The sequence below is a fragment of the Pholcus phalangioides genome, unplaced genomic scaffold, assembly GCF_987345545.1.
Source record: "Pholcus phalangioides strain wild (caught in Gottingen) unplaced genomic scaffold, Ppha-v1.0 ptg000016l_1, whole genome shotgun sequence".
Taxonomy (NCBI): domain Eukaryota; kingdom Metazoa; phylum Arthropoda; class Arachnida; order Araneae; family Pholcidae; genus Pholcus; species Pholcus phalangioides.
The window spans coordinates 14,036,824-14,108,912 of NW_028301609.1; positions in this window are offsets into that span (position 1 = coordinate 14,036,824).

Consider the following 72,089-nt stretch of genomic DNA (forward strand, 5'->3'; position numbering starts at 1 on the left):
CTTGCATAATGAGAAAATTGTCAATTATACGGTACGGGTGAAAAACAAACGGTACCTGTCATTTAACTTCCACATAGAAAATGTTGTCCAATCTCTCTCTCTGCAGAAGCGCCCGAGTCGAGCAGTGGTAAGATGCTCATCTTCTACTATGAAGCTTACCATCAAAGTACACAGATTCAAATCCGGGCAAAGAATATGAGGAAACTTTTCCCTGCCGAGACTGGAGCGACCAAAGATAGATGGCACCTTCATTTTCCACTGGTTGGAAATTGCCGTATGGTGATATATGACCAGAGTTGGTGTGCGGAAAAGTAGTCAGATGATGTGGAATTGCACAGTGGGTCACTTTAGTGATATGTTTTTTTTATGTCCGCTAAGTTCATTTTTGCAAAATTAGTTTTGGGGTCGCGGGCCACATCAGATGACTCCGAGGGCCACGGGCAATGAGTTGAGCATGTATGTTTTACTTAAGTTTTCTAAAACGCAAGGACCCATGTCATTAATTTTCCAATCTCATTGCCAGTACTTCATGTGATCTTTACAAAATTTTGTGAAGGAAAACCTGGTGATAGATAAACACGTTTAAGACACGTTAAGAAACACTTACTCAAGAACGAAAGACTTGGTAAAAATTATCATATAGGAATATAAATATTTGGGGAGTTTTTTAGCGTTGACAAGTGCACTGTCGCTCATTTTGGTTCGAACAATCAGCGTTTCACTTACGAGTTGATTGGTGTTATTTTTCCGGATGCGACTAGAGGATCTGGGTTTTCTTATTGATTAGGTTTTCAGAACAATCTTCAGAGGTGGTCAAAACAAGCGAATAGAAAATGCTCGGTTTCACATTCGCAACAGGATCTCTTCGTATTCTCCCGAAGTGATCAATCCACTGTTCAGGGGGGACCTAGATCATCCTGGATTGGAGTATGCCGTCTCAGAGTTTGGAGACCACACTTACAGAGGGGCATTGACTTGGTCGAACACGGAGCATAAGCTGTAAAGAAAGACTTGAATTTTTTGAAAATTTTTTCAATGGAGGAACGCAGGCGTTGGAAGGAAGGTTATGATCTAAGTATTTAAAAATTTGCAACGGGATGGGTAAAATGGACCATGAGTTATTAAAAAAAATACATCGTTAATCAACTACTTCTACAAGGGGACACAAGTATCTATTAGTGAAGGGCAGTTCTAGGTTGTGGTGTGCAAAAGAAGGTTTTCTCTAGTTGGGTTGTGAATAAATGGAACGACTTACCTCTGGGAGTCGTGAATTCTAACACGATTGACACGTTTAAAAAGAAATACGATAAACATATCGGAAAAAATCGAGAAGCTATCCATCCATACTTAGAATATAAGATAACCATATAATTTTTACCGGCAGAGAATTTAAATTTTATAATACAAATACAAATACAAATACAAGGCCACAACAGGCAAAATGTCCAAACGACGTGCCTGAGAAAAAGATGCCCACAACAAGTATGAATGTCAGATGATAATTATATGTTGATTTTTTATTACTCTTATTGGGCTGCAGTATTTCTGATAACGTTTAGATAAATTATATTCGACTTCCATTTCCTTTTATGCGGATCTTTCTTCAGCCACCTCGTTGGGCATTTTGTCTGTTGTGACTTTTGTATTTGTATTTAATCATTTGAATCAGTGAATAAGAAACTGAAGAAAAACGTCAATTTATGAAGAGAAGCTGATAAGGATTCCGATCTCGGCAATATATGGAACTAATCAAATGAATGTCCGTCAGTTTTGTTTGTTTTACAACTTGATAATTGGACGGCGGGACAAAGATTTTCGTTTCATTTTACTTTTTGCCCCTTGTATTGCATTCGGAAAAGAGGAAAAATATATTTTATCAGTTGCATTGGGAGGAGAGTCTTTTTAGCCGTTTTATCTCTTTTGTGACTCGAAAGTTCGGTAAAATTCTTTCGAAAGAAAGAAAAAAATCTTTCTTTTGGAGTGTTTGAAATCTCTTATGTGTGCGTGTGTGTCCTCTCTCTCCATTAAAGAAGAAGAGTGAGCTTCTTTCTTTTCCTTTAAAGTCTTAAATGAGAATTCTTCGAAGGGTTCCGAACTTCGTTCTGAATAAAATGAAAGTTTTCCAAAAAGTTCGTCTTAAAAATCCACGGAAATCTCGCGGAGGAGAAGCATATTCTTCTTCTGTCCTTTTGAATCTAATCCAAGAAACTCGGTTAACATGGGAGAAAGGAAAAAAGTGAAAAACATTAATGAGAAGTCTAATCTAGAAATAATGTTACGGATAAATATTGTAAATATATTTGTGAAATTTCTAATAGAATATCTGCTGGATACTTTTTTTTAAAATAATGTATCGCAGTTAGTGCTAGGATTTTTATGGCCTGAAAACCGGCAGAATATGCTCCATGAAAAATGCATTTATTCCCTAAAAAAACTTAAAAAATATGCCATAAAAACAATAAAAATGTGTCGTAGAAACCTAAAAATATGCTTTATAAGTAGTCTGACCATACCTCCTCGATTAAATTACGGGAAACCGCCAATCATTGTCCGAAATGATGCCAAAAGCGCACGAATGAAATTGCCAATTGCTACTAATTCCCTCAAAATCACTGAAAAATAATTTAAAAAAAAAAAGCCTCAAAATTACTGAAAAATAATTTAAAAAGAAATGCCGCAAAAAAGGAACTGATAATCATGAAAAATGCTCTTTCACGTAAAACTGACGAAATATGCAAAGCCATAGAAATCTGAGCCCCCCTAACTATCATATATTTTGTTAGAAAGTTGCTAGTTAAGCCTAATCAGCTATGATATGCGCGTTTAGAATTTGAGTGAATCAAACTTTATACATATCGGCTTCTTTGGTGTTTTGGAATGAATGTGTTCATGTTTTTTCTCTCATCGTATCGTGATAAAAGACATGTATGTTATAGCTATTCGTATATGATAAATACGAATAGCTAAGTTATAGTAGGCCTATATACTTTCCGGGTTTGGGCAGTATATTATATATATTAAATATGCATTTGTTGATTGATGTATATGATTTCATATCGATTCATTTTGGTGACTTCGTATAGATGATTATAAGTAGTTTAAGAAAATTGCAGGTGAATTTTTCCGGCAGATTCAATGTGGTGCTTGGATCATTTCGACTCGTTTCGTGAAGATAATGCCTTTCGATTTCATGTTGATTACTTCTGACTGGGATAGATTTCACAGATTTCTGGTCAATTTCGACGGATTTCATTCACGTCAATTTTGAAAAATTTCATTCAGGTCAATGTTGACGGATTTCGTGCGTTCAGGTCAATGTTGACGGATTTCGCGCGTTCAGGTCAATTTTGACAATATAAATCAGATCATTTTTGACGTATTTCATTCTGGTCAATTTTGACAGATTTCGCGCAGGCCAATTCTCACAGATTTAGCGCAAGCCAATTCTGAGAGATTTCGTGCGGGTCAGTTCAAACAGATTTCATTCACAGAAAAATTTTGAAAAACTTCATTCAGGTCGATTTTGACAGGTTTATTCATGTCAATTTCTACAGTTTGCCGTTCAAATTATTTTTAAATGAGTTCATCCTGATTACTCCTACCGACTTCATTCAAATTATTATGATAGATGTCATGGAGACATGTTTGTAAAAATATACTCCATATAAATTATTTTATCATTTCAACAGAAATCATTAGACCATTTCGACTTATTTAACATAGAAAAATGTTGCTAGAAAATATAAAGAGTATTTATTATTTCAACAGAGATTATTTTATTATTTTGCTTAGCCAAATGTTGCTAAAAAATGTAATGTAGATTGTTTTATTACTCCGACAGATTCCATGCAGACTATTTTACCATTTGGAGAGATTTTATGCAGATCATACATTATTTTATTATTTCGTTAAGTTTCTTGTAGATTATGTTATCATGCCGCAGACCGTATGCAGATTCATTTATCGCGTTCCGATAGATTTCACTTAAATCATTTCGGTAGACTTCAAAAGTTGGAAAAATTACAATCTCGAGAAATCCATGTCGATTCACCTTCTTTGCGATTGCTGTGATTTACATATTGGGATACGCAAGTACATGAAGCCAGGGCCACTCATTTGTCAAAGCAGGCCCAGTAAGTTCCAAGATCAGTCAGGGGCAAGTAGGGTGACCGCTCCATCATTGGCAATGATTGTCAAATGTAGGAGGCTGGAAGGCGTTGGAAGGCTGGTCAAATATAATGTGACCAGTACCTTCCAGATTCCAACCCAAGTCAAAGGAGCCACATTACTTCCGGATCATCCAATATGCCCGGACACGCATTGGTCGAAGAAAATGCCAACAGTCACAACATAGGGATTATTATGGAAGCAAATATTCTCCAAGGAACATTGGACCAGTTTAGGCCAATGTGTTGCCAGACTGTACCACTGTTGCTTCTTTGTATAAGGAGAAGGCGAGCATTGGAAGCAAATATTTGCGAATGACTATTGGGCAAGGCATAATATGAGTGTGGCCCTGGCTTCAATATATGTCAATAATACCAATTAATGCATGTTCAAAATCATGTGAATACATTAATTGTTAATAATCAAAGTTTATCAATTACGAACGTGGAAGAGATGTTTCGATGTGTGATTAACTAATTACGAATCGAAAACATTTTCACAATTTATTTGAGGCGGTAATAAATTAGGGTTTTAAAGAATAGTTTCAAAATGTTTTGTATCTCCATTTATCTACTCATTTATCCCGTGTGTTACAACCAAATTTTTCTCAGTTTAAAATTTTTTAGTTAATTTTCTCTCTTGAAAGTATGTATTAATCAATGACTCGAGATCAATTACTTCGTTTCGAATCAAACGGATGAATAAAACTTTCAGTACTTTTCAGTTGTAGAAAAGTTACTGATTAGTAAAAGTCTAACTCGATAAAAGTCTGTATAAGGCCGGGATTACACTGCAAAAGTCCTTTTATACAACTTGAAAAATGCTACCAATAAGATCTTCGGTTGCATTTTCTAGAATGTAACCAATAATCTTATTGGTGGCATTTTCAATTTTTAAACAAGTACTTTCATAAAACTTGGAATAATGAAACCAATAATCGTATCGGTTACATTCGCGCAAATACACACGATAGTCTTATTGGTTGTATTTTTTAAGTTTTGTAAAAGTTTTGTAAACGTGCTTTTAGAAAACTTGAAAAATACAACCAATAAACAGATCGGTTGCGTTTGCTCGAATGTACTCGATCAGCTTATTGGTTGTATTTTTCAAATTTTATAAAAGCACTTTTACAAAACTTTTACAGTGTAATCCCCGCCAAGGGCCAGGGTTACACTATAAAAGTTCTTTTACAAAACGTAAAAAATGGAGGCGATAAGACAATTGGTTGCATTTGTGCGAATGTAACCGGTACGATTATTGGTTGCATTTTTCAAGTGATATAAAAGAACTTTTATCAAACTTTTATAGTGTAATCCCGGCCTTAAGGATATTTAGTAATCAAAAATTTCGAGCAAATAATTTTATAAGTTTACAAGATTTTATATAGATCATTTTATTATATATTTGAAAATGTTTTTTTATAGGTAAATTTATCATTTTCACATATTGTTATAGCAATCTTTTTTTTATCACATTTCAACATATTTCGTATAGATCATTTCACCTTCACAACAGATTCCGAGTAGATCATTTTATACGTTCAAGTGATTTCATGTAGATCATTTCATTTTTTTCAAGTGATTTCGAGTAGACCATTTTAGCTTCTTAAAACACATCTCGTTCAATTAGATAGATTTCACTCAGATCGATCAGAAAAATTTCATGCAGATCATTTCGACAGATGTTGAAGAAAAAAATTAAAAAAGTAAATTCTGTAACACACACACATGAATCCGTCTCGATTCCTGTCTTTCCGAATGTTACGACTGGCATATTGATTATGTTACTCTCTCGTAATTATGAACTTCAAAGAGAAATTTCGATTATTCTTATTACGTTTTTTAAACACACACACTATTGTTTCTCAGTTCATTCTTAACAGTATTAATCAACTAATCAACGACTCGATACAATTTACTCTTCTAGTAAATACAACTGAAATTACTCAGTATATTTCTAAAAGTATTAATCACAAGAATTCAATAATTATTCACTCCATTTTAACTCAAACGAATATATGAAAATTTTTAGTTGTTTTCAGTAACAGAAAAGTCATTACTTAGGTCGATAAAAGGCTATTAGAGATATTTGGTGTTCAAAGGTCGAATCATTTCCGCCGGAATCTCTCCGTGTGTAAACGCATTTGTTTTTCGTGAGTAAATGATATATCGAAGGGACCAACATAATTCGAAGAGTCATATCGAAGGCAAACATCTTCCGTAAACACGGTGTTTCTGAATATCGCTACCGATTATGATAAGAAGACATTTCGCTACTATACACGAGCCAGAGAGAAAGAGAGTTTCGCTCACGTGTTTCCACTTTATGAGATGCTTGTGTGCGTGTGTTTACCAGTTACATTCACAAAATAACATGATTAGAACGACGGCCGAAAATTAGTTACTCAATATGTTGATGGGATGGCTGGCTATACATAGAAGACGGCAAAATTTTCTCCGAGAAATTCATTTGGAAAACATGACGTGGAAAGCATTTCCGACTACGTAGGTTGTTTTCGGGAGTCCAAAATGTGTCATTTCTAAGGAAACTCGTCAATGGATTGGATGGAAATGTTTGAAGACGGCAACGAATGAATGTCGTATAAAATATGTGAATCGACTCTATTTTTAAATGCTCGTGTGGGAGGATGCGAATTAATTCTATTTCATTTCATTTCAAATTATTTTTGAATGACTCCGTGTAAAATATCCAGACTCATTTCTTATTTAGATTATTATAATAGGTTCCGGGTAGGAAAATGTTTCGAAAAAATTGTAGTGTAGATTATTTTATCATTTTGACATTTTCATGTCTCGTTATTTTTACATATTTCATGTTCGTTATTTTTACATATTTCATGTTCGTTATTTTTACATATTTCATGTTCGTTATTTTTACATATTTCATGTTCGTTATTTTTACATATTTCATGTTCGTTATTTTTACATATTTCATGTTCGTTATTTTTACATATTTCATGTTCGTTATTTTTACATATTTCGTTCATTATTTTGACAGGCTTCGTGTAGATCATTTTATGATTTCGAGAGATTTCATGTGTAATTTCGAGAGATTTCATGTGAATTTGATTCATGTTTGATTTCAGTTTTTGTATAGATCATTTCAAGAGATTTCGTATATATAGACATATCACTTTAGATTATTCAGATCATTTAAACACATTTCATTCAGATCATTTAGACATATTTCAAATAGATCACAGATCAATTTAAAAGATTACGTGTCGATCACTTTGACAGATTTAAAAGTTGAAAAAATAAAAAATCAAAGTCGGCGAACAATGTTTCTCGAGTCTTCTCTTCGAGAATATCGTGACTCATAATCGGTTATGCTACTCGCGCAAGTTATAGAATTATTAACTTCAAAGAGAAATTTTGATGGGTATAATTTACGAATTAAAAACTTTTTCACAATATTCTTATGGTTCTTCATGAATTACGTTTTAAAAAAACTAGTTTTAAAACATTCCACACACACATCTCGATTTATCTGTTTATTTTTATAGTAAATTACAACTGAAATTATCTCGGTATATTTCTGTAAAAGTATTAATCGAGAATTCAAAATTATTCACTGCATTTGGAATCAAATGGATGTACGAAAATGTTTAGTCGTTTCAGTTACAGAAAAGTTACTAATTAGTTCGGTAAAATTCTATTAGAGATATTTGGTATTAAAAGGTCGAATCTTTCCGCCGGAATCGCTCCGTGTGTAAACTGTGTTAGTTGTTTTTCGTGAGTAAATGATATATCGAAGGGGACCAATATAATCCGGAGAGTTATATCGAAGGAAAACAACTTCCGTAAACGCGGCGTTTCTAAATATTGCCAATGATTATGATAAGGAGAAATTGCGCTAATACAAGAGCTAGAGAGAGTTTCGCGCACGCGTTTCCACTTTATGAGATGCCTGTGTGTGCGTGTTTACAAAATAACATGATCAGAACGACGGCCGGAAATTAGTTACTCGATATGTTGATGGGCTGGCTGTACATAGAAGATGGCAAAATGTTTTCCTAGAAAATTCATTTGGAAAATATGTCATTACGTGGAAAGCATTTCCGACGACGAGACGGTGGTTTTCGAGAGTCCGAAATGACATTTCTAAGGAAACTCGTCAATGAATTGGATGGAAATGGAAGAAGAGACGGCAACGAATGAACCTCATATATATATAAATCGAGTCTTATTTAAATGGTCGGGGATGAATTAATTCGGTTTACTTCATCCACCCGTGGAATAGGAAATGGAGCACAATGTATTTCGCATCTGAAAGCGCTTCCTTCGGGCTTTTGAACGCCCCCGAATGGATAGGAAACGCATTTAAGTACTTCACGCGATTGGGCAAATTCCTTTTGTATATTTACCAACAACGAGTTTGGAGTTGGAAACATTCGCGCGAGGCGCTTCCATCCTCGAAACACTCTCGCATAATTCATTTTTATGTCGGCCATACATCCCCGTATGTTTTCCGGCATGTATAAGACTTCACTGACTTTAATGCCTTCCATAAAATATGGTTAGCCGCCGTCCCCGCTATCGGTTATTGCTGTTTTTCCATGAATTTCTGAGTACACGCGAATGATTATAATAATTCGCGCTGTTAAATTTCCGTTACAGGTTTCTCAATGTTGTAGTTCAGAACTAATTCAGCCTATTCCCACCTTTTTGCAAATTACTAACTTGCACCAGATCTGTGTCCAGAATGATCCATAAACCATGTATATGCTATCGTAAGTGTGATAAATGGGTTATAATACATAATCGCCAATCGTCTTGGTAAGTGTGAAAAATTTATCACGCTTAACCAGCAATTATGCATAATACCCAAGCGTCACTAGTGAATTTGATAAATACTAAAAAAATATCACTTTTACGGTGATTACGCATAATACCTACGCGTAATTAATAGTAAGCGTATGAAAGTTATACTCGAACGTACTTGGTAAATTTTACAAACACTTGAAATTTTTCCCTTTTACCGCTAATTACTAGAGCTATACAAAAAAAAATTCCCAAATGAATTGGATGATCATACTTTCAGGGATACACATTGCTGAATACATCCGGCTATGTGTACCGCTACACACACATTGCTAATGCATCTTTTAAATGCATCGCTGAATACATGCTTTAATGCAGGAAAATAAATTGGGCTTGACGCAGAAAAATCCATCGCTGAACATATCTTAATGAGAGAAAATGCATTTGGCTGAACACGAACTCGCTGTATACACGTTCTGCCGCCTTACCTCCACAGGCATATGACATGCAATATGTCCATGCTACATGCATCTGTATATATTTTATCATACCTTTTTATTATCCTTAACGAATGTAAATCGTTAGTTGCATTAATAATGCATGGATAATTTAATAAGTGGATTGATAATGTAACATAGCCAAGAACATGTTGAATACATTTCTTAAATTCCTGAACACATTATAATTGCAGTGAATAAGTTAACAAGAGCATAAACATATTTTTCAAACAACTCTGAATGCATGTTGAATGCATCGATGAATCTATTATAAATAATTACTCAAGTTATAACCTACTCATTATGATCAACAACCCAATCATTCCACACGAAACTATTTTTCCCAAGTAATGTCTCAAAAAATCGATTGCAAAACGACATAATTTTCGTCTCTCTTCTGTGGGAAAACGGATACACAGATTCCTTTTCTGTACTTCTGAAGAGGTATTATTTAGAGCTTTCAACCGTATAGGTGGAGGATTCTCTCACACATTATACGACTTCACTTTAATTAGGAAAGAATTACTTCTATATATGGTCCAACTTTCAAGTAACCAAAGAGTTAAAGGCAAAGAAAATGCAAATCCAAAGATATCGGAGAAAATCCCAAGAGAATTCGTGTAATATTTATTCTCTAGAAGGCGATGAATATTTATATACGGTATTAATTTAGTTTTTTTCTCCCCTTTGATATAATTTAATAAGAGACATTAGGGGAAGAGATGTATGTGTATGTCTCGTGGAACGTCCTATGTACGCAATAAGCTTCCCTAATCGATTCGATTTTACAGCTGTTGCCAGTCTTATTAATTAGTAAAGTAACGTCGAAAATTAATTTCGTACGTCGGAGAAGGACTTTCGCGAGGAGGAGGAGGAAAAATTCCACGTTGATGAGTTATAAGCAATTAATAACTAACATCTTCTCTTAGAAAAGGTCTCACAATAGATAAAGAACAGAGATAAAAGAGCAGAAAGGGGGAAAAAAAGGAGAAATTGTCGTAAAACATGTAATTTTCTTGAAAAATATCTCGAGGGCTTCTCGCTGCTGATTCATTGACTTTTAATTCGTTGCATAGCATTATGCGCTCGTTTGCATAACAAATGAAATAAAGGATAAGACGCGGCGTCTTGCCAGATTCACCTTATTATCATTTTTTTTCCTCTCTTTCTTCAGAAATTACATTTACTTCTTCAACATTTTTTTCCCCCTCTTCGAAATGGGGATTTGATCGAGTTTGGGTTCTTTGGTTGAGACTAGAGGAAAAAAAAAGAAATTGGAGCGAAAAATGGATGATAAAATATTTACTTGGGATGAAATTATTTAAAATTTCATGAAAAACTCTCGTATGAAACTTTCGTTTGTTTTGTTATTTGGTTATCGGTGTTCGGGATCTTTTCTGGTACCGAAAGATGAGGAGTGAACGATGAATTTTTGATTGAATTCGAATCACGATGCATTGGAAGTATTGCAAAACAACAGTTAGACGTGTTTCGGAACTTTGTGAAGTTCCTTCTTCAGTAGCATGGGGAAAAAATTATAACCTTATATAGGGGAGGTTGCTCGCTCAAAATGCGAGGCGAAAACGACCGGCCAGGTCAGGAGGAGGAAGATAAAATGGTGGAGCCAATCACTTAAGAGAACGAGATAGTGATGATTGAGAAAAAATATTGTAGAATATGTTGTGCGTAGAGCGTTTGCGCCAAATGGCCATTGGCGCCTTGATGGCGTCGCCAACAGAACGCCAAGCTCGTCCGGGAAGAAGGAAGAACCTGTTTTTGGAGGAACTGGCGTTCGAGCGACGCTTTTCCTTCCTTTTTGGCTGGGTTACCATGGAGCGAGGTTCGTCTTACTTCAGGTTCCCGTGGAAGAAATCGATAATGAAAACTGTTACTAGAGAGGTTTCTGAGAAAGGTGGCGTGCTTGTTAGGTCGTTGACAAGTTGGTTGGAATTTTTTGAGTTGTGGATCGACTCGCCAGTAGAAAAGTGTGGAGAATTTTTGAATGATTTTAGCTGACGAAAAGTCGAATTCATCTTCCAAGGACTAGCAATTAGGCAACGGATGATCGACTGAAATCTTGGTTGGTTTACATACATCTTATGTTCGTTCAAACGGAATCTAACGGCGCATTTAGTTTGGTGTATATATTTACCATATTCGCCACATCGAGAAATGAAATACTGTACTGATGGCCTAGTTACTAACACTAAAACGGCCGGAGCAGTAGTCATTTAGACTGTTTTTGATTTTGAAAGCGCTTTAATATCGAACATCAGGAATGCATCAAGAAAACTTTTTTCACGAATCAATGCGTTGCACTTGAAATATTTTTCGCAGTCTCATATTCAAGTTTTTGAATTTCTTCAGAGAAATCCAACGAGTTCCATTAAAAATTCTTGCACGAAGCACTGGAATTTACCTTTCGTTTAGAATTTTGACGTGTAATTTATGCGAGATGGTTCAGATATTGTCCCTGATTGAAATTCTACGAGGCTCTCTCTCTCATAGTCCTTAAAAAAAGAAAAGAATAGAGAAACAGCTTCTCACACAGAAGAGAAAGGAAGTGGTTGAATTGCACGATTTCTTTCCCCTTTTGAAAGCTTTTAGCGTCTGCATTAAAACATTTATTCGTCTCTCATGTATTATTTTCATTTGAATCACTCTTGGAATGAGATATTCGCAAAAAAGAAAGGGCTAAGGGAATCGCACGTGCATGACACCATGTTCCGGTAAATAGGAAAGAAAATCGAATAAAAAATCATTTGGAAACCGCAGAAAAATGTCTTGGACGACGATTACAATAGTTTCCGATTTGATGGTAAGTAATCGTTAGTCTTAGGGAAGATGTCTAATTGCAAAAAAAAAATTTCGATTGTTATCGGCTGTAAAATAGCGTTCCCCCCAAAGTAGGGAATTGTTATGAATTATCATGAAGGGGGGGGGGGAGGGGTCTATTCGATTGGAGGCTCGTGATCGGTGATCGTATGGCAAAAACACAATTGACGGCGTGGTCGGTCCATGTTGGTGAAGATGAATGGTGCTTCATCGTGTAATCCAGTTTCCCAACCTTTTTTGTCCCGTCGTCCCTTCTTCCGAAATTTTTTTCTTCCAACGCCCCCAACGCAATCCAACCCATAGGATCCTATGTTATACCCGTAGCTTCTACCGCCCTCCTGGAACATTCCATCGCCCACGTTGGGAATCACTGGTCTAATCCGACAACATCCAGTCGTCGGTCCAGTGATGCCCTTTTGTTGCGCGTATTACATATTTACATATTTCTGTAAGCCTGATACATTTCACGGGGAGTTATAATCCCCTGATTTTAGATATCAGTGCATCGCGCTCTCTGCCGTACATTTTCTCACCCTTGTTGTTCGTTCTTCAGCCTCTCTTGGCGACGGCGCGCAGGTTTGTTGGCGGGGAAGTTGTGTGACTTCAGACTCCCCCTGGGGGCAACAGAATATCTCTCCCCCTGGGGGCTTTGAAATGGTCTGGAAGCGATAGAAGCTATGGGTTTAGTATAGGTTCTTATTGGGTGGTTTGATTTTGGGGCGATGAGAGACGAAAGTTCGAAGAATGGGGTAGTAATAAAAATGTCTGGAAACTATGATGTAGAGCAGAGTTTCCCAACCTTTTTAACGTCACAGATCCCGTGTAGTCAAGTCCAATGCACTGCGGTACCCCCCCCCCCTCCCCGTGGTGCCGGTCAATGTTCCGCAGATCCCACGTGGTATCAGAAAATGAATTTCGACGCCTCTCTCCCATACCATAAAATCCGAAATATTCTGTTTATTTAGAATTTGCAAAACATAAAAACATTGAAGCAATAAATTTGCAATGTCATTCGTGCAATGGTAACAAATGAAAATAATCTCAAGGATCTCTTACAGAACACTCACGGAGCCCCGATTCCCGCGGACTTCAGGTTGAAAAACAGTGATTTTTTTTTTCTCTCATCACACCACCCACCCCGGCATTTCAACCCAAGCCATACGACCCTATGTTATATACACTATGTCATTTCTATCCTATTCGTTTTGGACCATGCTATTGCCCCACAGCGGACGATATTCCCCAGTTTGGGAAACGCTGATCTGGATCAAGGGCCGCCAATGCATGGCCCGCGGGCCACATTTGGCCCGTTGATGAAAATATTTAAAAATTAACATATTTCAGATCAGATGAGAGAAATAATTTTATAGTTGTTGAAAGAAATGCTTTCATAAATACTGGAGGAATTTGTTTCATAATTATTGGAAGAATTGGGATCGACATTTTTAGAAATTAATCAAGATTCACATTTGAGGAAAAAACAATTAAGAATGTATGGAAAAGTTTCGGAATATAAGACAAAATTCATATTTAATTTTTTAAAAATTATGCAAATTCATATTTAATGAACATAAATTTCACAGTTGATGAAAATATAATTTCAGAATAAATGCAAAAAATAATTTCAGAATTAATGAAAATCAGTATTTTATGAAAAAAAATAATTCAGAACTAATGAGAATAGTCGTATTTGATAAAAAAAATAATCCAGAATGAATAAAATACGCCAGTAATATACGGCCCTTTGTTTATGTGGAAAATTAGATGAGGAAACTAGATGACTGGAATTATTATTTTATTAATAATTCCAGTATTATTGAAAGAAAGAGAAACGATTTCATAGTTATTTTGGAAGAGAAAAATAATTCTAGAATTATTGAGAAAGAGATCAAATGGATTTCAACGCTATTGAAAGAGGGAGAGAGACGAGTTTTTTTTTATAGAATTATTAAAAGAGATAAAATGGCTTCAAAATTAGTAAAGGAGAAAAAAAATGATTTTAGAATTATTGAGAGTAATAATTTCAAGAATTGATGGAAGTTCCTATATTAAGGAAGAAAGAATTCCAGAATTTCCATGAATCAAACAATTTTATTATTGATTTCAGAAAAAAAATATAGTTAATGGTAATTGGCTAGTCTTCCCCCCCCCCCTTTAAAATTTATATTGTGTATATATTGATTATAATTTTTGTTAATTGGGTTGCTATATTTTTTTTGGAAATATATGACATCCATATTTTTACGGGTATCTTTTTCTCAGCCACCTCGTTGGGCATTTTGCCTGTTGTGGCGTTGTAATTGTATTTGTATAAATAATTCCAGAATTAGGGATAGAAATAGTTTTAGAATTAATGAAAATCTTAATGTGTAAAAGTTAATTCGAGAAAAATTTAGAGAAATAACATCAGAACTATTGAAGCAAATATAATTTCGTAATTATTGAAAGATAAATAATTTCGCAATTATCCAAAAGATAAATAATTTCGCAATTATCCAAAAGAGAAATAATTTCATAGTTATTGAAAGAAAAACGATTTCATAATTATTGAAAGATAAACAATTTCATAATTATCAAAAGAGAAATAATCTCATAACTATTAAAAGAGAAATAATTTCATAATTATTGAAAGAGGAATAATTTCATAATTATTGAAAGAGGAATAATTTCATATCTATTAAAAGAGGAATAATTTCATAAATATTGAAAGAGAAACAATTTCATAATTATTCAAAGAGAAACAATTTCATAATTATTGAAAGAAATAATATCAGTGACGAAGGAAGAATTTTTTCCGCTCGTAGATCTCAAGCGTATAAAGATAGCCTCGTGCTGTTAATTCTGATTTTGGCGTATAATTCTTTTACGAGCCTCACTCAAAGTCTTGTACTTGATACTTGTACATAATCGAATAGATGTACATAATCGAATTGATTATGTATGAGCTATGAAGAAGCGTCATCTCATTCGTGAAGAGAAGAATAAGATAAAAGGCTTAAATGAAATCTCTTGTTGAAGGGGAAGAAAAAATCGTTTCTTTGATCGTAACAAAGGAATTCGATCGTAAAAATAGGATAAAAGGAAATTAAAAGGATTTTTTGTAATATGTCCATCGAATCAGCGTATGGACACGCGAAAATCAGTTCATGGCTTCTTAAAGTACGAAATTATAAGCGCGAGAGCTCACTAATTGCTCAGTGTCATGCAGCATTTAATCGATCGAAGATTACAGCTGTTGCCACCTTCTAATTACTAAACTAACGTCGAAGAAATTAATCTTTACTCCGCTAGTGAGGCTTAAAGGGATAACTTCTCAGTAATGATAATAGGAGACCTTTTGGCCGACACCTTGTTGCCAAATAATTTTTTATAAATAAATAAATCGACAAAATACGACAAAAAAATTATCACCTTGTCTGATCTATAAAAAAACTGATTTATTAACTCTCGGTTAATCACCGCTGTGGTGGTCGAGTGGTTATAGTGACGGACTCGCGATGCGAGGATCCGGGTTCGAACCCCACAGTGGTGGTCGGCTGAAGTTGGTTTTCTGTGGTTCCCAACTTCAAGGCGCAAATGCGAGCCGATCTCCCCGTTAAAAAGTCTCGCCACAGAGAGCAACAGTCCTACAACGATAAATCATTCAATCATAACACTTCACTCATAGTTAGAAAAAAACTTGTGGCAGATGGCAGCACTACACATAACAAGCATTACAGAGAAACAACAAAAACTTCACGTCAGGTTTCACTACATGTACACGCACATTCCCGCATGTACCGATTCGTTGGGGGTTGTGGACGGGGTGCATGCGTGGTGCAACAGTAGTAGGTAGGGCTCGTAGGTAGGGTAAAAAAGGGTTCGGGGATCCATGATGTTCTTAAGTCAGCCACCTCGTTGGGCAATTTGCCTGTTGTGGCGTTGTATTTGTATTTGTATTTGTATTAATTAATTTACTCCTGTATTTTATCATGTTACTATTTCCTTCCTTCATTTTTTCAATTAAAAATACCAATTTTATCAAAAATTCATCATTTTTGAAATTTATGTTCATGAAAAGTGAATTGGTTTTGATTAGTTTTTTCGATTTATGACCATGTTTATATGAGTTTAAAGCGGGAAAACCTATATATCTCCTGTAGTTTAGCGTCCGATATCAGGTGAAATCACCGGCTATTATAATAATGAATAGAGTATTATATGCACCGAAAAAATGCCAAAATATGCACTTAAAAATGCCAAAACCTATGCACAAAGAATCATGAAAGGTAAAAATTTCCAAAACATGTTCCTATAATGTAAAAATATCTGTTAAAAATCATCATGAAAAAAAAACCATGTTTTTAATGCATATTTTCTATTTCTTTGTGCATTACTCATTTACAACAAAATATCCTCACATATGTATATGCTGCATAAGGAAATAACTTATATATATATTTTATTTAGGCATTTGTAATTTTTAGTTAGTGGTACCTGAAAAAAATTGCACACTATTTCTAAAAAAAAAACCACTAATAACGCTATTTCTAGAAATTGTTACAATAAAACCGCTGATTTTTAGGGAAACATTACAACCACCTTTTATTAATTTACTAAATCCCACAAATAAAAAAAAGAACAAAAAAACCTCGTTAAAATGAAATGTTATAAGTAATATTCATTTAAAAAATTATAAGAAAATTTATCGAACTTTAATAAACTTTCACAAATATGCACTTTTTCTGAAAATTCTTTGCTTTTATATGTATTAATACTGGGAAAACGACAAAATATGCAAATGCATAATCACATATGCATTTGCATTTAATCCGGACTCTAGTGATGAAATAAAATTACACAAAGCAACCTCTTCCATGTGTAAATAGGTCGGTCATTCTAACGAAATTGGACAAAAAAAGTGAAAATAAAATTACCAAAAATATAAGTGTGAACCAAAAAAAATCGAAAATAATTCTTCAGGATACTTCTTCGCCTGCTGATGAACGAAATATAGTCAGCAGTTAAGTTCGTTCAGAATTGATGTTGAGAAAAATTCATTTAAGTTTCACCGACGTGGCATTTTGCTTATTTCAGCATTTAACGATATTTTATGCTTGACACTTGCAACACGTTCCATATATATTTTGGTATTTTATCTTCAATTTGTGAACAAGCACTGATACTCGGAATAATTTTTTTGTCGACTGCATTTTTATTATATCTTTTTGTGTGTGTTTTCTGGCTCTTTTCTTCGTCAATTTGCAACCAAGAAATATGGATTCTATTTACTTTTCCCCCACTTGGCATATGATCAAACCTTCTGATAACTTAATGCCAGGAGAAAGACATTTCTATATGTTTTCCAACATTGATCACAGACTAAACATGTTGAAAACACGTGCTTTTCGGAAATGATAGAGGTCTCTACACTGAAACATGAGGTAAATTGAAAATAATTTTCATTTATACATTTCTCACAAAAAAGTAGTCAGGAGAAGTACATACGAAGGTTTTTTCTTAACAACTGACTGTTGCGAAGATATATTTTGGAAAGAGAGAAAATTCAACTGCCCCTGCGGGGAATCGAACCCACGTCCTTTCACTTTCCGTGTGAAGTGACGTCACCTTTGCATAAGTCATCTGGTGGCAGCGTCAGCAGTTGTGAGCTTGGCCTGAGTCTGGTCCGGCCGTCCATGTACGGTCCCTTTCAATGTACACGAGCTCCAAGGGAATATTGAGAGATTCGGTGTCTCTGTAGTCTAGTGCGTTCACCCGGAAAGTGAAAGGACGTGGGTTCGATTCCCCGCAGGGGCAGTTGAATTTTCTCTTTCCAAAATATATCTTAGCAACAGCCAGTTGTTAAAAAAAAAACCTTCGTATGGTAGCGAGAGTGACATCACCCATGTAGGAGAAGGACATTTACGAAAAACTGAATAAATATAATATGCGAATTAATTTGCAATTCTAATCCATTTAGAAGGAGGTTCAAGTGAAGACTACATTCTTTTCATTTATTTATTTATCATCATTCCAACAACAGAAAAATCCAGTTACAGTTGGAGAGGGGGAAAAATGAACACACTTGCTTCAAACAAAATAAATAGTAATAAATAAAGCTGAAAAATGCATGAATTACATGAACAAAAATAAATAAACAGATATCTCACCCTCCCTCCCCCCCAGATAGTCTTAAAAAAGTAATTTATAAAATTCATTAAAGGGGAATCAAAAATATCTAGATTTCCTGTTCGACAATTATATAGCTGGCTGAATCTATAAATAGGATCAAAATAATACAAATTTGTTCTGTATCGCTTAATTGCGAATAAATCATAAGATCTACATTGGAAAATTGATATTAACTTCCTGTAAAATTTGCATACAATCAATTTTATTATGGAACAGCTTATGGAAAAATGATATCAATACAAAATCTCTACGATCACTTAGACCAACAACATGAAATAACGAGCGTAAAAACGTACCAGTAAGAATATCATGGAGCTGAGCTCGTGGACAGTAGCGAGCAGACGTGTCCATCGAAGCTCCGGCAAATTTTTTGTTGTTATGGTTGGTCGACCAGTGTTTCTAATATTTTCTGGGTGTTGACTTCAGATTCGTGTCTGTCAGTCGTTCGTGTACTTGGGGACGAATTTTCGTGGTGACTTCTCATCAGGAAGTGAACTAATTTTGTGTTTTTCTACGGTGCTCGTCAGAGCTTGGATAACATGGATCCGTATGGGTTTCGCGGAATTGTGAGTACCTTTCTTTTTCCGCCTCAAACCTGTAGATTTTGAGTGACAACGTCTCGTCACCCTGTGTGAAAATTGTCGGCAAGAATCCTATGAATATTTTGGAACAAACCCGAGGCAATTCTAATGATTTCATGATTTTATATGAATTTTTGAAAATTGTGTTAAAATCGCCATTTTTTTTTTTTGACTCTGCGAACCTACGTTGTGTCTACGGCAATTAAAATCGTTAATAACATATCTATAACAAACTATATCAATATATATATTTTTTAATAATCATACTGATAAAAGATCTGGCTCTCCTAAAATTTTATTTCTTGTTCAGAAAGGTGTGATGATTGTATGGATGTCGCTTTTGTGTCGTGATTTTCAAATCGCCATTTTGGACGAAACGTGGTCAGAGTTCATTTTGGTTAAACAGGTCAGTGGTGTGTTGGCCTAAAAATCGTTTCTTGTTTATGATACTCTCGTCCCGTAAATATTGCAGACCATATTTGATTTTGTTAAATCGGACAATTTTTTATATTCTCATTTTTAGTAATTTCACGATTTTGTTCCGTTTTCTTGTCCCTTTTCATATTTTCTGTTCAAAATCGGGACGAATTTAAAAAGAGCTGATTTCATGGATCTAATATAATATTATTGGAATCTCTTGTATATTCTGAATATGTATAACATTGTTTTGCATTTTGAGACTTTTTACCGTGGAGAAAAATTCTTTGAATATGTTGAAACGGTTGACAAATATGTCAGCTTTTTGTGTTCTACTGTAAATTTTTTTTTAGTGTTCAATTCTCTAGGTTCTTTTTATATATACACTTATATATTTGCATAAATTCTTTCACTGTCCCGTATTTGTTGTGCATTTTCATATTTCTCTTCTAAAATCGGGACTATCTGCAAAATCCACCAGGGGCGAACATCCGTGCCGAAGAAGACTTTTTCAGTGGAATATTCAGGTGGGAATCAGACGAGCAAAGCTGGTATAAACTTTGAGTCGGAACAATAAACTTTTCTATACAGCAAATTTCTATATCTTGGGAGCAGAGCGTAATCTTAGATCAGAGGCCACTATGGACAGGTTACACAAACCAGTGCCATCACACAGGGCAGCAGGAGTATCCGGATTAAGCAAGAGCTTAACGGAGACTCCACGACTAACAAAAGCCAGAGGCATCAAGAAGAAGAGGGTCAGCCACAAGGAAGCTCGGGGGATCCGGAGTTTCTGCGAACATTTCAACATGTCTGATGACGGGGAATACAACAAGGGGGCGAAACCCAGAGCACTGAGATGGAGCTCTGGAGACTGCAACGACGGAGGTAGGGATATCTCAGTATCATCTGAACCAGAGCCATCCTCTCCAACATCAGATTACCACAAAAATAATCTCAACACAACAGAGCAAGATGCACAGGGTTCTAGAGTTTCCTGGAACCTCAGGGCAAGCTGGTCATCGACATCAGGGGAGAGCGGCAAGAGAGAATTGGCGGAGGAAGAAGACAGCGGCTCACATAACTTTGATGTTGCACCAGCCAACGAACTCTGGAACTTGTTAACAGAAAGAACGGGCCATGGGAAATTCCCGATACCGCAAAAGTACCACAGTGACATTAAATCACTTATCAGTGATATTATAGATATGGCAAAAGCGTGTGGGGAATCTGAACGAATGACTAGCACCCCAGCAGACGACAAAGACATCAGGCTTGAAAGAGATATTGATATCTCTACAATAACTGAGGAACAGGAAACAAGGCGAACGTGCTTACCAAACAAGCAAGCCCAAGTTGAGGTGACTCATAAGGGAGAAACAGAATCGAAGGACAGAACAGATAACAATACAAAGATGGAACAACAGGTAGAGCACGAGGAGATCCCAGCCATAAAAACAAATAGGAACAAGCCGAGTGAGGACGAGGCGACAACTTACGATATGGTATGGGGGACGGATTCAGAGAAAAGACATGCAAGACATGTAGGAATACAGGTGGAGATAAGGGTGGTTAAATTTAGCCAAGGCACCCAAACAGCTGATAATGATTTCCCGAGACTCAACGAGGAAATGAACATATCAAGGAAAACTAAAAGCCCCGGAATAGAGGATTGGGTACGATGGGGAGTAAGACATAATATTTTCGTGCCAAACAAAGACAAAAAGAAGACTCATGGATTGAATGTAAATGGAGAAAAAACTCAGACGAATCAACAACATTCAACAGGAAGGGAGGAAGTTGGCGAGGGAAAAGAGACGGAAGAGTCAAACAAAAAATCAGAAAAGACAACGGGGCTAGCTCCAGAGACAGAGATGCAAGAACCCATAGAAGAAGGAGAGATAGTAGAGGAGAATCAGGTGTTATCACCCATTAAAAGTAAAAGAAGAGTGAAATGGGCTGACTATAATGGAAGATCACTTCGAACAGTAGAAAATGAACAGCCCAAAACAGCGTTAACGAACATCCAGAAAAAACTTCTGGCAATGGCAAACCCTTTCGATACGAGAGACTGTGAGACAGCATCATATGCAAGAGTGGCAAGAGAAGGGGCACAAGTTCACACACTACTGCTATTCCCGAGAAATTTGGAAGACAAAGACGATCTTCCTCTGGTCCTTAGGGTAAATAAAGACAAACTAGAGTTAACCGGAAAAATACTTCGAATCAGAGAGACACAGAGAGGGTATGCAGTGGATTTGAGTGAAGAAGAAGATGCCAAGGAACTACCAGGCAAAATACTCAACATAAAAGAACTGAACGACGTGATGACAATCAGACCGCCGAGACCCAGAAGAGAGCTTCTAATGGTTAAAAACTTTAATAGCGAAGACGACATCCAAGAGCTGTTGGATAACACGGCAAGGGAACTGGAACAACGTAAAGAGGAGGTGGAGTACAAATTCCAGTTGCGGGCACAAGCAAAAAATCAAAGTCACATAATTCTGGAGGTGAATGTCAACAAAAGACTAACAAAAATGTTGGACGAGGGAATCATGTGGCTGAAAAGAAAGAGAGTAGGGGTCAAGAGGTTCGTGCCCTCCCCGAGATGCTTTAGATGCCAGTCGATGAAGCATCACGCTAGAGACTGCACCAGCCGAGACCCCAGATGTGCACGATGTGCAGAACGACATGAGACCTCAAGATGTCAAAGCAACAAGCAGAGGTGCATCAATTGCTTGCTGAGCAACCAGGAAAAAGGTAGCAGGTTCGAAACTGGTCACAGTGCTTCAGCGATAAGTTGCCCAGTTTTCAAAAGAGAAACCTCTGGCAGATGGCAAAGAACGGACGTCAGAAGAGAGAGACGGTGGAGAACAACTTTTTTCAGTGATAAAGGCAGAGGAGAGGTACATCGACAAGGAAAGAACTGGAACAAAAGCGCGGGACATGCAACCTCAGGATATAAAGACTTCGAAAAAGGTAGAGAAGACCTAAATAAACGAGGATGCAGACAGCTTCCCTTCATCAGGAAAGAAGAAAAGGGTAGCATAGACGACGGTTACCAAATAATTTCACGAATAGTAACCAACGACACCGAAAGGAGTGGAGCGACAAATATAAGGGTAACAATACCAGGCAGGACTCGACCGGAAAATGAAAAGCCGATAAGAACAGTGGTATTCAGGAGGAGTCGTTAAACAGAAAGGATCACAAGTAAGGCGCTATTGAAGATTTAAACAAGAAAAACAACAAAAATGAATAACAACGGTACCCATATGGGTCCACAGAATCCGGTAGCAGTACATGGGCATTCCTCTGCAACAACGGCTAAATCAGATGGAGACCAAGGAGGTATAAAAATCCTTCAATTCAATTGTAATCGATGCATTGTAACGACATTCCAGCTCATAAAATACATAGATGAGCATAAGATAGACATTGCCCTTCTGCAAGAACCATGGGCGCATAACGACATTCTGAAGGGAATACCGAGCAAATGGGCTAGATGGAGCTCCCGCAACTGCAAAGCGGCTATTGTTATACCAAATGGACAAATACAAGGCACCACATTCTCAGTCCTTGAGAACAGTGTAGCAATCAAAATCAGCCTTTACTCCAATGAGTACATTTTCACTTCGGCGTACTCCTCCCCATATGCCAGACTCAAACATACAACAATCGAACTACAGGCGATTATCAAAAGTGCGGGAAGAGTACCTAGTATCATTGGAGCAGACCTCAATGGGGCACACACATTGCTTGGCTACAAACTGACAAGACCCAGAGGTGTAAAGCTACTGGATTTCATAAGATCTATGAATCTGTCGATCTTAAACAATGGGGAGTCGACATATCACCATGACGGAAAAGAGGGGAGTCCAGATGTCACATTAGCCAACGAATATGCTCCACTGGATCGGATAGACTGGTCAATCGATCATGAGGAGGAACTCAGTGTACACAAGTGCCTGATCATTCAGATCTACGACAAACCCAGATCGGATCCAACTGCCAAATACTCTAATTCACGTAGGAGAATTGACAACTTTCTTCGACACATCAAACCCGACATAACACGGCTAGTTGAAATGCTCCAACAGGTCAGGAACGAGGATGAGTTAGAGCAAGCCGTAGACCAGACTTTTGCCAAAATCAAACAGGCAGCTGATAAAAAGCTCAAGACAATAAGGCAACCTAATAAAACAGTAACTCCATGGTGGAATCAAGAACTTGATATTATGCGAAAAACGTTCAGAGCCAAGAAAAAAAGATACAAAAAGGCCCTTGGGGAAGCAAAGATAGCAGCTTGTCAGGCGTACAGAGAATATCGAAAAGTGTACTACAAAGCTCTAAAAAAGACCAAGAGGGACAGCTGGCGGAAATTCTGCACAGAAGCGACTGATCCCTTCGGGACGACTTATAAGGCAACGGTGAGGAGAAGAATGAGGCACCCACAGTTGATTATGCCAGTGGGAAAAAACCTTCCGATATTGAAGGCTGCGGAAGAACAGCTAAAACAATTATTTCCGGAGGATGATACAGATCCGCATCAAGACCCAGGTCAGATAGTTTGTGCCACAACATCAGGCGAAGAGACAACAAAAGAGCCGACAATTTCGAAGGCGGAAATAACAAGAATCATAAAAGGGTTAAGTGACAAGAAGGCCCCGGGACATGATGGCATAAATAATAAGCTCTTGAAAGCCATCAACAAAGAATTTCCCCAACTGCTCAGAACTTTGTTCAACAGATGCCTGGAGCTGGGTATATTTCCATCTCACTTCAAATTGGGGAAAATATTTCTTATACTCAAAAAGGGCAAGGATCCTGACGACATCACCTCATATAGAGCTATCCATCTTCTGCCTACCATTGGAAAGGTCTTGGAAAAAATTGTAACTCAGAGAATAATTTATCACACAGAGGCAAAACGATGGTGGAATGAAAACCAATTCGGATTTCGACAGGGACGTTCTGCAGAACAAGCTCTCCTGGCTATTAAGGAGGTGATCGTCAAACAAAGGGCGAAAAAACAGGATATCGCGCTCATTTCCTTGGATATTAAAGGAGCGTTTGATGCACTGAGACATAACATCATCAGAGAAAGACTCGAAGATATGCCGATACCAGAACAGCTTGCCAAAATAATGTGCCACACTCTTCAGGGAAGAAGAGTGGCACTTCAGACTACAGCGGGACTAGCGACACATAGGCTATCTAAAGGATGTCCACAGGGATCTTGCTCTGGTCCAACGCTCTGGAACGCTGTAATTGACCACCTTCTGAAGATGAGATGGCCAGGCCGGGGAAATGAAATCGTGAAAGTCCAGGCGTTCGCTGATGATATTGCCATCTTGGTCAGCAGCCCCACGGAAGGTAGAACGGAGACGCTCGCGTCAGAAGTACTCGAACAGATCAACAACTGGATGACGGAACACGGGCTTGAGGTGGCGTCAGAAAAGTCAAAATATCTGTGGATATCGTCCAAGACCTCATCAGGGCTCCAGATTGATGGGTCTCCTATCGAACGTACTGACCTTCTCAAATACTTAGGAGTTTACATAGATCCGAAACTCAAATTCCGGGAACACGTGAGGCTACAAGCTGATAAAGTTAATAAAGTTCTCCCACAGTTGTTAAGCTGTGCAGGCTCAAGATGGGGCATAACCAGTGCCATGCGTCGCACCTTATATGTATCGGTGATACAGAGGATGCTGGCCTACGGTGCCCCAGTCTGGGGTTCCAAGCTCACCAAGGCAGTAAAGAAAAAACTAGACTCGGTTCAGAGGAGCTTTCTCCTCTATATCACCAAGGCATACTGCACGGCACCAACAAACGCTCTACAGGTGATAACAGGACTGGCCCCCCTCGGGCATTGGATAGAGTCTGAAGCAAAAATGGCACTGCTGACGAGACTCAATCGGCCTATCACAGTCAACAACGAGCGCATAGAGCATTCGCAAATTGAACAGAGAGAGATCGGATGGTCCTCACACCCAGCAGTAGAGGTAAAACACGGACAGATCAGCTTACACCATGACAAACAGCTAACGCCGACAGTAATTTACACGGACGGCTCAAAGACTAAAGACGGAACTGCAGCAGCCTACGTCGTTACGGAAGGCAACAAAATAATCAGCAAGTGGGCACGTAAGCTTAACGCAGAGGCTTCCGTGTTCCAGGCAGAGATGCTGGCTCTTCTAGAGGCAACGAGGAAGGCAGAGGAATTAAACCCTCCAGTCAAAATATACACGGACTCGCTTTCTTCGCTGCATGCAGTCACAAATCCGTTGTCCAAAACGTACGCTTCAAGAGCAGTCAGGAAGATTCTCATTAATAACCCCGGTATCGCCCTCTCCTGGGTTAAAGCCCACGAGGGGAACTGGGGTAATGAGGAAGCTGATGCTCTTGCGAAAGCAACAACAGAAAGACCAGAAGTCAATCGAAATATTCCATTTCCAAGGTCTTGGGCGAAGGCAAAGATAAAACAACATCTTCTAAGGCAGTGGCAGGTGCAGTGGGACAGCAACGATAAAACAGGGAGAAAGATCCACCAGGTACTTCCGAGGGTGAGGCTCCAGGATCAGGGGTGGTCAAGAGCAATGATCTTGTTCTTCACAGAACATGGGCCATTCCCTGCATACCTCAAGCGATTCCACCTTCGGGGTACAGACGCCTGCAGATGTGGAATGGTGGGAACACCACTGCACTATGCCACTGAATGCCCACTGACCAAGAAATTTCACTTCGGGAAGCCTACACAAGAAAACTTGGCCCTTTGGAGAGCCGAGTTGTTAAAAAGAACTGACCGAAAAGAAAAAATTGGAAGATTGATGGAGAGGATAACAACAGACGAGAGAACATTCATCCCCGACGGAAAGCCGCCTCGATCGCAAAGAGCAAGAAACTGCAGGGCACTTTCCACAGAGGAGGAGTCTTCGGACTTTGAAAACGAACAGAACACATAAAGACTCCGCGCCTTACAGGGGCAGCTGTCGCGTGGGCGGATCGGTCACATGTAAATAGATGACTGTGTGATGCATATTGTGTATATGTATATATTGTATATTTTTTCTGTCATTAAAATCCAGGGGTTTTTGCGGTTGGGTCCCGGGGGTCTGGATGAGGGTGCTCCGGGCTGTTGCTCGGACTTGTGGGCTCCGGCTGGGTGGCTGCTCGGAGGGGGGGGCTGCTTATTGAGATGCCCTGAGGGCCGTGCATGGAGCTTGTTGGCGACTGTAGTCATGGATAGAGGGGGGGGGGGTGCCTTCCGGATATTCTCCGGGTGGCGCCCCTGATTCTCGCCCAGCGCGACTCAACCTGATTGGGTAAAAGGCTTATATCCCGAGAGGGACAGAGCCTGGGTCGTGTCTGGTTAGTAGTAGTAGTAAGAATATCATGATTAACACTGAACTTTTTGAAAAACAAATGTTTGAGATATCTGTATTGGACTGATTGCAATAATTTTATTTGGTAATCATGAACTGGGTTCCAAATAATGCAAGCATATTCAAGTTTAGATCGAATAAAAGAGTTAAAAAGCATAGTTAAAACCTTAGTATCTTTAAAATCTTTGGTAATTCTCATAATGTAGCCCAGATTTTTGTAAGATCCAAACACAATATCATTAATGTGTTTTGAGAAAGTAAAATCCGAAGAATATAAGAGAACAAAATCAGTCGTCGAGTCAGTTCTTGACACAAAGGGATATTATTTACATGGTATGAATGAATTATAGGTGAAATTTTGGGACCATAAGTGATTACAAAACACACATTTATCAATATTCAGATACAAATTATTTCGATCACACCATTGGGATAGAAGATTTAATGTTAAAATTTCCAAGCAAAATTTGATAGGTGGCAACTGGAGTGCTGTAGGATTTCAGCCCAATGTTTTGAAAATGTCACAAATTAAAAGATGGGCAAATTTTTCATTTGACTATAAAATCATGATAAAAATATATTTAAAATTATGGAAAAGATGAAGTATGAAAGTATACTGATCCGAAGAATATATTATTGAAATAATATATTTTTGTTTTGAGATAGAAAGTTATCATTGTAAAATTTGAAAAATTGGCTGCGGGCAGCCAGTGAAAGGGCATTTCCTTAAAATAAATTGATTTTTTTCTCTAGCAAATTAAAAAAAAAATCTATTCACGAAGAAACTATAGAGTGACGACTTGTGTGTTAGAAAGACGAATATAAAGAAAAAATTATATGAGATAAACTTTCTGTATCAAATATATTAAATGTAGCCTGCTGCGGACACAATTTAGGATAATTTCGTGAGAATCAGCCAAATGCGTTTTGGTCGCCAATTCAGAACCAAAAAAAAACAAAAAAAAAACGTAACGTTAACCGCAGTTTTAGCAAATATCGTCACGTCAAATAACTCAAAATAAATATCGTAGCGGCATAAAAATGTCTCAACTTACAGGGAAAGAATCCCAATGTGTCGTCCTCAACAAATTATGAAAAAATAAAAGTACACCCAAAAACACATAAAAACAAAAAAAAAATTAACGACGGAACGCAATTATCGAAGACACAGAAATTTATAAAAAATGATAATAGTTGGCTACTGATCGCCTCTCGCGCTTCTTGGCGTTATTTATAAAAAAAAACCTTGTTTTCACTTTCTTTCCTTTCTTTCCGCCAGCTTTTCCGTTATAGAAACTAATCCATTTTGTCTTTTTTTTCTTTCTTTGTCTGTGCAGTATTTGATCGTATGTTGTATGAATGACGTCACTCTAACACTCTAGGGTTGCCGGATTTTCAAATTCATTTTTGACCGCTACTATTAATATTTACACTTTTTGAGTGACCTACAACAATTTCACTGGATTTTTTTTTTTAAATATTTTTCATGTATATTTAACTGAGTGGAATCAGTGGTATTTTTTTTTCAAAACTTTCTGAAGTCGTCAACCTGGGACCATTTCCTTGTTAGACGTGTCCGATTCTCGATTTTTAGTGAATCAGAACGTCAAAGTAATGAAAAATAGATGAAAATCTAATCTACAGCTATTAATCTATTCTATTAAAGTGCTTTAAATTAAGAGCTTTACAGCACTGGAATTCAGAAATTACAAGCACAAAATAGAAAAGAAAGAAAAAACACTCATTAAGATATTTTACGTTGAACTTGGACATTTCACGCATATATAACTGAATCAGACCGCATATCCAACTTCAACTGCAACGAAACATTTAAAATCTTAAAACAAGACCTCTGATATCCACATTAATTGTCTGAAAGCCTTAAATATTTTTGAATCCTTCCAGTTTAGCAAAAGAAAAAAAATTTCTAAATCTGCCCTTAAATTACTTTTCGACGCATTTCCCGGAGGCTAAAATATTCACAATCAAAACATTCATAGCGCATAATTTAAAGTTTTCGGAGGAGAAAAAAGAACACACACATTTCCCATGACTTTAATTCAAACATGCCGTCAGGAATCAAGCTTCTTCTTCTCTGGTTTTTTTTTGATGAATTTTATGCAAAAATGACCCCGTCGGCCATTAGAAAGTGGAAGAGAAGAGTACTTATTCTTATTCCGTGGGAAACAAAAGGTTTTCCTAATTCCCTAAAGGAAGCATTAGCTTCTTAGAAAACTCGACGAGTAATTTGTGGTGTAGAGGAAAGTATAGAACGAGAATAAGAATAAGATGGCCGTGAGTGAGTGTGTGTGTGTGGGTGAAAATCTCTTGATTAGAATTCAAGGCGCGACGAGAAGCGCCTTTAATCAGACACGAACACACTCACATACAAAAGCCAGCACCAAAAAGTAAGCGCCGAGTTAAAGAGAAAAGAGGGTTTGATTTGAATAATTCACATTCACATACAAAACTAGGCTCTATCTTTTGTCTTGTTAATTTCTTGAAGCAGTCTAATCGCGGGAACATTCACTTGCGTGCTTTTTAACTCTCTGCCTGTTGAGAAAGTTTCGCATAAGTATGCTCTATGGTGCTATATGTGTGAGGTTCGGTATTTCCCACTAGACACGTATTAATGTTATGGCGGGGAGTTTTTTTTAATGTTTAAGTCTTTATTCTTGGGTTTAATGTAAAATCCGTGGTGATGTTTTGATGGATGTTTTTCTGAAAAATTTGTGATGGATTCTTTTTACTGATGTTGCTTGCGAGTGTGATTTTACGGTTGTGCCATTATATCGTTTTATTGTACTAAGTAACGATTTCTTTTTTAGGTTTATTGGCATAGTCACTTGGTTTTGAAGTTATGGTAATAAATATGAATAATTATTCCTCTTTGTTTGTTTCTGCAGGGAAATAGATTTATACATTTATTGCTTTGATGTTTGATTTTGTGCGTGTTGGATTGAGAAACGAAGATTTTACTGTATCGGGTAAATTGACCGACGACAATTCGCAAATCATAGACGAGAAATCTTTTTGTTATCTATCATCTATGTTTACCTGTTTGGTAAAAGCTTCGGTAACAGTTCATCGTCGAAAAACTCACCGATAACAATTCATCACCAGCAAATACAGACGGAAATTCATCGTCGGGATATTCAGATGAACAACCCATCGATTTAGACAACGATTCATCGTCGGGAGATATTCAGACTAACAACTCAGCGACAGAGATTATGCTTAATAATTATGTAGATTATTATTTTTTGTGTGGATTAATCTTAAGATGTTTTACTCTCCTACATACAGAACCTGGGTTACTTACTTTCGAGCCCCTTTCCCCCCCCCCCTTTCTTCACGGCCAACCTTTTTAGTTAGTTCTAACTTAAATATTTGATTTAATCAGCAAAATTGTTAAACTCAAATAAACCTCTTAACAATGCACTCGTTATTCAATGCTCAGAGAGATACGTTCTGCAATGAGTATTCTGAATCTGAACCAAACACGTGATTTTCATACAGACTACACAAATGTTACTGGAACATAATTGTCCAAATAAATCCATCCCAACTGTTCTACACTCTTTACCGAAGTAGTAAAACATCTTACTCTTACATAGTAAATGCACATGTTCAAAGATTTATTTAAATTTCGTGAGATATTTACAGTTGAAATTTATGAACTTGCGTGAGTTTCAAAGCTCAACATTCACAGCTGCATTTTGCAAGAATAAACTTGAGAATCGATGATTTTCTCTACACACAGACGCATACGCATGGTCACATCAAATCGGAAATTTGATTCCTGAAGTTCAAGAAACGAAATCGGGAAGGGACTGACTCTGTTAGGTTCACATCCGCATTGTGATTTAAATCACTGACTCTCGCACTAGATGCACTTAAAGTGGTTACAGTAATTCATTCGGAGGACTTCTTTCATGTTACAAAGTCCTCCTTTGACGCAGGAGAACCTCCATCGCGAAAAGAGGACTGAGAAAACTCTTCTTCTTGGTCTCCTGAAATGGAATTTTAATGCCGGTGTATTTGAATAAGCTTTATGGCATGGCTTCCGTTTGTATTGGATTGGCTGATTCAGGTTTCGTATCAGATTATTCATCTTCAAAGGAAACATTTTCTATTTCTTATTTAGACTTCGTGTCTTCCATTTAATGATTCAAGACACGGCTTGAGAAGGTCTACTGGAAGAAATACAAGATGCATTAAAACGTGCTACACCAATTTTTCAACTTCGTGTTACTTCAGTGTACGTTACTTCGTGTTGCTTAACGATGTTAAGATGAACACAATTTAGACAAAAATGTAATGATGTCATCACAGTGAATCTCGATGGCTGAAACATAAATAAAAATGGCAGAAGAAAATACTTCAGATGCTCCTTGAGTAGAAATATATGGTGTCCGGGCTGGAAGTATCAAAAAGCTACGGCTTATTGTGAGGAAACCTAGGGCTATATAGTAATGGCTGTTGAGGTCACGCTTGCAGTTTTGGCTCGGTGAGCGTCGTCTCGGAGCTACAGCGTGACTTTCACTGTTCAAACACCTTTTTAGTAGATGACATCAGCATACGAAGCGTGTTAATTTTTTACAGTTTAGCTGCTCATTTTACTATTCTTTTAAGTGAGCGATCCCCCGTTTACAAATCAATGCTCTAGATCACTTAAGTATCTCGAGGGGCATTCTTACCTCACTTAAGTGACCCCCTACGGCACATTCCCAGATCACTTGAGTGAACCGCGGCAATTTTACAGATAAGGGGCCGTTCAAGTATTACATCATGGGGGAGGGAGTCCGATTTGCTGACTTTTGATGACAAGGGGGAGGAGGGGGGGTTTGGATAATGCTTACGTCAGCAACCACCCTTTATGAAAATATGAGTTAGGATTCAGAGGGGCAGAGCTGATGACCAAACTTTGCTGACCGGGGGGGGGGGGGTCAACAATGGCTAAAAATTTGCTTACGTTATACTTGAACGGCCCCTAACTTAGGTGGCCCGCAACACGTTTTCAAACGAATGAAGTGACTCTTCAAAAAGTTGAGCACCCTTGTTTTAACTAAATGGCACAGCAGAAATCACAGAACCTCTTTCAAAATGCCATATATTTTTTAATAAAGTAGGCTCTCTTCTCCGATTTTAGAAAGGCGCAGATCCAGAATAATGTATATAGAGGGGGAGGGGGTGATTTATTATGTAGGTTCGTTCGATCGTGCCGTATTTTATGAGACAGACCAATTCTTCTTATGCCATTTACAACTACCGAGTGGGGCGATCGTCCCTCATAATCTTCCTCTGGATCCTCGCTTGTTGTACCAAATGAGGGAGATAGAGAAAAGGGTGTTCCATCGAGAAATATATTTTATAAAGTATCTGGGCTTGTCAATGTTAAAATAAGAGGCTTTTAAGGAGGCGAGGTATCCTTGTCAATGCCCCTTGAAGGTTTAAAAAATGCCTAAAATTTATGTTTTGTATCAATAAGAGGCAGCTATTACAGTGAGTACAGTTTCATAGATTCAGTTTCCAATTCAATGGTGAATCATCGGAGGGGGAGTAGAGTAACAGCTCCATAATTCGTCACTCACGTTAGAGAAAAATTATGACGACTTAAGTGAAGCGCCGTTAGTCTCAATCTGTACAATATTGTGAAGATCGTATAAATTTAAAGTGTAAAACATTTATTAAAATATGAATTAAGAAATGCAATATGGACAAAATTTATAGCTTACAAAAGAAAAAAATAGGAAGTTTTTACAATTTTTTTGAGTGCTTACTACTTAACTTATTGTGGTAAAATACACTGGTACGCTTATGATTCATAATAGCAAATTTAGTTTACATTAATCAGAAAAACTGTTAGAGTAGTTCGCTTTTCTTCACAACAGAACTATTGCACATTAATTTTACACATACATGAACTCTTTGGAAATTTTCTGTTTTTATTCTTCATAAATAGTCCACGATACAACTATAAGGTAATCGTAAACACAGAGCCCACTTTTGACTTTAGGAGGGGGGGGGGGGGTCTGGGCAGGGAAAAGCAGGCATTAGAAGACTTCAACTTGGGAGAAAAATATTTGTTTTTTTAAAAAGATTAGTGCCAAAATTAGTGACCAAAACAGTGTGCAAGTATGTGAGCGACCAAAACAGTGTGCAAGTATGTGAGCGACCAAAAGTGTGACCTGGTGAGTGAGGAACGAAAGCAGCTAACTAGAGAGTGTAAGAATGTGAATGACCGAAGAGTAGACACAGAGGTATATCTACGGTGTAGTGGAGGGGGGGGGGGCTAATTTAGAGGAATAAATAATCGAGAAAACTAGACTAGAATGGGTGAGGGGGGAGCCTCAGGCAAAGCCCTCACCAGAGGGCCCTAAATTGCGTGGTCTTTGTCGATTATTCGAATTTCAGTGTCGAAAAATCAGGGATTTGTGAAATCAGCATCTGTTATTTTATCATAGCACCTTATCCCATTATTGTGGATGCACCCCCATGCACCCTCAGGGCTGTACTTGGTAGGTACCAAGCATTAGGACGGTCCTCGGATAGTTTATCAAAGAATCGGGCTGTATCTTTCCTCTTCAATTCAGAAACAAAAAAAATGAGTAGAACAACACTCAATGCTGATAGTTAATAAACATCGCAAAGCACCATCATACAAATGTATACATATTAAAGGCTGGATCTGTTTTGGTTGGAAAGCAATTGTTCATTGTTGATGTGTCGTGGCGTAATTTGTTGTAAACATACGCAAAGAACATAGACAAAGCTGCGTACGACAAAATAACATGCTACCTTATACAATAAGGACCATTTTTTTTCCAGCGCAGCAAAAGACTATGTACACGGCAACATTCTCTTTCTCCAACTCTAAACGTCCATATTTTGTAAACTTATTTACCATGAAAAAATGGTACCTTTCTTAGTTACTCTTATAAGTTCATAACCAAAAAATGGGCAAAGCTAACATTTTATCAGTCAAAATATGCCTTTCGGGAAATAGTTATACGGTACAATATCTGCTATAAAGGAAATAGATGTTTTAATGGATTTAATGCCGAGGTTAACTCTTAAAGAAAAGTCATCTGGTCTACTCTCGGAGTCGAATGCCACATGCTCAATATATATATATACACATGTTATATTGAAGAACGTCAAACTGAAACCCCTTCTGCCACCTATGAAACGAAAAATACAACTATTATGTTTCTTCGATTCGAATTGGTGACCAATCTTCATTGTGTGCGGCATGAAAAAAATAAATATAGTATGATATTAATAAATATTTTATGAAGAATAATATTAATTAAGTCCGTCTCGAAATTTTAACAGTTGTTGCTTATATACGGTAAATTAACATGAGTAGTAATAGAAAAAGATGCTAAACCGAAGCAGTTTTAATCTGGATTACATGCTTTTCGATTACAATCACATGAAATCATAGAGCCTACTTTTTGCACGTTGTACTAATATTAATTTACCGTACACGAATAGGAACTGTTAAAATTTTGAAGCGAACTTGATAATTTAAGTAATATTACTCATAAAATATTTATAGATATCATACCATATATTTTTTTTTCATGCAGCACATAAATCTAAAAATCGGTCACCAATTCGAATCGAAGAAATATAACAGTTGTATTTTTTACTTGGTAGGTGGCAGAAGGGGTTTCAGCTGGACCGTCATTTTGGGGGGGGGGGTGAGAGGGGGTTGCTCCCCTTGGCTTTTGAAAATACACTAAAAATGATATATATATATATATATATGATAATATTCTTAAATTTAATATTTCACATTTAAAAATTGTTCTTGGCTATTTGTCTCGGAGCAGGTGTTCGACGACCCCGTTCCCACGGTCTTACTCCTCTCCGATGCATACCTCCACAAGTTACAGCTGCCCCTTTTAGTCAATCACATTTAATTAATCCACCTGCCTCTCGTACGCCTACACTTTCACATCTATCCTGCATCGAGATATGTACGTTGTGTAATACACTTTTACTACAGTCACCATGAAATAAAGTCATCCACCGCTTGCTGCTCCTGATATCGCTTTCTTTTGCTTCAACTTACTGCAATTAAATTAACACACGTGTGAATGTGACATATATATACATACATTGAGCACATGTCTTTGCCCCCCCCCCCCCGGAAAAAGTTGAAATGACGGCCCTGGGTTTCAGTTTAATGATGTTTTTCTATATAATACATATTGTACCGTACAATTATTTCCTAGCAGGCATATTTTGACTTTTAAAATTTTATTTTTACCCGTTTGTTGGTTATGGACATAAGTAACTATGAACGGCACCATTTTTTCACGGTAAATGAGTTTACAGACCTAGGACGTTTAGAGCATGAGAATCAGTGTTATCCGAAAAAAATTATTCTGAAGATTAATTTCACTTCTCTCTTCAAAATTCTAAAAAGTAATTTTGTAAAAAGAGGGACTACTTTTTGTAAAAAACTAAGAAAAATAACTCTATTTAAGAAAAAATATTAAAAAAGAGTTGAAGGAAAATTTTCACCCCTGAATCAAATTTGGAGTAAAATTGAATTTTGATGAGTGAATCACACACGCGTCTAGATGCGTATTGGTGGACGGTGTATGAGAATGTTTCCTCTTACAAAAAGAGTTTTACCCCATATTGCATAAGATAGCACGATATTACTTCGTTCCGCACAGATATAGAGATTCTGCGCGCAGAGAAACCACAGGTCTGTGCGGGTGAAATTAAAGAGAATGTGCCTCTATCTGGAAAACAAAAAGAATCCTTGCACGCATTTTTGGCCACGTTCCTTACTTTGCGTTTACAACAAATCCCACCACCGCACCAATAATGAACAACAATTGTTTTCTCTCCAAAACAGAACCGCACCTCCAGTGCTTCTCACCGGAGTGTATTTATTGATTATCGGGAATTGATTGCCGTTTCACTTGTTTTGTTTGTTTCTGAATTGAAAAAAAGTAAGATATTGCTTAATTCTTTATTACCCCCCTGCCAAGTATGGTGTATAGGGGGCATTCCACGATAATGGCATCAGGTGCTATGGTGAATAGCAGGTGTCACGTGGGCAAATAACTCATTTTCCCCCTCGGAATATCTAGCAATTGACAAAACCAACATAATTTTAAGGCTCTGTGATGAGAGCTTTGCTAACCCCCCCCCCCCCCCGCCCGTGGTGGATTCATAGTTTTGCCGCTCTTCACCCATCAGTTTCTTGACTATTCATTCCTCCAAATTAGTTGCCCTGGATACTATAGCCCGGTTAGCACTCCTCCCACACCGTAAATATGCCTCTGTGTCACTCTTTCGGTCGTTCACATGCTTTCATACCTTTTAGGTTGCTGTTTTCTTTCCTCGCTCACCAGGTCATTCATTAGTCACTCACATGCTTGCACACTGTCTGGGTTATGTGTTTCCAACGTAAAGTTACTCGCGGAACCCATTATGGTAATGAGCCTGTTTCACGTGGAACTCGAGCAAATTTTGCTCGACTCACTCACTAGGTCCCATACGGTCATTCACTCGGTCACTTATATAATCACTCACTCATCATTTATCTGGTCACTCATACAATCAATCACTCATACGCTCAGGGCTGGCGAAATGTTAGATGCGAAATTTCCGGGGAGGAAACGGCTCGGAGGAAATGTCCAGGGGCGAAATTTCCGGATCACGTTATGCTGACGCCTACAATGGTTAAGGCGACCATCCTTACTATACTTGAGTAACCCATAGCATGTTTGCAAATCGTTCAAGTGACCTGAAGAATTAGGTATTCCAGATCACTTTTTTTGAGTAGCCTGAGCTACATTTACACTTCAATTAGGCGATTTATAGATCACTCAAGTGTGACCCGCAGTAAATTTACAGATAACTCAAGACACCTGGAGCACATTCAGCGATCGCTCAAGTCATCCGCAGCAAATTTATAGATAGTTTTTCTATCAGATCACACATCACTTAAATAGTCGCGGAACAATCTCAAATCACTTAAGTGAACTTGGGTGACGCTGTTCCAGATAATTTAAATAGTCAGCGGCACATTCTCACATCGCTATAGCTACCAGCGGCACATTTCCATATTAATTGAGCGACTGATTCCACATTCCCGGTCACTCAAGCAATCTGGGTTACAGTTACAGAGATTACAGTTACGGTTGAGTGACCCTGAGCGCAGTTGCAGATCATTTAAGTGGTCTGCGGTACACTCCCAGGTCACGTAAGCAGCCCATGGAACATTTCCAATTCAACTCAGGGGGCCCACACCTTTCCAACCAGTGAAGTGGCCCGCACGCTAAAAAGGTTGAGCACCCTCGCCTTAAAGGGTCACTGATTTGAGTATGTAGCACACGCACATATTTTTTATTACACGATCCTCAACCGATGAGATTCTGAGAGGTGAATGCAAATGAGTTTCGTGCGTATTTGTGCGACGATTATCTCCCGATATTTCTGTGTCTCTAATAATAAATATACTTCGGAGTCGCAGCAGTTATCACGGAATCCGATTCGACAGCGATCGTAAGTAATCGAAGTGCGTGTGTGTATATATGAGAGTGAGAGAAGAGAGCGATCTGAAATCTAATCCTGTTTGAGATCTCGAAGAAGAGAGTGAGTGATCGAGTAAAGCGAAGTACCTTGTAAGCCCTGAACGAGAGTCACGAGGTTATCCCTCCTGCGATCAATCAGCTTCGAGAGCGAGAGCCAAAGTAAATACTGATAAATATCAAGTTTCTGGCTACCGATCCTTTTCCTCCCCCATCGAGAGATCAGTCATAGGATCGTCTTTACGGACGTATAACATGGTTACTCCGGTTCGGAGCCAGTAGTACGGAAACCATACGTGTAACTAATATCGATTGATACATTAGGTATGTTAACCGGTAAATGTGATAAATCCGGTTATTATGCATAATTGCCGATTTTATTCATAACAGCCGACCATTTTGGTAATTTTCATTTTTTTTTGAAAATTATCACTTTTTCTAGTGATTATTTGGTAGGCGTATGTTTTCGACTCAAGATGTAATTTTATTGGTAGGTGTGTTTGATTAGGATCTAATTGATTGACAGTTATTTTCGACTCCAGATGTCTTTTATTGTCAGGCGTTTTTGGCTCCAGATGCCTTTGATTCGCGCGTGTTGTATTGCTTACTGTACTGCGTGCGTATTGTTAGGCATTTTTGACTACGGATGTTTATGATTAGCTGGTGTTTCTGATCCCAGATGATAAGCAGATATTTTGGCTATTGGTAGGTATTATTTTAGGCCGACAGTGGGGGGGGGGGGGGAGTTGACCCCAGATGTCTTTTATTGGTACAGGTTTGGCACTTCAGATGCCTTTTAGTACCAGATATTTTGGACTCCAGATGTCTTTTATTGGCACGTCTTTCATTGTTGGGCATTTTTTACTACAGATGTTTATGATCACAGCAGGCGTTTCTAACCTCAGATGGTACGTGTACCTATTGGTACGTGTTTTTGACTTCAGATATTATTAACTGGACGGTATTTTTGATTGCAGATGTCTTCAGTTGGCAGGTGTTTTTGAGTCTGGTTGTCTTTGAGCGAGAGGTATTTTTCAATCCAGATGTCTCTGATCGGCAGGTGTTTTGCTTGCTCCTATTGAACATTCACACACAAAAAAGCTGAAGGGGATATACTCCCCCACTTCTATTATTCTCCAGTTTTACTTGTACCTTATAATTATGGACTTGACCGGTTCCTTATCCCTTTAAGCAGCAATGACGAGATATCTAACCTTCGTAAAAGCCTCTCATTTTAGCATCGATAGGCCCAGATATTTTGTAAAAATGATTTCTCGATGGGAAAATTTTTCCTATACCACTTAGTTTGCACCTTCTGAAAATCGAAAGATAGCCTACTTCATAAAAGAAGTTATGACATTTTGAACGAGATTTAGTGATTTCTAATTGCCGCTTGTAAAAGGCTGAAAGAAGTGTTCCGGATGTTGCAATCGTCAATGTAAGTTCAGCTAATTTTTATTCATATGCTTTATAGACATCGTCTTTTGTCTATAAATATTTAAAAGCGTTTACTGAATTACAAGCTTTAAAACTCTAGACCGACTTCGGAAAACAATGGACTTCACTTTCAAACCGAACTACCTGTACTAGTTAGGGTTAGTTAACTCTTCAGGATTTTACTCTCTCCTCTACTTCAAACATAAAGTCGAGTAAAATTATTTTGGGGGCCGGCCGGCACGAAATATGTTGCTGGCGAAGAATTAATTTTCAACCCAGACGAATTTCATGGTTCAAACTGCACACACACACACACACGCTATCTCTTAATGTTCTTGTCGAGGAAGCAGAACAATGTTCCGAACATGAAACATGATAAATTGATGCGAGGGAACTTATCAAGTTTTGAAATATTCCCACCGTACGACTACTTAATGCAGTTATTTACTGGCCATCGATGTGTTACGGAATTCCCACATAAAGCCTCGAAACAGCATCATTTATTTTGGTGTTAAGTTAGTAACCGAATCATATAACTGCACGGTATCCCCCCCGCCCCCAACCTGCCCTCTCCGCTTTCCATGTGTTGGAGGCAAGTTTTTGGCGGAAGAATTTTCCTGCAAACAGTTGACCAGAATATACATTAAATTTTAATTAATTCTATAGCCATTCATCACGTTTCAAATTCTTTCTTCTTTTTTCTCTTGTGCAGGGTGTCCCGTAAATTCGTAAATTGTTTAAAAATTCATGACAAAAATTAAGAATTTTGGTTATATTTGAATGTGTGTGTGTGCGGTTTACGAAAACGTGATTCTCACAAAGGAGGATTATTTTGGTGCAAAAAGAAATTTAGTTCAAATTTCATTTTATAGAGGGCGAGCTGCAAGTCAGGTTCGCAGTAGTGATCGGACAGTTGCACAGATTAACAGACGTACTGTTGCTGAGGGTATCGTCCCACGGGATTGGAAGCTTGCTAATGTGGTTGATATTGAAAATGGGGTTGTAGAGAAGCCGTGCCTATATAATTATCGTCCAGTGAGTTTGACGAGCGTCCCAGTGGCGTGGTGGTAAGATACTCATCTACCACCGTGGAGGTTGCCGTCACGGTCCTGGGTTTGAACCCGAGGGATATAGATAAGATATTTTCCCTAACGAGCTTTTGAGGAGACCACTGATAGATAGCGCCTTCATTTCCAAACCATCCCATTAATGGTAATAAATCGCAATATGGCCAGAGTTGGTGAAGCGGTGAATTTGACGAGCTCCTTCTCGAAAATCTTGCAAATTATTGTCGAAAAGGAAATTGGTGAAGTGGATAAGCGAGAAAAACGTGTTGTTGAAAAACCAGTATATATAAGTTTAGGAAGGGGAAGTCATGTGTAACTGTCCTCCTTTGCTTCTATGATCACGTGATTAAGGCTTTGGGAATTTTATTCAAACGCGTGATGTGGTCCATCTTGGTAAACTCTTGAAGCGTTTACATGCGATTGCGATTGGCGACAGCTTGTTGAACTGGATAGAATCGTGATTGAGAGGAAGGTCAAAACGGGTTATGGTGAACGTGGAATTTTATGATTGGGCAGGTGTGAAGAGTGGAGTCCCCCTGAAGGAAGTGTCTTTTAATCGATACTTTTTTTCACTTTTCATAGATAAATTTGATCAGGGTATCGACGGGATTGTTAGAAAATTCGCAGAAGACGTGATGGTACTGGGCGGGGGGGAGGGGGGGGGGTTAGTCAACAATCAAATCTATAGGGACTTGCTCCACACTAAGTTAAACAGGATTTCATCATAGGCAAATGAATGGAGTATGCTATTTAGCGTTGGTAAGTGGTCGTTCATTTTGGTTCGAACAACCCACGTTTTACTAACGAGTTGAATGGTGTCATCCTGGGTGCAACTAGGGTCACCGATTTGGGAATCCTCATCCTAGTGGGGGGGGGGGATGGGGTGATCCCCCCCATTTTGGGAATCCTCAACCTAGTCCCGAATGACTTAGGTTTTCTGAACAATCTTCAGCGGCAGTCAGAAAAGCGAATAGAATGCTCGGTTTAATATTCAGAAAGGTCTCTTCGCATTCTCCTAAAGTCATTCTTCCTCTTTCCCGAGGCTTAGTTCGTCCTGGACTGTAGTATACCGTAAGGTTTCCGAGACCACACCTATACAGAGGGCCGTAGACTTAATTGAGGCGGTGCAGAGAAGAGTTACGCGTGCTCTTGTTGGCATACAAGGCTTGAGACATGAAGAAAGACTTGATTTCTTGAATATGTTTACACATTGGAGTAATGCAAGTGTCGTGGAGCTGGGGGTAGATATAATCGTAGTGCTTAATATTTTCATCGGGATGGATAATATGGGCCATACGTTATTAATACATTGTCAATCAACAGCTTCGATAAGGGGACACCAGTATCTTTTAGTGAGGAACAATTCCAGGTTGCAGTGTCGCAGGGAGTTTCGCTCGAATAGGGTTGTTAATAAATGGAATAGCTTATCTCCAGGGGTCGTGAATTCTAACACAGTCGACAAGTTTGAAAAAAAAAAATACGATAAACATATTGGGGTATAAATCGAGAATCTATCCATACTTAGATACGACAACCATAATTGTTTCTTATAAGCATCTTCATTCAGCCTCCTCGTTGTGCAAATTGTCTGCTTTGGCCCTTGTGTTTCTATATTCAGTAGTTAAATGTATGACTGGAAAATGCAGATGCCGATGATGTTGATCAGATTTAAGGAAAGAAAATAAAATGGCAATAAATTTCCGACAAACTTCCACGTAATCGCTCAAATGTGTTTTCGTTCATATTTGTCACGCGCGTGGAATTTAAAGTTTAAATTTATTTCCGTGAATATCGGGAGGGATTTTCTCGTCGACGTTCATCCGAAAAATAGGAGATTTATCGCGCGTTGGAGCCCAACCGAACATGAATTCGCCTTAAGACGAACATCTAAATTTCTCCTACCCATGTATGCATGCATGCTCGTGTGCACGTACATTACTCTCTCTCTCTCTCTAGAAATAAATGTCTTTTAAAGTGTCTAAAGATATAGAATTGATGAAGGAAGTATCGATGCCACGATCCCGTCTTAATTATTCTCTTAACGGTTTAAGTTCCATCGCCATTACTCATCCACTCGGACGATCATATGTTGGAATGGTAATGATCTCTCCCCCCCCCCCCAATTTTCCGAGCAATCCTTCGAGTGTCTTTATATATATATATATATCGCTGCGAGGCCATTACATAGTCATTATTACAAAAGGGACGACCGGATGGAAAATGGTTTCTAGCCGCCCGCAAGTGAAAAGCGACGCTCCAATGGAGAATTAAAATAGAAATTTCATCACGTGTTCCGACTCTCGTACCACCACCAGCACGTTATCCATTTGTAGATGGGCAAATCTATTTCCCAAGCTATATTGTGGTGTGCATTTTAGTGTAAAACCAGCGATGCACTTTGAAGTGGTAGCTTTTAAGACTCAGCCGAGTGTTATGAGACCGTTTTGGATCTCGTTTCGTGTACACCCTCCGAGAGTCGATGATGATTACTTTTCAGGGATTGAGTTGCTCCGAAACAAATTGTTCATTTCTCGAGGGTTTCCAAGCTTGGATTCGATTGACGCTACATTTGATCTCGATTGTGATGAAGCTTCTAGTATAAGACCGCTGATAAAAGTAGATTTAAATCAAAGGCGGTGCCGTGATTATACGGGAGTGTCCATAAATTCGTAAACTGTTTAGAAATTGACAAAAATTGATTCATAACAACTGCCAATTTTTATCATTAAAAAAGTAAACTAAATGAAAAAAAAAACGTAGACAATATATAGAAACGAATATCGACAATACAATACAATACAATACAAATACAACACCACAACAGGCAAAATGGCCAGTGAGGTGGCTGAGAAAAAGATGCCCATAACAAATATGGATGTCATATATTTCAAAAATAAAGCAACCCAATTAAAAATGTAATTAGAAACATTATAAACAATATATACACATGATAAAATATTATACAATGCCCATAAAGAATACTTATGGTTGTCTTATTCTAAGTATGGATAGAGCTTCTCGATTTACCCCAACATGTTTATCGTATTTCTTTTTGAACGTGTCACTTGTGTTACAATTCACTACCTCCGGGGGTAAGCTATTCCATTTACCATATTAAGCCACAATAAAGACGTAAAACAAATGGTAAAAACACAATAGAAACAATAAAAACAAAGTTCGAACAATGAAAGCGCAACACAGTCAATAAAAAGGCAAGGCAATGCAGACAATGAAAAACTTAAATGGACGACAAAATGCAATGCATGCAATATAAACGCAATGCATGCAATATAAACGCAATGCATGCAATATAAACGCAATGCATGCAATATAAACGCAATATAAACGTAATGCATGCAATATAAACGTAATGCATGCAATATAAACGTAATGCATGCAATATAAACGTAATGCATGCAATATAAACGTAATGCATGCAATATAAACGTAATGCATGCAATATAAACGTAATGCATGCAATATAAACGTAATGCATGCAATATAAACGTAATGCATGCAATATAAACGCAATGAAGACAATTAAAAACATGAATGCGGCCGGTAAAAACGCAATGTAGAGAACGATAAAAAGGTAGACAACAAAAAACGAAATACAGACAAAAAAAAATGAAATGCAGACAACAAAAAAAAACGAAATGTAGAGAAAAACGAAATGAAGGCAAAAAAATGAAATGTAGCCAACAAATAACCAAATTCAATAGGACTCTGATTTGCATATTTCCAATAACGTGTTTTCATTCAGCGCTGGAAAAGCTTGAACTAATTCTTTTTTCTGTCCGAAAGAGTTCCCTTTCCTGAGAATATTTTTTTAGCAAACCGCATTCAAATATAACAATCAATTCAAATTTTATGAATTTTTAAACTATCTAAGAATTTATGGGGCACCCTGTATTTTTATCGAACAACAATTTACACAAAGCAAAAGTTTACAATTCAAATATATATATATATTACGGCTAAACCCGAAATCGGCCAGCCACTTCTGGGACAGGCTGGCCAAAGCCCGAAATTCGGACACTGGCCGGGTCAATTTACAATGAAATTGCCCGGTTGTGTGTATATATATATATATCTTTTTTCCTCTCTTTCTCTCGTCACATGGAGATAATCCATCGCACGTTGGCGATGAAAAAAAAAAAAGAATTTAAGGCGTACCGGACCGTAGTGCGCCTTTGAACTTTGACCTGGACTCTCCAGCCATTTCAAGAATTGGCCGATCAAAGCCCTAAAAAAATCACTGGTCATTTGACTTTGGACAAATCTCTCGGCCAGTTCGCAAAGTGGAGCACTTCGTACTTTCGCCGTAAGGGACCGTTCAAGTATTACGTCATCATCGATGGGGGGGGGGGGAGGGCGTTTCCGATTTGCTGACTTTTGATGACAAGGGGGAAGGGGGGGGGGTGGATAATGCTTACGTCATCAACCACCCTTTATGAAAATATGAAATATTTTTAATGGCATCTTACTCGGTGCGCCAAAAACGAGAAAAAACCTTTCGATAGTTTGTGGGCAATTGAAGTAACATTCCCCCGTTGATAAATGCCCTACAGAACCACTTTAGTGATCTCTAAATTTTTCGCGGATCCAAGTGATCTGGAAATGTGTCAGGGCCGCTTAAGTGCTCTGGAACTGTTCCACGCACCACTCAAGTGATCCGTAATTATATGCCGTGGATCACTTAAATAATCTGAGAATGTACCGCGGGTAACAAGAGTGATGTAGAACCGCACTGGGGCCACTCTAGTGCTCTAAAACTACATCACATGTCACTCAAGGGATCTCTAAATGTGTCACGGATTGCTTAAGTGTTATGGAATTGTACCACGGGACACTTAAGCGATCTGTAGATGGGCCGCTTAGTTCATTTCTTTTAAACAAAATTAGGTTTGAGGAGGGCAGGCCGAATCAGATAACCCCTTGGGGCCATATTTGGTCCGCAGGACAAGGGCCTTTATGCGATTTATCATTGTATGGCTTAGAGCAGTGGTTCTCAACTTGGGGCCATATGGCTCCCTTGCGGTCCTGGGATGTTCTAAGGGGGCCACGGGAGAAAATCAGAAGCAAAGCTTTAAAAATGAAACAGGGTTGAAAAATATTACTACTTTCAGAATCCGTCAGATCCGTCCCAGGGGCATCTTAACCCTTGGGTCTGTGTGGGTATGACCTGGGTCTTCATGTCTATAATGGAGGGAGGGGATATGGGATCTGGTGCTATGATTTTCATATGTAAGCTGTTATTTACAGCTAAGTATGGAGGGCCGCCAGAACAACGGTTGATGTGTTGGGAGGGTCGAGTTATCGTGCAGGTTCGTTGGATTGTCCCGTATTTTACACAGACCATTTTTTACCATATAATTTGACTCCTGGAACTCCCTCTTTGATGAGGGTAGAGGGGGGCCCTAGATAGGACAGGGGGGCCACGAGAAAAAAATGTGATCCATGGGGGGCCATGAGCTGAAAAAGGTTAAGAAACACTGGCTTAGAGGGTAGGTCGCAATGAATTTATTAAAGATAAATTTTGAGTTCATGGCCTTCAAATAACATTGAAATGAACAGAAATTGATTATAATAACATATAAAGGTATTTTCTTCCGAAATTTCAATTTAAAATAAATATATTTTTTTGCCTGCGCAAAACATATTGACATCAAATGCAAATGAAAATTTACTGATAACGAAAAATTCACCGCTATGCAAGTCACCGCATGGGAAATTCAGCGACCAACAACTTATTGAAGGGGAATTCACAGAAGGGAAAATTCACCGACGACAGTCCAACATGAGTGAGCGACAGAGTAGGCGACCTAGTGAGTATGTTACTGATAGAGTAAGCATCCTAGATAGTGAGTGAGCGACAGCGAGTTACTTCTAGTTACAGGTCGGTTCTGCAGTCTCTCATCCACTCCCTTGCTCACTCAACCACTCCCTTTCTCATTCACTTATTCGCTCTAGTCACTTAATAACTTGTTTACTCACTCATTTTCTCATCTGGTCATTGACTTGCTCTTTTTCTCAATTGTTCACTCACTCGCTCATCCATGCACCTCTTCGATTGCTCACACACTGACCCATTTGCACACTCACTGACTCATTTGCTGACTCTTGCTTACTCAATTAAAGGTAATATATACGAAGTTGGCGGTAAATTTTCCGACAGTAAATTGCGTGACGGTAAATAGCTGTCGATGAATTTTCCGACGGTGAATTGTTGTCGGTGAATTTTTCGGCAATGAATTTTTGTCGGTGAATTTTTCGGTTTTGAATTGTTGGCGGAGAATTTTCTGGTGGTGGGATTGTTAGCGATGAATTCCCCGGTGGTGAATCGTTGGAGGTGGATTGTTGGCGGTGAATTTTCCGGAAAATTAACATGATGAATGATAAATAGCTATTTATAGAATTTTCGGAACAATGTTTTCGTAAAATCAGCCAACGAGGTTACCTTTTTTATCTCACTGGATAGCACATTCAGAGAAAAATGGCGGTAAAAATCAGTGTGAAAAAAAAAGTTGGCAGAAAAAAAAGAACCGGAATCGATGGCGTAAACGCATTTCCGCTCAAGATTTTTCTCCAACTTCTTTGTTATTTTGAGTCACGTCGATGGGAAACTGTGGCACGTGACCCACTGTCATAAAGTGTTTTCCCGTGTTTACACAGAGACAAAGAAGGCGGAATGCGTTCTATACATGTATGAGATGTTTTTCTTCGGATGGTCTAATGGGAAACATTGAGATTGGACATCTCGGAACACATCGATCCAGAAATGAGATTAGTTCGTGCATTTCTTACTCAACAAGGGATGGGGGGGGGGGGGGGAAATCGTTCATGTCAATGGAACAAAAAAATACATGGTGAATGTTTCTTTATACCGTAATATAAATCTGCATAATTGTTCATAAAAAAAAATGGGGTAAGGCTGTGCTATAGACACGGCTGTAAGTTCTGACGTGAATAGGTCTTTTGTGCCTTGAATCGCGTGTTAAGTACTGACATAAAGAAATTACGTCATTATCATCGGCTTTCTCTTTGGAATAGCTAACAAACGATACCAATGTCGTCTATTTTCGTTGTGAGCTGCTTGAAATATAACGGAAAAGAAATTGTTACGAATCAGGGCTGTGGTCCTGGTGCCCCAGACGGGAAGAGGTATTGTGATATCATTGGGTGTAACTTTGCCACGTGCACCTGACGTGCGTTGACGTGCGTTGCGTACTTTCTGAGATGCGAGCGTTTCCAGAATTCCGTCACGCAACTTTTTGGGCAACGCTTCCAGCATCGTCAGGCGATTCAGAAAACGTATTCAGGTCCAACGAAGCTCAATTTTAACACTCATGAGTCGTTGAATGTTACAGTAAACCCCCCCCCCCCTTTTGTGGACACTCGCGGGACAAAAAATTTTCCATGAAAGAGGTTTCCTGTTTTAATTACATTATATGTAGTAGTAGTAAAACCCCTCTTAACAGGCATCCCTCAGATGCGGTCACACCTCTTTTACGGCCAAATAATAACCCTTTACATAATAAAAGTATGCGTTTCAAACCCCTAATTAACGGTCAAACCCCCCCCCCCCGTCTTTTACGGACGAATATTTTTGTCCCGCCGGTGACCGCAAAAGAGAGGTTTTAGTGCATTAACAATAACTTAAATTTGAATATGAATGAAATTCTGACAATGTGAGATGCGTTTAAATTCATGAAATACAGTACATAATAACTGCATAGATACGAAATTTAAATTACAAAGTTAATATTATACAAAGTTTACATATTAAATTAACATCTTTGGAAAAAACTAGTCAATCGCAGTGTGGTGGGTTTTGTTGAGAGTTTCAACTCCTTCAAAACGTATTTTAAGCGGAAAGACTAAATCCGATGACTTCCCGGCATTGCGTTCACAGGAAAATGTATTTAATCAATGCATTTTCAATTCTTTTGCAATAGCACAAACTCTAATTTCACGTTTTTCACTGTATTTGAGGCAATTTTGGTTTTTCTTTTAGTGATAGGGACGTTTGTTGCTTTTTTAGATTCGTTTTCGTGCATTTCACGAGAAGATTTAATGTGGCTTGATTTTCTACTTTTCAACCGTATCCGTAAGTCAACCATAACGTCTTCGATAGAGTTGAACAAGTGTATGAATTTCGTTTGTACATGGTAGAAATGTAGCTTAGCTGCATTTATATTCCAAAGTAAATGAGCAATGCTGCTAAAAATTCACGAATCTCCAAAACATTTTCCTCAGACAAATGACTGCGATTACAGCACGCCAGCTTTTATCCCGACTGTAGATAAGTTGATCCCCAGACACACACACACGCACAACCCCCCTTTAGTATTTCCTAAGTAGAAGCAAATGTATCTGCCATTGGCGGATGCTGATGAAGTCATCCAAGATCCGGTAAAACTCCAGCATCCCGCGGAAAGACAAAAGCCAGATTGCGTGCTTGTAGAACTGGTAACGAAAATTTCGCTCTAAGCAAGAAGCAATAATTTAATTATTGGTTGTTGCTTGGAGCCGCACCAAAAGAAAGTTCGGGTTTTGCTGATTGTAATTTTTTTAATAATGATGTGATATTCTGGAAAAGATAAGTAATAAGGAAACCGGAAAAAAAGAAAAGGATGACTGAAATTTAAGGGAATTTACTGGGAATTGTGAGAAAAGAGACATTTTGCATATGGCATATCTGAATCAAACTTCAAATTGTCTAAAACATTCGGAAAAAAATTTCGAACTAAGCCAGGTAATTTAAGGTATCCGAATACGTTGGAAACGTCATTTTGGAAGAAAATGTCGATTTTTATTTTTTTAATGTTTATGAAAGCCCTGTTTATTGTGATTCCAAAAGAACGTCCACTCTAAATTGTATTAATTGCTGTGTGTTAATTGTTGCTGTTGTGTGTGTTGTTGTTATTGTGTGTTAATTGCATTTTTAATTGGGTTGCTGTATTTTTGAAACATATGACAACCATATTTTTATGGGCATCTTTTTATCAGCCACCTCGTTGGGCATTTTGCCTGTTGTGGCGTTGTATTTGTATTTGTATTTGTATTTGAATAAAAACTTTAAACGTGTTTTGCGAAGAATGCTATTTTTTACATTATACTTGAGACTGAAACATGATTTCTAAAAGTTTATTGCATCATTGCAAGATTTTAACATTATATTTTGTCGTATATTGTCAACATCATGTACCAAAATCCATAAAATATATTTGTCTAATTAAATTGGTATATAGACGATATGTATAATTAAATTTCAAAAAATGAACACGTAAATTTTAAAGATTTGAGTGTAACTTATGAGCATACCATACAATCCTTTAAATTTCGGTTTATAATCTGTACTATCACTGACTAAATGTACTGTTAAAGTAACAAAACATTCCATTCCTAGAATTTTTGCAATCGTGTTCAGCATATCACATGAATTTTGTTAAAAATTCGACATAAAAACGATTTTTCCATAGAAAATGACATAGGTGGCTCAAAATTTATTATAATTTTTCACCATTTTGGCACACTTTCTATCATAAAATGCTTTTAAAGTTCACTTTATTACCATTTTATAGAAGAGTGCGTTCGAACCTAGTCGGATTCCTTTAAAAATTAATTTCGATGGAGAACTTGAGGGGAATTCCTAGAATTCGAATTAATCACGTTCGAATTAGCAAAGCTCCACAATGTACTTATTCATCTTTCATTGAATCTGAATGTGAGCAAGGTTTTAAATGATGATCACTGATGCAACAAAACTCTAATGGAATATAATTTTCTCTTACTAGTCCTCTGAAAAGAATGAAAGGAATAAACCACACAATAGAACGGGACTCTTGCATGGAATTTTCGCCTTCCATTATTCGTCAACTACAAAAGCCCTAACTCCGGTGTGTTCTGGGAGAGAGACGGCAGCTTCCCTGGATATTAAAGCCACTCCAGCGTCATCTCGAACAGGCATTTAAATCACTTCAAAAACCTCAGATGAAAAAGACGCCGATTCCATCATTTCAGAAGTGGTCTCCTCTCTCTCTCTTCCGTACCAGCATTTTTGTTCTTAATGCGATCAAATAAAGTTTTGGCTCTCTCATGGATACCTCCGCCCCCTCCATCACCATCGGTATATACGCATTGCACTTTTCCAAGTCTTTTCGACCTCAAGGGAAATCAAGCTACTACGTAAGCAAAAATGTAGGAACAGAAAATATCTCTTAAGATAACATTCTCGTCTGTGTGCAATCGGATCCACTGTTATAGGCATTTGAATAAGTGACTCGAAAGACGTGTTTCGCTTTTCAATACTTCGCATTTTATTCCTCCTTTATTTCTGGAAATTTTCGTTTCATAGCCGCAGTGAAGACTAGAATTACCCCCCATTCGCTATAAAGAAGGTTCCGTCATCCGAACAACTCTCGGCGAGATGCACATCTTAGACCGAATTCCCCCCGAGGAAAGACGATTCTCTTATTCCTCTTAAAATAGCTCCTGCTTATAGTATAAGGTACCTTCTTTATTCGAATCACTCAATGTATAAAGAATATAAATTACGTTTTGTTTTCATTACTGGGGTGATTGTATATGAGATTGAATCCTTTGAAATGGCTTTGAATGGATTTGAAATGGTTATTATATTATTACCGTGTATTAATATTTGCCAGCATTCCCAGAATATATTATCATCATTTTGTTTAAAATTCACTAAATCCGATGCCATTTTCCTTTGAACTGTTATACCGGCTGTTGTCCCTGGGTTGACATCACCCCTTGGGTTACACTGGAATAATGTCCGCTATCATAAGGGCAAAACTTCGTAGCGAACCAGCTACAATAAGGACTACCTGGGTGAGAGGTGCTACCGGAAGACTTGTGGTAAAACCAAAATGGATTCACGTATTTTGTTTCCTTAGAGATACGTGCACAATTTTGAAGTTTTCTGTCCTTTAGTAAAAGATTCCGATTTTAAGGATCAATAATCTGCACAACAAAGCTCCAGGAATGGTACGAAATTCAGCTCGTCATCACCAGGGAAGCCTTGCTTTCCCTGTATCAAGCCTTACACATGTTTACATCATACTCATGATACGAGACTGTAGTAAGATATTTTAAGGTTGAACTCACAGTGATCACACACATGGATTTTCACTTTATAATCGAGATATTTTGTGTGATGACAATAATGTTCTATTAATTCGCTTTTGTGTAGAAATTTTAATCATTCCATCACAATAATCTGTGTTGTTTGCGAACCTTTCCCAGTACATGGAACATTTTCCAGTTAATCCCGTTTATTTTGAATTCACTTTTAATCCACAAAAATTCCGTCCAATTATTTTAAATTAGAGGAATTAACGTGAATCTGAATTCAAGAAAGTGCATTGTTTAAAGAAATTCGTGTTGCATAGACTTATGTTTTCCTCTGCGTTAATCTTCACATTATTTGGAGAATTTTAGCCGCTAACCGACTTGAGAATATATTCCTTTTCGAACACTGTATGAATCAGATTCGTAAATCTTGAATATATCTAAAATACTTGATTGGAATGAAAACGGAGAGATCCAGTCCGTTATAACTAGATCCCGGATTATATGCATTAAAAGAAGTAGCGAAATATACGCTAAAATACCAAAATATGCACTTAAAGATGCCAAAATATGCCCTTAAAACTGCAAAAAATACGTAAAACTCCAAAAATATGCACTTAAAATTGCAAAAAATACGTAAAACTCCCAAAATATGCACTTAAAATTGCAAAAAATACGTAAAAACCCCAAAATATGCACTAAAAATACTGAAAAAATAAAAAAATACGTACCGAAAATGAGGAAATATCTTAGAAAAATCCCCATGCAAAAGAAAACGAATATGGTTTGGCTCTTAAAAAATGCATATTTTACATTTCTTAGTGCATATTAATTCACAAAAAAGTATCCCCACTTATGTATGTACCTGCGCATACAAACGACTTCTACATATTTTTTATTGAGGCATTTTCAATTTCTAGTTAATCGTAGCTGCTGAGTAACGAAATACCTGTAACAAAGGAATTTTGAGGTCATTTCTTTAAATAGCCTAGATATATCTAAAAAAATTGAACACTGGAAAATAGCGGCTAACGGTTGATGTTTGGAAATTATTGCGAACATCTTTATGAATTCACGAAATCCCACCAGCGGAGAAAAATTATGAAAATATTATAAGCAATATTCATTTGAAAATTATAAAAAAAAATGTGATCGAGCTTTAATTAATAAACCTTCCAAAATGTGCACTTAATTTGAAGTTCTTTGATTTTATGCAATTATATGCATTAAGACAAAAATGTGCATTTGCATATAATCCGAATTCTATTGGTGATAAGGGTCCAATAATTCAGTGCCGGTAATAGCCGCCGTGGTGGTCAAGTGGTCATAGTGAAGGCCTCGTATCGCGAGGACCCGGGCTCGAACAACAGTGGTGGTCGACTGCAGTTGGTTTTCTGCGATTCCAAACTCCACGGCGCGAATCTGAACCGATCTTCTCGTTATAAAGACTCGCCACAGAGAGCAACAGGCCTACACACAACGATACAATTATTCAATCATTACACTTCATTCACTAATAGAAAAATTTACGGTGAGATGGCAGCACTACGCATAAAAATCATTACACAGAAACAGGCTTCACGTTAGATTCACAACATACACATATCCAGCATGGGCCAGATCTTCTTCAACCACCTGCAAAAATCTCTTCATTGAGACAGAGCGGCGGGCGATGATCTGGGTAGAGGAGGAGTGTTTATAATACAGTTATCCTAAATAAACGCACCATTTGGGGTTCCCCGATATTGATAAACTATTCCGCTCCGCGAGACATTTTGGCGATAAAATTATATCGAACGTAATAATGGAACTGTGTTTCCCGGCTGATGCGTGTTTTCTTCACGATGCCGATGAGTGCGTCCATGTCGGAAAATATTGCCGCGAGTTATTTAAAAATCATATTTCATTCCCAATGATGATACGATAATTTTATCTTCACATTTTATAAAGTTAATCCAAATAACTTTTTTGTTGTTGCAAACATTGCCCAAGATTCGCCGAGACCAACGAAATATTAGTTTTTTCGTAACTTCTTGAGTTCAAAAATGGAAGAAGGGACATATTTTGAACACTTTTATCCAACCGATATCTCCGGTAAACATTTATTTTGGTTTCTAAAAGCTTTTGATATTGAATTACGTACCTGACCGTCCTTAACTCTCAAGTCTAAGGCCATTCCCTTTCCAAAGTATTAAAACAAAAATTGCGAGTGAGTGTATTTGTGATGATTGTTTAGTTTATTTACTACTGTTTGTTGGAAGTCTTGCAAGGCTATTACTCCACACGACAAATAGAGATAGAGAGGAAACAAAATCAACGAAAACAACGAGAAAAAACAGACAAGTTAAAAAAGTTGGGAAGTAATAAAAATTAACCAAAAATATATATATATTCGAGAAATCTACAGGGTTAGCATGAATGAATGACCGGGTTGTAAAGATTTATATTTTCAAAACTATATTACACCCAATATAATCACAGATACAAGAGAATAAAGAAAATATTCCAAGGGTTCTTTTTCAGTTACAAATGTTCAATGTGTGAATATTTCGTAACAAGGCAAACATTTAATTTGTAAACAAATACATTTCACACATTTTCTAATTTTAAACAGCAAATTCTTTCGTTTTCTCAATTGTTAATGGTTCTGACGCGTTCTTTTCGACAATGGTGGTTTATAAACAATGAACTTAAATAACGCATCAGTGTGTGTGTGTATATGTCAAATTTACATTGTCAAACACCGTTGACAATGTAAAACTGCAAAATGTGTTGAAGAAACTTGATTAGATGTATGTCGTGTTACGAAAGATTTACATATTGTAAGTGAAAAAAGAAATAAAATCCGGGAAGTTTTTTTGTTCTCATGCCACTGATTTACATTATGTGTAATAGTTTAGGAAATAAAAATTAAAAAAAAAAACAATCGGGTCATTCATTTACATTAACCCTGTATATTCAGAATAAAAAACGAAATGTGTAGACAATAAAAACGCAATGCAGACAGTGGAAAACACCATGAAGATAATAAAAGTGCAATGTAGACAATGAAACCGCGATGCAAATTAGGCAATAAGGGAAACAATAAAAACACAATGCAGTTAAAAAAAGGAGAATGAGGACGTTAAAAATGCAAAAACTAATTAATAAAATAAGTGAAATTAGGACGTTAAAAAAGGCAAGGAAAGCAATAAAATGTGGACAATAAATACGAAATGTAGGCAATAACAAAAAATAGAAATGTTGGACAATAAAAAAAGGCAATGCACACAATAAAAACGTAATGCAGATAATGCAAAACGCGATGTAAATTAGACTGTAAGGGAAACAATAAAAACACAATATAGTTAAAAAAGGAGAAGACAATAAAAACGCAATCCAGACAATTTTTTTCAACTATAAAAGAAATTTATATAAAAAAATTTAAAAAAAATGTGACTTGTAAAAACGAACGATACTACGTATAATGAACAAACATCATTTGTATAGACCGAGTAGTATTGAGACGTTTTTGAAAATTTTGAAAAAAAAAATTTTTCTGCCTACCGTCAGTTTTTGTTTACGTCGATTGAGTGAGTGATAATGAATGTATTGATTGCACCTACATTAACGGTAGTAAATTGTCTCTATAGCTATATACGGTCATAAAAAATACAGCAAAGGATTGCACCTAAAAGGAACGAATGCGAAGAAAGTGCTTTTCAGTATATCATTATATTCATTTGGAAAAAAAAACGAATGTCAAGACCCCAATATACAAAATATTGGGGGATTTAATCAATGCCCTGATATAAATTCTAGGAAGAACATCTGAAAGAAATTTAATATAAACTGAGAAAAAATCGTTTTTATATATAACGGATATATAAGGATGTGATTCCGCGTGACGCCATCGAAACGAAACCGCAGAAAATTCGCAAAAAATCGATTCCTCTTTCCTTTCTACGAAAAAATAAATAAATAAGAGAGAGGGAACGACGCGTGAATTTTCCCAGAGTAGTTATCGGCTGCCAACAGCAGCAGCTGCTGCAGGTCTGACATCGCCTTAACTGTTTGAAAAGTCTGAACATTCATCGATAAATAGAAAAGATAAGGTCCCCATCGATTTTTTCGCCACGAGTTCCAATACACACACGCCCCCCCCCCTCCAAACACACGATATTATTTTATTTTATTTGTTGTCCTTTAAATCTTTCTATAACTTCTTATAACTGCAGTGTCATCTGCAAACATATCGTCGTCACTGTGGGATGAAACTTATTACTTTCCTGTGAGATCAGCTGTCCGATACCAGCGAACAAACGTTGTATAAAACAAGAATAAGGAAACGCACATGGATTCTGAATATCGAAGATATCGATTCCCTGTTATCATCATCATCGTCACTGGAATCCGCATCGTCACCAGTTCCACAGATGTTCGGCAACTCGTTGTGAAATCATCGTCACTGGAGTAATTTATTTTTAGTTTTGCGATTAAATATGATATTGAAGATACAATAAGGACTACTTAACGCGTCCTAAACATGATATCAAAATTCGGTAATACAACGGATATTATTGAGAATCATTATTATCGGAGACGTTATCGAAAAATCAAACATTAAGTTTTGCTCTTCGTGATAACAAATTTTTGCTTAGGCTTCATCAGATGTTGAAGAGTTTCGTCCCAATCGATTGCTGTGCCGGAAAAACCCCTGTAACATAACGACTTCGGTACACTACCTACAGGAATTGACTGGCAACACTTCATGTTCAAAAAATGTATGCTAAGCAAACATCACTGCCAAAGAGCGTCGGACTCAGACATTGGTGCGACGGTGTATGTCTGTCTGTTGAAATGCTGTAGTTTTTTGATCATTCTAACCGTGAATCTTGAGTGGAGAATTCCTGATTGTTTTGAAATTAAATAATCCTTATAGGTTGGTGACACTTATAAGCCACTTCAATTATCGGCACTCCACTGTTACTTTTTGTGTAATGTCCACGAGAAGATTTTTTTATGTGGCTTTGTTATGCGGCTATTGTTTCTTGGTGGTTTCGAGTGACTTATTACGATCTTGGGCTGCTATCAGGTGCTGACGTTAATCCCCGCCTTTTCCTGAGAAAAGTGAGTTTGGAAATCTCAATTCTCAGGAGCTTCAGGACCTTCGGGTTAGGTTCGAAACCTCCTATGAGACGTGAACCAAATTGTGTGATGAGTTATCATGTGGTCACCTAATGGGTTTTGTTTTGCCATAATGAGAGAGAGAAATGGTGCCATTGGACGAAAAACTTTTATTTCCTTTCATGACACGGATCTATCAATACATAATTAAATTTCATTGTAATCATGTTGCATGCTTTTAATTCTTATGCCACATTTCAACTGCATTTTTCACTAAATTTTCAATTTATAATCTTGCGCCTGACGTATTCGAGTTCAAAAAATTCGTTACCATCATATCTTCTCCAGTAGAAAGAAGTTGGTAAAAAATATTGCCTCAGGGGCGATACAGAAAAAAATGAAGTACTTCTTCGGGATTTTGTCCTCTCCTAAATATGACTGTTTTTTCCCATTTTATACTGCGTGGTAAAGGGGTTTTGAGAGCAAAACATACATACATTCGATTGAGAGGATAGGGGATATGGTCTTCCCTTCAACCCAATTAAACATTTAAGGGGGCACAGGACCCGTAAAAGTCGAGAAATGAAGCAAAATGTAGCATATATTTAAAAATTCGTTAAAAATTCCTAACTCACCCAATTTGTTCAAATTTTTGAGGGTCACACCTAAAGTATGAGTAGTTTGATATGCATGTATTAAGTTTCCAGAATATTTGTTTTTGTTTCTGTTTACAAGCGTAATAAAAGTCTATAACAAATCTATATAAACGCAAAACATATGAAGTAAACATGGCACCACGTGGTTCGAAGTCCCTTTGATTTGTGAAATTTGAATTTCGTGTCATGCATATTCCCATCGATTTTGAACAAAAAGTGAGGTATCAAAATGTTCAGGAAGATCTGTAAGTGTTTCTAAATATTATAATAAGAAAAAATTCGATTTTTTTCATCGTTCAACAATCTTGAGTCCCTTTAAAGGATGAGTTGGATCACGAGGAAGCAATGTTCAACAACAGCTTTCGAAATATTTAATTGAAAAACAATGCGGAATATGAGACTGAATTAGCAGAGGTATTACCATAAGTGTTGAGGGATGGCATTTGAACTGATGGTTGTCCAACTATACAGGGCGGATACTATCGACAGAACAACAATTACATACGTGATTCTTTGTGGAAAACTAATATACAAAGGTGTTTTCCATTTTAGGATCGGGTGAGTATTAAGGGACTTATAACGACTTAGAAATTTTGTGACGTGTCAGTTTTCTAACAGTCAATTACGCGCCAAACACTCAACGAAAAAAAAATTTCCATGCAGCGGGTTGCCGCTAAATGAAAATATTATTTTTCATGATTGGCGCTCTTTCCTCTTCGTGTAGATGTAGGGATGTTAGCCTTGTTATTACGCGTTGTCTTCGCCCCACTATATTGAAAAAATTATCGTCTGATTTGTGAAGCGTTATCCAAACGAGATCTATTGAAAATATTTTTTTTCCAAAATTTACTTTTTTGGCCAAAATGAGATAATGTTTTTTTTCCCCCTTTCATTGTTACGTCAAATTTTGAGAGAAAGGACAGGGGGAAAACAGTACTTTACCGCAAACCAACTCCGGTTACATATCGTTATACGGCAATTTTCAACTAGTGGAGTTGAGTGGGAAATGAAGGTTCCATCCATCGGTGGTCACCTCAGGCTCGGTAGGTAAAGAATTTCCTTCGCACGTTCTATGCCCGGATTCGAACCCATTGATCTTGATGGTAACTTTCATAGTGGAAGACGAGCATCTCACCACTGCGCCCCTCGGGCGACATACTGGGGGACACACTTTTTTTCAAACCTTCATCTTTCTTGATTATTCTCAGGGTTGTAGCATCTATATCAGTTTCAAAAATGCCAAATTGTACGTTTGGTGCACGTTCGGTGAATTTGACATGATTCAAAAATTATATTAATAATTGATGATGTCACTTTCAAATCCTACCTTATCCTTCCTTATGAGTTAAGAATCCTTCTTATGCGTTATATAACTCCATAGTCATTTGTTAAATCAAAAAACTGAAAACACTTTTCAATATTGGTTTTTCACAAGGAATCACGTGTGTAATTATTGGTCGGTCGATAGTATCCACCCTGTATCTATAGAGTTGTTTCTTTTAAATCTACGCGTCCAAATACTTCCGAAAATATAATGTACCACCTTCACAAAAATTCCAACTACGTTACGTAAGAAAGTTCTCGCGAGACTCGCATAGACAAGCAAAATCAACAGGTCAAACTCGACAACCGACATGTACACGCCAAAGAGCAGCCAAAGAGGAGGGAATAAGAAGTAAAAAAGAGACGGCAGCAGATATAAATATCTACCTACATGTTCTGTCTCTGGTGCATTGCACCAACATCTCTTTTTGCGGAATGTTATTTTTTTTCCCACCGCCGATACCGACCTCACCGGTGAAGATTCGCCCCCCCCCCCCCACTCACTCATTCACTACTACTACTACTTCTAAATGTTTCCTTGTTCATTTCGATGTTTCCGCTCGTGTTCGTCTTTGCCCGAGTGGGCCATAAATAAAAGAACAACCGAGAGAAACAACACACAAATGTTTGGATAGTCAAGTCCTTCCAATGAATAAATGAATACCCGATGAGGCAAAAAGTGGCCGCGTCGTATAATGTCGTATCTTTTTACTTCTCTCTTATTCTCAACTCCATCTCTTTCCGCCATCTTTATCTCTTCTTTATCCCTGGAACATTTGCAAAATACATTTTTTTCTTTATTTTTTCGGATTTTTTTGGTGATGAAATTGTCTCGGCGGTCTCGAATGAACTTCATTGGCAACATCTGCTGGTGCTTGTGTTTTCATAGGATTTCAATATTTATTCAAAGGGAAGATGAGAGAGAGACGAAAGAAGGTGTACTTATATACGTCCTTTTTTAAGGATGGAAAGGGGGAATGTGGATTCGATCGATCGGGATCAGTATCTCGAGGATTCAATATCTGCTTATTTGTAATATCAGGATTATTATTCGAATGGTTGTTGTTGATATGCTCGAGTGGAACTTGGGGGGACTCGTATGTAAATATTATTCTCCCTTATCTGGATTGCTGAGACGTTCAGTTCGATTTCATTTCGGGGGAAATGAATATATTTGCCTCCACACGTGCAATTCCGTGATACGAAATTTCACCGACGCGCGACGAAAAAAAAAAATCGTCGCTGGGAAAATGCACTGACAAGCAATTCCCCGACAACAGTTCGCCACCAATGCGTGGGTGACCGAGTGATACATGAGCAGCTGGGTAACCGGAGGAGTTGGTGAATGAGCGCTTGCTTCAGTGACCACATGGATGGTCAAGTGTGTGGGTAAACGTATGAGTGATCGAATGAGTGAATAATCGTATGGGTGAGCGAACAATTGAGTGACTGAGTGAGAGGGACTGAAAAAATCAGTCACCGTATAATGTTGCTGTGGTGGCTGAGTGGTCATAGTGAGTGTTAAGTAGCGTTTCCTAAACATTGCTCATTCATCTACTTACTTGCTCACTCACTCGAGCATTTGCTCACCTACTCACTCACTTGCTCATTCACCTACTTAATTGCTCACTCACTCTGACTCCCTCATTCGATTTTTATCTGCTCATTTGCTCACTCACTTACTCATTAGGTCACCTCTGCCAAGTCACTAAATATCTGACTAACTTGCTCATGCCCCTGCTCAGCCATTCACTCACTGAGACACATTGTTGATGTTTGTCGGATAATTTTGCTAACGATGAATTGCTTGTCGGTGAATTTGGCTAAAGATGAATTGCCATGTCGAGAATTGTTCACAGCGGTGAATCCCCCTTTTGGTGAATTATTCACTGCGGTGAATTTCCCTTTTGTTGAATTGTTGTCGGTGAATGTTCCGACGAATAGTTTACATAGATTTCAAGGGAAATGGATATTATCCGGGCAGTCAGACTTCGAGGTTAAGTGCTTCGATTTCTGTAAAGAATGTTTTCGAACCAATTTCCGGTAAAAAAAAGTTTTTTTTTAGTCTGGAATGATCAAAGTTCAAAGTTGCTTTTTTGGGAGAAAATCCTTGAGGAGTTAGAGAGAGAGAGAGAGAGGGCCCTTCTCTCTCTCTCTTCATGGACACGGCACCACACAAGCTCGTCACGGAAAAGTGATCGATGAGATAGGGATTCGACTTTTGAATCATCCCATTTCGATTATTTTTGCTTTCTTCAAAACCAGACCGGACCTGTCTTCTTTTATTTTGCAGGGATTTTTCCAACAGATTCAATATATGATCTATCTCAACGTTTTCCTCAACCTTTTTGAACCCAAGGACCAGTAGCATCTCTGAAATAACTTGACGGACCAGTTGTGTCCCGTATTACGGGACATTCTTTCAATTCTGTTGTTCCGATTTTTTTTCCATACAATAAATATTGAACTTGCAATATTTGCTAAGGTCATGAGTACACATCGTTTCATGGTATTGTATACAGGGTGTCCCGTAAGTGCTAATGCTGCCTTTACTTCATCAACTGTTTGTCGTGGAGGTATGGTTTGAATTTAAAAACTTTCAAAATGTGTTCGAAAATTACTCTGTACCAGTTTTGAGAGTGAAAATACAGTGTGCCACAAAATAAGAAATCTACATTTTTATACGGTCGCTCCCTCTCTCCCGTCCTCTAACTTTCAATAAGAAAGTTGTTGCCCTGTCTTTTCTGTACAACAAACAAAAACAATTTCCATGTTTTCAACTGCAATGTTCGAGATATTCGAATTCATAAAAATCGGAGAAAAGTTGAGAAAATGAAAGCAGCGTTGTCCGTGGATTTTTGCTGCTATTTCCCAACTTTTATCCGACTTTCTAATTAAAATATCTCAGTGAAATGCGGGTGTGAAAAAAAGTGTCTATATAATACAAATTTATATTCAATACATCTCTAAAAACAAATTTTTATTAAATGTAGCTCTAAAAACAGATTTCCATTTTATACAGCTCTACAAACAAGTTTCCTTTCACAATATACAGCTCTAAAAACAGGTTTTCAGTAATACAGCTTTACAAACAAGTTTCCTTTCACAATATACAGCTCTAAAAACAGGTTTCCATTAATACAGCTCTAAAAACAGGTTTCCATTAATACAGCTCTAAAAACAGGTTTCCATTAATACAGCTCTAAAAACAGGTTTTCATTAATACAGCTTCACAAACAAGTTCCCCTTTCACAATATACAGCTCTAAAAACAGGTTTCCATTAATACAGCTCTATAAACAAGTTTCCTTTCAAAATACAGCTCTAAAACAGGTTTCCATTAATACAGCTCTAAAACAGGTTTCCATTAATACAGCTCTAAAACAGGTTTCCATTAATACAGCTCTATAAACAAGTTTCCTTTCAAAATACAGCTCTAAAACAGGTTTTTATTAATACAGCTCTGCAAACAGGTTTTTGTTAATACAGCTTTAAAAAACTGTTATTGCGATGCAGCTCTAAAACAAGTAGTTTTTTTTGCGATACAGCTCTAAAACAAGTTATATTTTACAATTTAAAAAACAAATATGTTCAGTAATGGTATTTAAAACGATGATTTATAACATTGCTTTAAAACAAGGGTATGCGAATTGGGACGCATTGCATTCCATTATGCACGCCACACCGCTGCCGAGCCATGAAAACACGACCCTTTAATGACAAAGGGTAAAGAAAATCAGAAGCACAATTCAAAAACAAGTTTCTTCAATAATACTATGAGAAAAAGTTTTTTTCCAGCCATGTTCTCAAACCAGTTTTCTCAACACCCAGCTCATAAAACAAGTTTCTTCAACAATGGTCTAACAAAAAATGTTTTCCCAACAATGCCCGGAGACCATAACATTATGCTGAAAAATCTCCGTTGAATGCATAATCTGCCATAACACAGTGAAAATTCCCTTTATATATGAAAATGATCCAAACGAGCAGCCATTTTCCATCCGAATATTTTAAATTCCATTTCCTTTTACATGCATTTCCAGTCTCAAAACAAAACTATTGGTTTTTATTACGAGTGACGGTGTGGCTATTCTTGCTCCTAACTTATCACTGATTCCCACAGAAAAGGAAATACGTCTCGTAGAAACCAGATTTATATGCCCAGAAAGAGAGGAAAATATTTGACAAAAACATCATACATAAAACCATATGGTTCTAAAAATATCTGGAATTCCACGGAAACGTTCCCGGCGAAACATATTCAAAACAGCTGAGAATCGACCTGGAAACAAAAGAAGAAAAGTCCTACTTTTCCCGCAGAGAAAAGAACAAGAAACAAAACAAATACAATCCAATATTAGAAAAGAATTTTTTGTTGTTGTTTTTTGCATCGAAAGAAATAAGTTCCGTTTCCTCGGATTCAAAAAGAACAAATCAGAGCAAGAAAACTAAACTTGATATGCGTATAGTACATATACAGTATACGTATATGGCGAAACAAACATAGTCGGTCGGTACACGGTACGACTGAAATATGGAACAAAAGAAATAGGAATGGCCGAAGCCTTTTAAATGCCACCAGATTTCGGACCGGAGTGTTTCCGGTCACGTGCGACAGTTTCTTGTCGACGTGACCGCTCGTAATTTGTTTCCACGGCGTTAAAACCGAGCGGACAAAGGGCGAAATGTGAGAATATGACGCGTGCGCCGGAAATGGCTCGAAGTCACACAGGCGAGCTTTGTATTTGTTGTATATCACTCATTGGATATCACTGAGACATCGCATGAGTGTTTCGAGAGTAAAAATATATTTATTTCTTTTGTCTTTCGAAAAATATCGACGATTTTTTACAATCATAAGCCCAATCCCATAAATCGTATATGATAAAGGGTTTTATGTCAGCTTCTCCACGGGGCCGTAACTAGGATTTTTGCGAGGGGCGGCAATTCTTTGTAATACAAATCTGAAACGAATTTCTTTCCAATACAGCTTTATAAACAAGTATATTTACAATGTAAGTTCCAATGTAATAAAGCTCTATAAAAACAAGCTTCTATCCAATATAGATATATAGATCTATATATAACTCTATGTAATACAGCTCGGGGAAAACAAGTTTCTATTTAATACACATCTAAAAGCAAATTTCAATTTAATACAGATCTAAAAGCAAATTTCAGTTTAATACAGATCTATATAATACAGTCTAAAAACAACAGTCTACAATACAAGCTGTAAAAAAAGTTTTCTTGAAATACAGCTCTAAAAACAAGTTTCTTTACAGCACAGCTTTAGATTTTTTTTTTTTAACACAGCTCTAAAAATTTTGTGTTTTTAGTTTATCCGTATAGTTTTTGCACTATAAAATTCTATAATATTAAAACGGTGATTTTTTTTGTTCCCAACTAAATATTATCGCAGGGGGGCATTTTCCCTTTTGCTTCCCCTCTAGTTCCCGACTTATTTCCATCAGGGGGCGCGGTAGCCCGGTCGATAAGATGCTCGCCTAAAATACCAAAGGATGTTTAGAGGTGTCGCGAGTTCGATACCCGGTTCATCCTTGTCAGAAAACTTTCCTGTGACACAGGGGTACAACAAAAAACGGCGACTTGACTGCAGCAAAAAAAAAATTGCTACCGAAGGGAGTCAGTCCCCCATCGAGTGGTTAGCACACCAACCTCTCGATGAGTATAAAAAACAAGCCTGCCGTTCGGAATCGGCAATAAATTGTAGATCCCAGTCTAATTAGCCTTCGTGTGCAGAAAGTGACTGTGGTGCGACAAAAATGTTCAACTACATATTTCCATCAAAGAATTTTTCACATGAGTATACGGCGGGCACCAAATAAATCTGGATTTATTTCATTTAATCAGCTTTTCTAACCAGCAATTCTTTTTCTCTCCTAGACAATATTGTTTTCATAAGAATAGAAATACAGAAGTAACAATAATAGGGTTGAACGTTTACTTAAATAAAGAATTTAAAAACAATAAATATTCTATAATAGTTTTCATGGATTTAATTTTATGAACTTGGATATTATATTAGAAAATTATAAATAGTTATAATAAGAAGCAATATATTAAAATGGTTTGTGACCTATTACTACAATTGACAACAGGCTGTCAACGAAAAAAATAAGCAGATTTCAAGAAGTTGGAAAAAAGGCATACTACAAGAATCTGTACTGGAAAAAATTATTGTTTTTGATTTATGACAATAATTTTTGTAAATTGAAGCTAAACTGTAAATTGATATATTTTGCTGATGATACAGTACTTTACGTTGAGGACACTGAAATGGAAAGTCTCGTAAAAAAAAGTTGAAGAAGACATCACAAAACTAAATACATGTGTTTAAAAACACGAAAATAAACGCTAATATATATAGACAGAAAATCCTTAACCACTACCAAATAATTAATTACCTAGTATAACTAACAAGTGTCGGATTATGCTTATGGGAATAATAATTCGAGATGATTTGAAATGAGCAATGCATTCTGAGAAAACAATTAAAGAATAAGGATTTGTGCTTTGAGGGGAGGGAAATATAAGTCACTTGAACACACAGAGTAAGAATAATATCTAATTATATTCAATCATAATATCTAGTCTATGCTTGAACAACACATACAATAAAATAAGATCCCAAATAACTAATACTTCTAACCCAAATAAAATGGAGTTCCATGCATTAAAACACTCAAACTAAATTATATGTAAATTCACATTATTAAATATATTTGGTTGATAAAAAATTAAAATAGAAATTTTGCTAGACATAAAAATATATTATGTCCCAAAAACTAATGAAACCCTTTTTGAAAAAGGTACCTGTACAATAGCCCTAAAAATGTTGAATTATTACCATAGCGTTGATAATATAAATAATGTAAGAGAGACAAAAAAAAGAGACATTCAATTATGAGATTTAAATTATAAGATATGACTATTATACAATATGACATAGTCGCTGTTTAAAAAAATATATTATTCTGAATCTCGATATATATAGAACAGAAAATATTTGATCTCTCGCTATTCCGCTTCAATGTTTCTCAGATGTATCAGTATTTAATGAAAATAATACAGTAATTTCTCACTTACGCGTCGGTGCAGCGGATCAAGAAGAAAATATGTATAAGTGAGATAGGCGTATATAAGTGAAAACGTGGAAAAATACATGATTATTGATATATTAAGTACCAAAGTAAAATATAGGTATTGATTTATTCTTGAAACGCAAGAATATGATATTTCTCCATAGAAATCAACTGTAATTTTTTAAGTAACTTTTCAAATTGAAGACCGTTTTTGTTGTTGTCTTTACCACAAAAACCGCTTTTTGAAGTGCGTACGATTGAAAGAGAGTCGCACGAGTTTCTCAAGTTTCATGTGATCGCGAAGAGTTTCTAGAAAGGTTCTACAAATTTCGTGGCAACTTTTCTTTAAAATTATCTTCCGCATCGTTCATTTTTGACAGCGTACATTTATACAAATAAAATGCCACATATATATTTCATTCGTGATATTCTGTAGTTCTCGTAACTCAGCTATCATCAAACTTTTACACTTCAATTTACCCATTCTGAAACGTATCAAAGCTAAAAGAGCTGGAATTACGGTAGGTGAACTGTACATGCAGTCTCCAAAAAAAAAAAAAAAAAAACTAAAATGTGCCACCAGAAAAAAAAAACGTGCTATTCGTTGCGAAATCTCATCCCTATCACCATTCTCTCATCACGCCAATTCAATTAGCCCCTTCAGTTGAAATTCCCAACACCAATGGAGAGGAATGGTTCATTGACACTGATAAGTCTTACCAGGCAGAGTGAGATGATAGATACCAGAATCCCACCTTAAGGAGCGAAAAAGGATGTCCGAAAAAATTATTTCAAAGAGATCACAGTCGTAAACAGCGATCCAGTCAAAGGAAGGAAGTCAATACCTTTTTTAGCACAAATATAAGAAATAAAGTAGTAAGAAAGCATAGCCTCTTTTCTCTTTTGTATTTTTGAAATATATGACATCCATATTTTTATGGGCATCTTTTTCTCAGCCACCTCGTTGGGCATTTTGCCTTTTGTGGCGTTGTATTTGTATTTGCATTTGTATTTCTACCGAAAACCTTTTTTTAGATTTAAAATATAGTCTTTGTGGAGAAAAAAAGTGAAATAATCAAAAAAAAAAAATTTTCTGTGTCATATCTGAGAGTCACGTCGCAAAAAGAGTCGCATAAATGAACTGGAAGTAACATTATTTTGCTATATCTTTGGCCAGGAAAGCAGAAAATCGTCGTAACAGAGAGGAACGTATAAACGAAAGGTTATATAAGTGAGAGATTACGGTATGATAATTACTAATCGGAAATATCCTAACCAACGCTGTTGTATTGAAACAATTTCGAAGTAATACTCGTATATCATCTAGATCTGGTGGATTTTTGTAACAGGAAGATTTTGTAGCAGGTAGAATAAACACGTATAGAAAGCACTTAAATAATTTTGATTCAAAATCAAAAATATTTGTTGGAAACAAATAAAAATTCGCAGCTTCTGTGCATCTTTTTTTTATTTACAATATGGCGACTCTAATCCAATTTTTATATTCGCCACGACCAAACACAATATTTTATCTTTTAATATATTCACCAAACGAGGGAGGCTCCATTGAAATTTACCAACAAAGAGATAGGATAAAAAACAAACATAATAACGCCAGCCGAATAAGCACCTGTAATATATTTCACGAATCGCACTATTACGGATATCCCAGCAGAGAATCACGGATAAACCGCAGCAAAGTACAGAAATAAACCCTGGGAAAAATAAGGTATAAAAAAAAAACCCCAATGCACACACAGCGTGTATAAGGCCGAATCCCACCAGCGCGGAAATGCGGCTTTCACATATACATTCCATTGGAGTTCCCGCACACACACACACACATATACAGCAGTATTGCTCAGGCTTAGAATGAGGAGAAGAGAAGACCCATCCGCCATTTCTGTCACGTCCACTTTCGGACACTTGCATTCATAAACCAGTACAGGAAAAGCATAAACGTGTATCATGTCGGCTTTTCTTTGGTGGTTTTTCAGAGAAAGCATCAAAAGGCGTTATAGTTTTCGGTCACGCTTCTTACAAATAGTTTTTTTTCTCTTTATCCTTTTTTTTATATATACGTTTCTGCTGTTCTGGAACACAAAAGTTGGATTACACATGTGTATGGCACTTTAAAAAGCTTTCTCGGTCATGTATAAAACACGCCTCCGGCCTCTGGTTATTTGCTCTTTCTTCCCTCGTAGGTTGTTTGTAAGAGTCCGTTCCTTCGAGGTCGGGTGAGTGGATGCCCTCGTAGAAATAGTTACAGTTACGTGCAAGACAAATCTACCAACATACTAATAAGGCTCTCCAAATATCTATCCCAATAGATAAAGAGAACATAAAACGAGAAGTAAGTGTTAAAGGTGGGAATTATCGACTACTTTTGGGCTCGTGATGACGGTGGTTTTATAAAAGAAGGTCAAGTACATTTTCCGATGTTTTAAGCAGGGGTGGACCCCATACTTCATTCGCACATATTCAAAATAGACTGTTATTATTACGGACCTGTGAATTTTCAGTTAAAAGAAAAACTAAGTTGTGTAGAAAACTATTTAACGCAAGCAATGTTTCAGTAAGTAGGAGATGCTGCTACTACTTAACCGTACATGCAACTCGTGCACATTCCTCTACGGGATTTCTAACGGACTGATGCAAACCGGAATGTGGGTGTACGTGTTGTGAACCTAACGTGAAGATTTCTGTGTAATGCTTGCCAGGTGTAGTGTTGCCATCTGCCATCAATTCTTCTAACTATGAGGGAATTGTAATGATTGAATAATTGCGTCGTTGTTGGTCTGTTGCTCTAGGTGGTGGGTTTTTTTCTAACGTTGAAATCGGCATCTGTGCTTCGAAGTTGGAAACCAGCAGTCGATGCTGTTTGGAGCGGTCCTCAAAATATTATTTGAAACGTTTTTCCACAGGAAGTAGCATATCGAACAATGCGGCTGCAACGGCAAAATAAATTTTGGAAATCTTTTGATGTGATATTTTTATCTTCATTGCGTCGACTACAAAGGGATTTTATGCAAAATTGTAAGACTATTCTGCTGGTATATTTCGAAATATATTATTAAACTGAATAATATTCTGGAAAAAGTATTCCCAATGATACTCTAACAACTTTTTTTTCTTTCCTGCTCTAATAACAAGTTTTCTTAACGATGAAAAATATTATAATATATCTATAAATTTTTGTGGAGGATATATAAATGAAAAGTCTCATAAAAAAAGTATAAGAGGACTTAATTATGGCTGATGAAACAAACTAAAATTAATCGAACAAAAACTGAATACATTTGTTTAAAAACCTGAAACATAAACGCTAATACAGACATCTACATTAAAATGCATAATCAATCACTGCCACTGTCGAATAATTAACCTGTGTAACTGTCAAGAAGTAGAGTGTCCGTAAATCATTCGAACAACATATACAATAGAGTAAGATCCCAAATAACAAATACTTCTAACCCAAATAAAATAGAATGTCATACATCAACACTTAGACAATATTATATGCACAGAATTGTAAAATTTACATTATTAAATAATAAATTGTTGAAAAAAAACCAAAACTGAAAATAATAAAACCAAATAGAAATTAAACTCGACATATAAAATACACATTATATATTTATATGACATAAATTTACTTCAAGTCCCAGAAAAGCAATATAACACTTTTTAAACAAACTTTCCCTACACAGCCCGAAAATACTGAACTATTGTCATAGTATCACAGGGTTGAGAGCATTTTACTATCTTTTAGCTACTGTTCTCTTCCCTGTCAAAGCTTTCTTCATGACATTATGAATTAACTGTTCTATCGTGTTCATTCAAATATAATTTTTTCTTTCTCTCTTTGTATTTTCTTTCAATATTGTAAAATATGTAATTTAATTGTGAACTCTAATTTGTATAGCTTTATCGTAATTGACTGGGAACAAATAAATTATGTTACGTTATGTTATCCCAACGGTGCTCTAAAAGCAAGTTTTCCCAACGATGCAATAGAATAATGGTTTTGTTTTTAAAGTCTTTAAAAACTAGTTTTGTCATCGTGCTCTAAAATACCTTTTTATAACAATACGGTGAAAAAGGGAGTTTCACGATGCTCGAAAAACAAGTTTTACCTATTATTCCACAAACAAGTTTCCCTAACGATGCTCAAAAACCTTCTTTCTCTTTTCTTTTTTCTATCTCTACAAATTATCTATACAATGCTCCAAAAACTAGTTTTTCCAACGATGCCTTAAAAACAATCTTTCTCGCTCTAAAAACTAGTTTTTCTTACGATGCTCTAAACTTGTCAGACGGAGCTTAAAATCTAGTTTCTCAATGATGCTCTAAAAACTATTTTTCCAAAACTTTTTTTTTCCGAAGACATGTTTTTCCCGAAATTGCTGTAGACAATTGTTTTTCAACTATGCATCTGGAATATGTTTTTTTGTTTGTTTTTTTTTTTTAAATCTGAACACATTTTGCTCATTGAACAAGTTACGCTAAAAGTGTTCCATAAACAAGATTTTTAAACAATGTTCTAGAGAATGGTACATTTCCGACACAATTTTTCCAAAAAGTTGAATCTTCAAGTATGTTTTAGAAAACCATCTTTTTTTACAACGAACAGAGAATAAAAACACTTCGAACAACATGTGAACACACATTGAATAACTATTTTCTAACAAACCGAATTTCTTCTCAAATAAATTCAAACAGCGTGTCCACGAAAAAATTGCACATATTTTTATACAAAAGGGAATAATCTAAACGAAACATTCATTAAATGTCTATCCAAATATACTGTTTATTTCATATTAAAGTGGTGTGTTCGTTGTTGGTAGAATAATACAGTTTGTGGTTACCCTGTGTTATTTCAATATTCCAACAAATACTGTAAATTTCAAATAAAATATTAGTTCTATATTTTTAAATTTTTGTAAATTTTGAATTCGTAACTGATATTGGATAGCTTGAGAAACTTAGTATTCAAAATTCTCTGTCAATACAAATATTTTTATTCTGAATTCAATGGATGGAGAAACATATCGGTTTCGGTATTGGAAGAAACCGATTTCATTTCTGAGAAAAAAAAATGTTTTCTCTCTGAGGAAAAACCTGATAAACACTTCCGTCTTCAATTCCACCGATGAAAAACCATCGAAAATATGATATAGCAAATGAGTAGCTGAACTGAACTTCTTCTGTGGCCCTTGAGTTATCATTTCTTTTTTCCCGTTTTGACTCATCCCGAAAATTGAAAAACATTTTTTTTTTGCTCATCCTGTTTCGTATGGACCAAAGAAAAAATATATTGGAGGATGCGTCGAAGAAAATGGACCTCTGGAGAGTGAGAGATTGGTAAAAAAATATATATAGGGAAGTACTTCTTTCCACAAATCTAGAACATTCTGCCTGAAGCGTCCCATGGCGCTTACCTCAGCCTCATTCGAGAATAGGGCTTGCTGTTTTTTTTATTTTTGGGCTACGAATAGAATACACCACTCTACGTAAAAGTGGGAGAGAAATCCTGTTTTTCCTCTCTCTTTTCTCCTACTTTATCCGACTTCTTGGCAATCCTGTGGATTGAATCTCGATTGATCAAACGAAGGAATTTGTTGGAATTTTTTTTTCCTCTCAGTACTCCACCTTGATTCGTGTCTAGTAATGAGAAACTTTAAAAGAAAAAAAAGAGAGTTCGATACCGTTTTTTGTGTGCTTTTTATCGGTTATCCCTCGGTCGTCTATATTACTTTGAATAGAGAAGTATTTCCTATCATTTTGAATGTCTGGAATTCAGTTAATAACTCCCAGAATTCATACTTTGTTCACAAGAAAGACAGTTCTAACAAGTAACATGGAAAGAATACAGTGATGCAGCTTGGGCGATGACCATATATTCAAGTTTACCGGCTTACCATCCAACACATATGGTTCATGAATGCTTTTTCCTTTAGATTTTATATTAACAATAAATGAAAATACAAACACAAAAGCCATAAGAGGCAAACTTCTTAATCAATTGAAACTGAAAATTATTTTATTTGCATTAATGAAATAGGGAGAATTTAATCTCAATCTTCTAATAAAAATAATCTATGATCTATGTTTTATTTCATATAACGTAATAAATACAAGGCCACAACAGACAAAATGCCCAACGAGGTTTTCGCTTAGAAAAAGATGCCCGTAACACAAATATGGATTTCATGTATTTCTAAAATACAGCAATCCAATTGAAAATGAACATGTTTCGGTGGGGGGACGAGTTTTCTTCCAGTGATCATCGTGTCGTCAATTTTCACTGTAACATTTCTTCGGGTAAAGGTCTGAACACACATATCCGCACCGTGGGAACAGAAAAATGCATGGAAACACCTCATGCGGAAATCCAAGGCAGATTGATTCATAGATGTAGGTAAATAATTGCGATGTTCAAGATAACAGAAATTCAGTCAAATAAAAATTTACATAAACAAGCGGAATGATGATAGATGACACGATACAGAAAATACATATATACATACATACATACATGATTTTAAGATTTAGCAGCTACGATTTTATGTGATTCGTAAGAAAATATTTCAATACTGGTGAGCAAAGATTCGTAAGAAAATATTTCAATACTGGTGAGCAAAGATTCGTAAGAAAATATTTCAATACTGGTGAGCAAAGATTCGTAAGAAAATATTTCAATACTGGTGAGCAAAGATTCGTAAGAAAATATTTCAATACTGGTGAGCAAAGATTCGTAAACAAGGATTTGAAGATTCGTAAACAAGGATTTGAAGATTCGTGACTAAGGATTTGAAGATTCACAACTAATCATTTGAAGATTCATGACGAAGGATTTGAGATTTTAAGATTTATGAGCTATGATTTTATGATTC